General features: G+C 41.0%; 1 long non-coding RNA gene across 1 annotated transcript; it reads left to right on the top strand.

The window, feature by feature from the left end:
• Window positions 1–29,204: 29,204 nt before the first annotated feature.
• LOC115614011 lies at window positions 29,205–51,691 on the top strand. The gene is made up of 3 exons (XR_003993594.1): window positions 29,205–29,219; window positions 42,308–42,312; window positions 50,895–51,691. It is a non-coding gene; the product is annotated as an uncharacterized LOC115614011 (long non-coding RNA).
• The last annotated feature ends 20,398 nt before the right edge of the window (window positions 51,692–72,089 follow it).

The following is a 72,089-nucleotide window of genomic DNA, read 5'->3' as shown; positions in this document are numbered from 1 at the left end:
GACTTGTAAAAAATGAGAAATGACTCAATTACAGAAGATGTTTCCCTCCTGGTGAAAAATGTCATGGACTGAAGAGCTCTTAATCTAGCAGAGAAATTGGCAACAAAAGCCAATAGCTGAAAGTGGAAGCCTGGCAAATCCAAATGAGAAAATAAACAGAAAAGTTAAATAGTGAGAGTAGCATTAAAACAAATTACCAAAGAGAGTGGTCGATTCTTCATGTCAAGCTATCATCACATCAAAGCTCCAGGCCTTTCTAAATGGTGAGTTTCTGATAGATTGGGCTCCTTTATGAAAATGACTGTCCAAAACCTAATGGCCCATCCCAAGCACTGAAACTGAGCTGGCTTTTGGAGGTTCAGACCAGATGAGTTATTGACCTCTCTAGTCCTCATTTTGGGGGTCTAAGAGACTGGTACAGGTTAGTTCAAATTCTTATATTGTTATCTACCAGCCTTATTTGTCATCTCTCTTTTAAACAAAGACTTCCTGCAGCTTTTGCCTGTCTGGACTCTACAATTGGGCAAAGAACTGTCTCTGCACCTCTGGTGATGCAAACCCCCTGCTGAGCGAATCTCTTCTTATAGCTAAGTACCCTGCAGTAGCAGGGGCTTTTCTTTTCCCAGAGTTATCCATTTTTCCTGGGAAAAGGGCAGTTTCTCTCTACCCGTTTCTCTCTTTCTCTCTTTCTCCATCTCAAGCCACAATTGCCAAGTCTCCTGGAAAATATTTTCTAGCTTCTGGAACAGATTATTATCCATGCTCGGTGCAGATCTTCTGTACTGTATTTCTCTGGGTGGTTTTCAAAGCCTCTCGGGGCCCACTACTTCCCAGGGTCTGGCAAAATCCCTGACCACCACTTGGGACCTTGGTTTGTTTATTTTAACATTTATAGTGCAAAAAAACTGAAACCAATCGATGCCAACCATTGGTACAGAACAAAAAATTAATATAGACCAAACACATTTCTATCCACTGAAGAAGGACGTAGAATAAAGGCCTCACCCACCATCAAATTAAATAAAGGCCAGAGTTATAAGTTCCGTCTTGCAACACATTCTACAACTGTCCAAACTGCGTGGCAAGAAGCAATAAATACTGGAGCCAAGGGCTTGGGGGGACGAGTCCTCCTGCCTGGTCCCAGCAGCTCAGGCCCAGAGCTAGACAGCAGCAGCATTTTGGTTCATTTCAGCTGCTGTAAAACTTCAACAGCCCCAGGGCAGATACCAGCTCCTGTTGGAGAGGACGGGTCTGACAAGGCGCTCAGCTCTAGGAAAGCTGGTGTCTTAAATAAGCACACATGGCACAGGCCCTAGAGGAGCACTTGCCTCTCACCTCAGGCCCTACTCTTCTGCCACTGTTCTTTTACTTCTCTCCTGCTTTGTGCGGGAGGTGGGCTGTGGGACTAACTTCCTCAGTGGTCTTCACTTTGATCTTTGCACCTCTCTCCACAGTCTTTCCTGGTTTGGGGGATTTCTCTGCTCTGTTAAAAAAATGGATGCAAAGGACTTAAGTGTCACTGAGGCATCTGGGAAAAGCTGTCTAACACTTCATCATGCCATGCACACCCAGGCTGGAAATGGAGATCTGCCTTGGTTCCCTTTCTTGGGTCCTTGGTGTTGCTGCTTGCCTGAGCAGAGCTCCTGGCTTTCCAGCCCTTGGTTCCTTGGTTCAGACAGTGCCAAAGCCATTGTTTTTTGTGCTGGAGCTATGTGGTTTCTGTGCCAGAATTATAAACCATGAAAAAATATTAACATTTTTGTGTAAACTTATGCAACTTTTTCCATGAAAACCCTCAAAAACGTCAAAAGTGTTGCCTTGTCATTAACCATAGAGAAGTGTATGGTACGTGTATGTCTTCTTAAAGCAGCAACAGTTTGTCCAGAAAGAGCATGTTCACAGACCAGAGACGTTATGAAATGCATCACATAATCAACTCCCACCAAGAGACGTCAGCAAAGGCCCAGCTAAAAGATGGATGAAATCTGCTTTCCAGGCAAACTGGTTTACAAACACAGCTGCTACTGTTCACGAGCATTTACAAAACATGGCTTCAATGGCAGTTCTGTTGGGGGCAAACTCCTACAAAAAGACCAAGCATCCCTTAAGTCCCAACATGGTGCCACTTTTCCATCCTGGGGAAAGGAAGAATTTTAAAAATACTTATAGCTCAAAATTTAAATGCCAAAAAGCATTTGTGTATGAATTGCAATGTAAACCGTAAACCCAACAGGAAACATCAGAGCCTTCTGTTGTAGACATGTGACTAAAGAGCATTAGGAAAATGTTCCTTTATTGGCAAGAAAACATATACATTTTACTATCGCATATGTGTAAAATGAAACAACCAATTAACATCTATCTGGTAAAGAAAGAATATTTTTACCTTCCAGCATTGCCCACACATCCCAGATTGTATATTGATTGCAACATTTATGAGTATTGCACAGGGGGCAGATGGCAAACACTCAGCTAAGCAGCAAGCTTGGCTGACAAGGAGGCACTGCAGTTTTAATAGCAGAATCAGCAGTTCAGCTCAGCCTGAATCTTCTCACGTTTCTGGAGCTCGCATTGGGAATGCTCAGTGGCCTAGCAAAAGCTTTAACGTAGTCACCTCCATATCATCAACTGGCTGGCATAATCACTCTCACAGTACTAATATAATTCTTCTCCTTTCAGTAGACACCAAAATTAATTGCAGTAAAAAAGCAGTCCCAAGAAGAGACACTTGTCTGCTTTTTCTAACATAAGATCTGTATTTGTAGATTTAAGTTCAATAAAAATTGATTGCATGTGGATGTTGTACATATGCATTTTCAGCACACTGGCCCTTCGAAGTGGACTTTTCTTTTTCTTAATTAAGATTCAGGTGGGTATGAGGGAGTCTTAAACCTATCAAGATACTAGCCTTGTTTTTCCCAGTATGTTTTTTACAGGGGAAATGCAAAGACTTCAGTGTGAGAAAGAGAATGCAACTCCCACCCCTGCAGCAAGCCATCCTCAGTGCATGTTTTTAGCCTAAGCCACACCAGCCACTGGGCAAGAATAAATGATGTATTTGTTATTTCTGGGATATTGTCACACATTCTTTGTACCTGCTGAATAGATTCAAATATCCCATACCATCATTTTGAGCCAACCCCATCTTCTTTATCAGATTTATATGTGTCAGGCACCTGAGTGCTCTAATCAGCCTTAATGGTCTTGATCAGCCTCAGCTGGGGCTTCCACCCACACCCATGGGCCCAGAAGCCCTATTTCAGCTCAGCCCAGAACTAGGAGTTTCTGGCTGGGCTATGTTGGTGGAGGGCTGCTATCCAGCTTGTCCCTGTCTATGTCCATATCTTTGTTTTATCATGGGCTGTGTTGATCCAGGCCTCAATCTGCAGATTGACATCCCAGCTAGAGCTTAGCACAGCCTTGTTGTTGTGGATCTTCCCAGCCAGCACTAGACCTCATCTTAACCCTGATCTACAGATTGAATTTCTAGCTTGATCTCAGATCTGTCTCATTGCCATGGTTTTGCCTAATGCTCTGGGCTCTTGGTCGGGTCTGGTCATCATCTCCAGGTTTGTTCTGCTCATTTCACTCAGATATTTGGATGGGCCCTGGTTGGGGAGGATGAGCCCTGCTGGTCTTGGGTTCCCATTACCTTCTGGCTCATCTTGCTTTAAGGGGGCAGCTGGCCTGTGTGGTGCAATGACAGTGGGACCTAAAATTTACGTTTGTTGGAGCATAAAAATGTCCAAGAGGTTCTGAACTAGAGTCCCCTGGTGCAGTGTCATTGTCACACAGCAGCTGGTAGGCAATGCTTACAGAAGGGTGTAAGTGGCCTATGCTGCCAAATTTCATCAGCTGGTGCCTGAGGAACCTCTTGAGCCAGAGGTGATACCTTTATGCTAAAGTTCAAAGTTCAGGCAACTAGTCCATGCCACTGTTGACCCTGATGGTCAGTCTGTGGGCTAGTGACCAGCTCTGCCAGGAGTCCTTGGGCTTGCTGCTGGCAATAACCTGAGTCATCTTGGAAGCTCCCCAGTTACCTCGCACTGTTGCTCAAACTTCCCAGCATGTGTCCACTGATAACTACTGGCCTTGAACAGGAGAAGTTGTCATTAGCAGTCCCCTTGTATTGCGCTTTCATCCCTTTTCACTGCACTACTCCTTTCAAAGGCCCACTACTAAACACAAACTCATTAGGAAGGGTAAAACCCCCTTAAACAGGTTTCTAGAGAGATTCTGGTTTGCAAATGTGGCCCACCATGTAGATAGTTTGGGTTGGACAATGCAGTATGACGGGACGGAGAGCTGCAGCTCAGGCCATTTGCGCTGGTTGAAAGTTATATCAAGGCCAAGCCTCTATACCAGTTTAGCTAAACATTTAGGTCTGGCTTTGGAAGTCAGTCACATTTATGAGACATTGAAATGCCACAAAAGAGACAACTTTGAATCCTTTGTACTCAAATCTTTGGACATCATAAAAGTAATCTTCAGGCTTATAGTGTGTTAGCATGCTCCACTCTGATCCCTAAGAGGCTTAAGCAGGGAGCTCTGGTTTCCCACATACATGTCCTGTCTCCTATGGTCTTCACCAAAATAACGCCATCTTCTTGGTCTCTTAAGGCTTCTTCATAACAACATCCTCAGGCTTTCCCCATGTCCCCAGAATTATTCCTTTTTTGGTTCCCTTAAGCCTCTACTTCATACCATGACTTCAGTATTTTCCCTTATAATGATAACTCCCCTTCATCTTTGCTCTTCAACTCAAATATTTCCTCATATTTTCACCATCTACCATTTGTAGCTGCTAGGTGAGCAAGAGGCTGTTTGTTCAAGGGCAAGGCTAGAGCTGCATGCCCACCAAAGCCACAGATAATGGCTGGTTTCTGCTTGCTTTTCTCTTAGGAAGGGCAGTAGTTTAAGCATTTCTCTCCGCCCCCTGCCCCTTTCCTCTCCCCTCATGGGTTTCTGTGAAATAAGAGATTAGTTTTTAAGAGGCTGCTGCTCTCTCAAACATGATTGAAACTGGCCACCGTGTTCAAGAGTACCTGGGGAAAGGGCTGATAGACAGATGGGCTTTGCTTAAGCCCTTGTTCCTCTGAACTCTTGCCCTATTAAGTGAGGTTAAAGTGCTCAGGGAGTAGAGTTATTTTACCTCCCTCATTGTTTAGTTCAAATTCATCCAACAACAACTGTAATAGCGTACTGAGTGTATTTAAAAATATTTTAAAACAACAGCTTCCTACCTTCTGTTTTCAGAACTGCTGTGCAAGATCAGCATTTTATGCTGGTTTGTGATAAGAAAGTGCTTTTGAACAGCACTGCAGAACTGCTTATCATTAATTTAGAACAGGGGGAATTCTGCAATTCTGGAAGAAAGACTAGTAAGTGCAGTATGAATGTGCCTCTCTCCTTTTTGTCTTTTCACTGTTTCCACACCAGCCTGTTGTGTAACCAGATAGTTTTCCAAGGCCTCTGTTAGCAAGCAGAGTTTAGTGTGCAGGCACCAATCCTAATATTATGGGAGCTTAGAGGCCTTAGAGTGCGGAACAAATTGGTTTTAAAAGCAACAGCGATTGCTAAAAAGATCATATTACAATAAGAGATTTGAAAGCTTACACCGTGAGCAATGCAGCCGATCAGAGCCGATGATATAGATAACGTACTTGGTGAGCTGCTGGGAGCAGAGCAGGTCCTGATTATTGCATTGACAGAGGTGGATTGTGGAGGCAGCTGACACCTCATTAAAGCCAGGGCTTTCAATCCATCCACGACTCCTGCGGGACTTGGGAAGGGTGAAGGAGTAGCACTATTGGTCACAGGCTGGATCAGGGAAGGAGAGCCTGTATCTGTATATTCAGCTCTACACTCACTAACCTAGATGCTGCTGTGACCAACATAACAATAATTAATAGGAAATGGTGGGAGGGAGAAATAAAAAAACAAAGACAGAAAAATAAAAGGGGAGCCCTGAGTAAAGGGAACTCTACAGAGATTTGCAGAACCCTGAGAGAAGACACGAAGGCCCAGACCCCTAAAGGTGTTCAAATGAGAGTCAGGTGGCTGAATAACTTTTAAGATCTTGGTCACAGCCTGGAAAAGACAGCAAAGGAGCTGGCAGTCTGCTAAGCTGCTTCTCGACAGGCTGCTTTTCTCCCATTTTGAGAACAAGCAAGAAAGGCTGAGCTGTCAACATTTTTCAGGATGTTTGTGCTGTTGGGAATTTCTCACGCTTTTGTTTACTGTATCACAATATTTGCATTCTGGTTTACATGTGGTATATGCACTGGAAGTAGCTTGAAATTCTAGAGGTTGCTTTGCCTGGCTGCCTAAATACAGCTACATCTCATTTGGCAGGCTGAAGGGAAGATTAAAAGTGTTTTAGCTGTAACTCCCGGCCATGGTCAAATCAAGACTTTGATTTCCTCAAACACAAACTCCTTGTTAGGACCACACTTCAGCAGTAACAGTTTATGCCTCAAAAACAGAATAGTTACTACTAGCTAAAGCCAAAACATGTTTAGTCAATCAGATCATGATTTGGGGATGTTATGGATGGCATGTAAAAGGAAGTACTAATGACTGACAAAATAACACAGCAATGAAATTCTATTCATAAATTCATGCTCACTAGTTTCCAAACTATTGTTAATGGCAACTTCTTTCTGGATGTCAACAAAGCAGGAATGGGAAGGCAGAAACCCAAGAACCACTAAACTAAACTTTAACATGCATACACATAGAAGCACACATGCACGCACACACTCATACACACCTGTTTATTTTTACAAGTGAGATTATGCCATGTCCATTCTAAGTTTTCTGATGTTCCATCTGTACAAAGGGTTCTTAAAGCAATTATACACAGATAGAGAAGATGAAGGGAGGAGCAAGGGAGTATATGACCCAGGAGCAGCATATAAATCATGCAGACACATAATGTGTGGGCAGTTTGAGCTGGCTCACAGGCTGCACAACATGAGTCTGTCTTGCAGAGGTTGCCACTTTTTACTCTATCCCCTGGCTTTGATGTTTTACAAACATCCTGTTGGCCCTCAAAAGGCTGTAAGGATGGTAAGCTAAAGGTAAGCAGTACATAGGTGTCCACAGGCAGGCAGAGCAAGATCTTCAAAGATGTAACTTTTGCCATTCATCTTCATGGCATGTTATTGCTTAAGTTATGCAGCAATATATAGTTCAGTATTGTTGACTATTTCATTGCTGGATAAAACTAGTAAGTTAAAACTAGAATGATGAATAATGGGAAGATATGCACTAGTTGCTCTCACTGGCGCCTCATTTTGGCCTCACATCACAGTAACATTTTTATCTGAGCTTCATATTTGCATTATAAAGGATTGTCTTGAAACTATTTGCTATTAAATAAGCTGATATTCCGACTGTTCTGTTTACCTCACAACCTGCATTTCCATCACAATTTGACACTACTGTGACAATGAGATCATAAAATTTAAGCTCCCAAGGAAAGAAAGGAAGGCAAGGTAATAATCCTAGATTTTAGGAGAGCGGATTCAATCTTCCTCAGGAAACCATGGGAGGCTGCCATACAGCAGTGTGAAGGAGATTCACATTTGTTTGATCTTCAAGAATAGCCTTATGGAAAACCAGAATGGTCTTTTCCAGTGGGCAAGGAAATGAGTTGTCCTGGCAAGGAACTGGCTTGGGAACAGGGAACTCCTGACTGAAATAAAATGCATCTTTTGAGGCTTTCCATACTTAACTGGATGAAGCTTTGAGCAACCTGAAAGTTATCGCTGCTTTGTGCAGCAGAGGTGGGGTGATACAGAGGTCTCTTCCAACCTAAATTATTCTGGGTTTTATGTTTATGCTGTGTGTTAATGGGTATGTGTTAAAAGGGTATATTGTTTTCAGTTAACAAATGGAAGACTCCCAGCCATTGTTTGTGATATACTGCTGCCAATTAAAAAAGTCTGTCTGATGCTCAAATATGACGGTGATGAGCCCAGTACAAATGACTCCATGTTTGCAAACCAAGGAATTGTATAGTATATTAGGTAACAGTAATCAAATTTTTGTCTTTCTGTGCAAAATGCTAATTGCAAGACCCAGCCCCTTCAGTTTTCTTGAACTGCCCAAATAAGCCATTTGATTCTCTGTTCATTCTTCCAATGACCTTTTATCCTATGCAGCTTATTGTGATTCCCCACTGTAATACAATCAAGATATAAATCTTGTATGACAGCAAAGATTAGCAAGAGTCATGAAAGTAAATGCAGACCAAAAGGTTGATGTACGGTTTGTACAATGTGGTATTTTAGCTACTCTGGAAGTTTTGAGACAAATTCTCTGTTCTGTTTCACTAGAGGAAGCAAATATTTGTTCCCCAAGAACAGCATGCAGATCTTTGAAGGCAGGACATCGGTATTGGTCACAATATTGCAAGGCATTTTGACAAAGCATAGCATTTTGAAATGCTTATTTCTTGTTACTCCCTACTGAAATGGGTGTGTTCTTCACAGCCTAAGGTGGTGCGATGGGACTCTGTTGCCTAGAATGTTCAGGCAGATCTGCCAAACTTTTTTCTTAAGTTAGGCACTCCCAAGACTGCCAAAGTGCTTCTAAACTCAGACCCAAGTCTTATTTTAACAGAAACTAGATCCACAGCTTTTAAAACTGATAAAACTGAGAGTGAGACAAAATAGAAATGAAAGCATTTAGAAACCAAATTCCTTCTTGCCCACTATGTCCTGGCAGGAAAGGTCCTTTTTTTCAGGCTTCCTCTCAGTTAAGCTGCTCAGGAACTTTCTGTATTGCAACCAAATCTCCTCTGAGAAAATCACCTTTGAAACTTTAGGAAATACATTTCACCCCAATACCAAGGCCTGGCCGTGTGTCTGCTTTACTGAGCAGTTTGCCAGTCTCTGCTCTGCTCTTGCCGAGTTCTCCTCACACCCTCACCATAGGTTCTTACAGCTTTTACTCAGTGATAAAGTATTTTAATTTGACTGCTGTTTAATTGGATTTTTATACAATATCTAAGAAAATCACCTGAAAAATGAAAAAGGATGATAAAAGGGGGACTATCTGGTGAAGTCAAGGGAGGAGGTTGGAGGATATAAACAGTCAAAAAAAGTTTATTTTAAGACCAGCTTGGCACTGAATATGTGTGGTGAAAGAACACCATGTAAAGAGAAGCCTCTGGCCAAGTTTTTGCATTGGTTTCTTTGGAGTTTTTTGGGTTTTACTTTTTCTTCAGCTTTAATGCTTAATACCACAGGAATTGCACATGGCATGATTGGAAGAACTGGCCCATAGAGGAGATTGCTGTGGTTGTCGAGATAGACAGAATAATGAAGATCTTTGGAAAGGGCTACAGGAGACAAGGTAAGAAAAACTACAAGAAGTAGAGAGGCATCAAGCACTGGCAGAAAGAGAAACTGAAATAGAAAGGTGATTTTACCACATGATGTTTTGAAATAATATTGTAAATACTGTAAGAAATTTCATCTATATGTACATGGACTCTTCTAGAAAGATCAGTTGCATTTAGGAATGAAATTATCTGGTAAACATATGTTAAAATATGAAAGTAGCTTTGCTTACACTTTTTCTTTGTAATAGAAAACCTCAAGAGGTATATAGATGTTTTTCAAAGACAGTTCATTCAGTTTAATGTCATATAATGCCACTGGTTGTCATAGGGTTGTTCTAGCCTCCAGTTTTGGCTCTTACCCGTTTTTAATCTGGAATTGTGAAACTAAGTTATCAAAGAGTCTAACAGTACCTATTTAAAGCAATAGTTCCCAGATGGACAGAGAGAGAGAAACCTACAAATACCTTTCTTTCCTTTTGCTTTTAAAAGGACTGTGTGCATAGAAAATGGTAGAGATATTTTGGCCATTCCACTCTGAGCCACAGACAGCTGTACAAAGGAGAATGCAGGCCCATCTCTTGAGCCCACTAGCAATAGCAAATCTGGGGCTATACAGCTCAGCGGAATAGATGCCACACATCAGTGGTCTTGGCAAGACAAAGACCTGATCAGACTGGGGTGATGGTGGGTTTGTGGCAGGTTATACCGGGTGTGAGAGGAGAGCACGATACCCAGCTGCTAGTCACAAGGGCAGGCTGGAGTCCCACAAAGGGCAAGTATTTGAGTAGGAAGCTCAGAGAGCTATTCATTAATAAGTCTGCAATGTGCCAATCTTTAGATTGGCATGAGGCAACTATTTGGGTTTTAATCTCTTCCTCTGCATGCATAGTGACTCTTCATGAGAGGATTACTATGAAGTGCCCTGAAACTAAATGGCATGTTTAGGATCTCACGGGTACGTGAATAAAAGTCACAGGCAAGCTTGGATAGCAGAAGCTATTTCAAAAAGAAACCTAAAAGATCAAACACACCGCATCACACTCTTACTCACATTTACCCAAACTCATAATGCAGCATCAGCTCCACAAGTTCAATTGCTGCTGCCAGTATGTAAGTGAAATACCTCACATGGGTGTCACCTCTTCAGGATCACCTTGTTCTCACCGCTTTTGAAGCCAAGCAATGAGAGCAGGTGATCACATCAGCTGGAAAGTAGGCAAGCCAGTATCTTCTGCACATCTAACTTTATAAAATGTTCTAAACAAGCATGTGCTTGCCTGCATTTATCCTGTAAAACAACATAATATCCAGCTATGTAACTACAGGGTTACTGCTTGCCAAGAGAAGGCTCCTGTAAAGCTGAAGTTTTGTGTAGATCCAGGTACTTCAAGCTCACCCTCGTCTCCAGAGCAGAGTTTGCAATGCTTTGCAGTTGAAGTTACACATATGCTCAGGAAAACAAGATCCCTTCTGCTGGGGGTGAGGGCAAAAGGGGCATGGCAGCAAACTACCAGCCTAAATAAAGAGGAAAATGAGTCTCAGTTGTTAAATAGGTCACTTCCACTTCGTGTAAGAGTGCTCTTCTAGCAGTCAGGTTAACATCTGAAATAGGGAACTGTCTGGGCTCAAGTTTCCTTCTGTGCTTGCTGTTTCTGCTCCAGATAAGTGGGGGAAGTGAGGAAAACATCCCTGTGTAGAAACTGGTGTTTTCAGCTGATGAATGTATTATTGTGGATTCTAATGAAATTATTCTAACTCCCACTGATCGAATATGTGGTTTAGTTTTATTTAGTTTTATTTAGCTTCTTTAAAATAAATAAAAAAAACCCCCTCTGTAGCAGCTGCACTGGCATCTGCTAATATTTGCTTCCCTTACAGAAAAACCTAAGCACTTCAACACAAGACAAAACCCCTTTATTTTTATTTCAGATCATGTCTTTGAAACATGAGTTTCTGCTGGAAGACACAAAACAAGCTCATCTGTAGTGAGTGGGAGGTTGTAGTATTAGGTCTTCTTTCAGGAAGCCTCTTTGACCCCAAACAGAGTGTCAAAGTATTTTGGCCGTCAAACTATCAAACCCCCTAAACAAGGAGGTTTACAGCATTTGAAGGTTTAGAGATAACAGTGCTGTTTCCAAGGAATTTCTGAAGAGGGAGGGGTATTATTATCGATGTTGTTGTAGCAGTTAGACTGCTGTATGGGGACACTGCCCTTGCTGGGAAATTGATTACAGTTCAGGTTTGAAAGTGGGTGTTTCCTCTGCGTTTAGTTATTATATTAGGTTTTCGTAACGGGGTTAAAACCAAACACCACCACCACCACCAAAAAATAAGGTAATTTCTCATGTTCCTGGTGTTTCTCCAAGAGCTCCGTGTCACGACTTAATGAACATGAAGCAAGCTGCTGCTTCTCTTTTTCCTTCCCTTCTAGGAAGCAGTTGCTTTAGGACTGATTCTGGTAACCTGATACCACTTGGTGTATTTTTGCTGGGATATGGAGCCTACATAAATTGCACCATAAGCAAATTTCTTTATAATGGAAGGATCGGGAAGCTGCAGCTTGGCAGGCCATTTCATTGGTGTGGTTTTCTTAAGGTGGATATTCCAGATGCTTGTTAACAGATTATATTGGAGACTTTTGCAAAAGATATTAGGAATATGCAGTTATCCATGTTTGTAGAGCATCCCACCTGTAGACAAAATGCTCTGTGTTGGAAAAGATCCTACCTGCTTAAGAGATACCACTCTACAACCTGAAAAAAATTGCTGTTATTTGCCCTTCCCACTGTGCCTCATTATTTATTAACAGTGTTAGATGAGCCCACAGGCTCCTGCTGAAATCAATTCCAATCTTTGCATGGTCTCAAATACAGATGAAAAGTTAACATGTGCCCCCGATCCTGCAGAGGTGAACTGACAAAAAAAATCCACAGAGAGTAGTAAATCTCATGCATCCATTAAACCAAAGCATCATTCCTTTCTGTCTGGGATACAGTAGCTGGTACAGGGACTTATTTAGATACAGGATAGGCAGTGTGGTGTGATGCAGGCAGGGGATCTTCAGTGCTGGTCCTGAAAAGGAGCTGGACCAGAGCTTTAAGCAGGAGTGTTTCCTCCCAGGTGAACAAAGTCTTCTATATTACGGTTAGAGTGAAATCAACCAGATCGTCTGGACCTACTGCACATAAAGTGCATCGCACAGCGCCCTTCCATTTGAGCTTGTTGTCACCCCCCACACCAGTAAGCTGAGCCTGCGCTCCAAAAATTTCTCTTTTAAATTGTTTGCATTGGAACTAATGTTTATTAAAGGAGCCAGAGGGAGACTGAAATCTGTTGGGCATCCCCAGGGCCTATATAGCAAGTGTACCTGTGAGAGAAGCTTCCCCAGGCTATGCTGACAGAGGATATGTGGATCTTGCAGGGTTTGCCTCTGGGTAGAGGAAAAAGGAGAAGTAAAGCTTCAAGGAGACTTTATTTCCTTGTTCCCCCTTGGGACAATGTCAACATGGGTGGCAGATGAACCAGACAGGTACCTATAACACTGACACCATAGCAGCTAACAAACTCACCCAGGTGTCAAGGCAGTGTGCAGGTGCAGCAGTCCTGGCCACAGGTCCCCACAGTCACAGGCTGTGCGTCAGCTGGTGAGACCCTTCCTGTCCTTTTACTGATGTCCTGAGACACTTGGTACCCTGCACCCTGCGCTGTGGGGGGCTGGAAAGGTCTGCCTGAGCACACAAGCAGCAGCACATCCTTTGCCTCAGGCCTTTCCAGGGCACCATGCTGTTGATGCTTTTGCTAGGATTTCCTGACAGCTCTGAGAAAAACAGTTGCTCCTAAGCCCAAGACTTACTCCTGCTATCAGCAGGAGTTGCTATCCCTTCTTGCATTGGAACAACAATGTGGCAAACCCTGACTGGTGACTTTTACATGGGAAGCACTTCTCAGAGTTTACAACTTGCATTGTTTGCCTGGCAGAGGCTGATGTACGGGGGAATGCTCTGGGCTATGCAGACCACGCAACCTCTGTCACCACATCATCCCAGTGGGAGAGCTCCATTACAGCTCGTTAAAGCTCCCAGACCATTCAGACTTGATCATGTTGTCATTACAGCATTATCTGTCCCTAAGATATTGCAGAGTAGAGCTTCTTCATCTTGCCGCAGCGCCCAAATGCATGTTGCACATGGGTGAGCTGTTTGTCAGGCTGTACCGCATGGGAATTTCTCCTCAGAAGGTAAACCTTCATGTTCTGCCCAGAAATAGAGCCTAGCCCTTCAGAAGGAAGGAAAGGAGGAGATTCCCACTTTATTCCTTCCACTGGAAAGAATGCTACTGAGTGATCAGATTGAAGTAAACACGAGATAGGAGGCTGGATTGCAACTCTTGCCTTATCAGCTCCCGGCCCCTGCCTCAGGAACCATCTGTCATCTCATAACATTTATTAAGGGCTTACCAAGCATCAGAAAGGCTTCTGGGTTTGGGCTTCTGCTGCTAAATAACTGGTGTGATGATGAATGAGTGCTTTAGACTTACAGCACATTGCTTCATTCATCTCCAAAACTCTTAACAGAAGTTTCACCAGGCTCCCTGGAAACTCAGTGTTCATAAATTGCTTTAAGAGTCTTTCCTGAAAGGCTGTAAAGACCCGAACTATATCTTCTTCTTGTGTACAAATCGTGTAATAACCTTAACTCCAGATTATAATTCCACAGTCAAGTGGTAAAGACCAGCTCAAATTCACACTGTTCAGGGTTTGTCTGCCCTGGAGCAGGGTGGCTGTATCCATGCTGCACTAACGCCTTTGGCCTGGGTTTCCTCTAGGTCCTGCGTAGCATAACTGTGGCTGTGGAAACTTAGCTTTTCTTTTAGGGGTAATTTTTTTGAGTTCAAAGTCTCTGAAATAACCTGATCTCTTGATAAATTATCCAGTGAGAAAGTCCTTCAGAAACTGCCTCAGAGGCTCCCGTTCAAAGAAATGGTTACAAGAGACTAAGCCATGCATCATCACATAATAATTATAATTAAGTCCTATCTCTTAGTCTTACACTTTAACTGTTCAAAAACGGGGGTATAGCTTTAAAGAAGCCCCTTTTTAAATTAATGTTTAGAATATGTGGCAGCCTGATTTCCCCAGCCAAAAGACCATCTCTGCTGCTTGCTAACTGCTAAGGAGTTGATGGCCTGTGCCTGCAGCAGGGATTTCCCCAAAACTCAGGAGCTGGGGAACCCAGCCCTCAGACACTGATGCTTTGCATACACCTCCAGCTCTGGGAGTTGCCCCAGGTCATCTCAGCTTGCAGGTATCGGTGGTCACTAGTTCTGGGATTATGATCTTTTGTGTTTCATTTGTATTTTCATAATGTGTAACTAAGAGAGGGGTGGTTTTGAAACAGATTTTCCAGATCATGTTCATTTGTCTCCCAAATACTGAAGTAGTGGCTGCTGAGATCACACTTTTCTCACAGAGGCTTTGCCCTCTACCAGGGCAAAAAATAGATGTAAGGCAAGAGGTGTAAATGAGGGCTGAAATGTGTCATTTTGCTGTAGTTGTGCAGAAAATAAATCAGGTGCTGCAAACGGGTACTGGGGACACAGCACAGCTCTAAAGGGGTATGTGCTGGAGGAGCCAGGGAGGTAACTCACCAAGTGCAGAGATACAAGCTTATGCCAGGAATGTCCTTCAGCCACAGGAATTCCCAAAGATCTGTTGAGTTTGTGCTCTAATAATAGAAGGAAATAAATTAGGAAGCAGTTTGCTTAACTGAATGCTATTCTTTAGTAGAATTTTACTCTTAATTTCAGTTGGGGTTTTGGTTTTACTGCCTTGGTCTATGTGCTCTTGTTACAAATTTAACATTTACTGTTTCATAACTTTTTTCTTGGTGTGCAGAATTCTGGATAAGAGTTATGTTATTCCATAGAGCCACACAAAGGAAAGATAAGGACAGAATAAAACTAGGAAGAGTGCTTTGGTAGAAAACATGGTATGTCTTAGCAGTCATTAACTGGCAACAGAAAATTGGTCATGTGGGATTTGTTTGGAGAAGACCTTCCAAACAAGGCTCAGACACAAGCTGAAGTTGTCACCTAAAAGGTGATGTGAGATTTATGCGCTGATGATAGCCTACAGGGAAAGCATTCAAATGGGCTGAAGTCCATTCCCACCGGTTCAATTGGTCGGTTCCCAATGAATAAATTATTACTGTTCTTGTTTGGCACTGCATAGAACAGGTATCAACATAAAAGTCCTAAAAATATGCAATATAAACCAGATTATCATGAACTCTAAGATGATGCTATAAGTTGTACATTATTTGGTTATAGTAACATGTCCAAGTCTTACCTGTTTCAGATGGTAAACTAACTGAACAATGTTAATCAGAATGTGCTGGACATTTTCTGTCCTATCAATAAAATATCAGTACAGATATTCGAACAATAGGCTACTTCCCAGATAGGATAAACAGCAAGGTATTCGTAGTAGAGCTTGTAACATGCTGTGCAGTCTGTGCTGCTAAAAACCAGAGCAATTCCTTCTGATTTTGAGACGGCAGTCAGAGATCAGTGTAGCTTTGTTAGCAAGGGGGGAGTATGTTTTAGAGATAATTAAAAGACAAGGTGCATGTGTGCATACACCAGAAATGCATGTAATATTTGTTCTTGGCCATTCCATGTATTCAGGGTTAACTCTTTTTATACAGAGTGCACTGAATGATGGGGGTAAAGTGAAATTCAGTGATGAGAAATAGAAACCAGGGGACACAGGGAATTAAAAATTGAGCTACCTATGCAGAATGCTGAGTGCTAAATTACTGCTGCTCATGAAAGGGACCTTGGAATCACTGGGGCTAATTCTCTGAAAATAGCTACATTAGACTCACAAACACTCAAAAAGTCTCTAAGAAAGGAAAGTGAAACAGAAAACATCATTGTTTCACTGGGTAAACTTATCATCCACCTACACTGTGGTTATTGTGGGCAGTTCTGTTCCTGTCTCCCAGAAAGCGCTGATTGAATGAGAGAAAGGTCAGGAAAGAGAGAGGATGCTCAGAAGTACAGCATGGGAGGGAAAACTGAAGAGGTTGCCAATTTCTAGCCTAAAAAAAAAAAAAAGAGAGATAATTGTGAGGAGATGTGATAGTTATAAAACAACAAAGACATGAGAGAAGGTACATAGGAAACATTTTTCATTAAGTCTTATATCATAAAAACTAGGTGTCATCTGAATGATCAGGCGCCAGGTTTAAGTCAATACACACAGTACACAGTTATGCTGTGGAATTCATTCCCACAGGATGCCACAGTCGCCAAAAGAATAAATTAATAAGAAAATATTGGGCAATTTATAGGGAATAGCTCTATCAAGACCTAGCAATGTAACAATCCAAATGCCATCTCCTGCTCAAGAAATCCCTCAGCTGATTGCTGGAAGCTGGAAAGGTGTATTGGAGAAAGGATCACCCTGTCCATGCTCCTTCTGCTCTGTCTCTAGGTGTCTGCTACTGTCCATGATAAGAAATAGGGTACTGGATCAGACTGACTGATACAGGTACTCACACTGTCCAAGCTCACACTGATTGTGTGAGCTAAGTAACACTCCACAATATATCCAGAAAGTGAACATTATAAGAACAAAGTTTCCCAAAGAATCATCAGGCCTTGACACTGCATTACGTTGACCAGAAGTGTCAGGAATCACAGAATTAAACACAGAAGCACAGGTCAAGTTTTTTAAAGTCTTTTAGAAACAATAGTAACCTCATTCAATCAACAGAAGAGTGATTCATTGAATACCTGTTTTCCTTACCAGGTTCTTTTTTTCCTTTGGGGATGCAGAACAAATATTAGAAACTAATCATCAGGGTCCCTAATTTACACCCAAATCACAATGACATTATTTATAACAAAGAAAAGTTATTGCTTCACTTAAGGCGGGAAAGTGAAACTTCTTAAAGCTGGTGACCTGTTGTACTTCAGGAGCAAAAGCACCAGTCTCATAGAGCAGAGGCTGGCTGCTGGGTGGCCCTCACAGGGTTTTGTTGCATAAAAAGCTCCTCAGCAAAGGAGTCTGAGGCACTTTCAGAAACAGAGTGAAAAGCAGGTAGCTTTCGTTTTAATGCAGCAAATCATTTCCTGTTTCCATTTCCAGACAGATAAACTTTTGGCAAGTAACAACCAATTTGGGGTCTGTGTATACCCCTTGATAGCCATAGTGCGAGTGTCTAGCAGGTACTGTCTTCCCAGAATCTTTGCTTCAGAGCTAGGGCAGTGAACATTGCACCTGAGAAAAACATGACATTTTTCCAAGGCCGCAAAACAGTTAAGCGCATATAGGTATTTGTATGTATTTATACACATATAAAAATGCATGCACACACACGCATTCAATATATTTGAATATATTTAGACTGCATATTAGGAGAAATTTCTTCACCAAAAGGGTGCTCAGGCATTGGAACAGGCTGCCCAGGGAAGTGGTGGAATCACTGTCCCTGGAAGTGTTCAAAAACCGTGTAGATGAGGCCTTTAGTGACATGGTTTAGTGGTGGCCTTGGCAGTGCTGGGGGAATGGTTGGACTTGATCTTAAAGGTGTTTTTCAACGTAGTTGATCCTATGATTCTATGAATAGGTTGCAATTTTTTAGCAGAAACTGTGCAACTGGATCTGTGTGACAGTATTAAAAATTATTAAGTTTTGAGGTTTCTTCAGCATTTCTATTTTTCTATTAAACATTTTTGAAGAGTCATAATAGAATTCCTGTAAAGTATTTGCATTTGTCTAAGATGGTTTCTTTCAGGAAATGAACATATCTGTGGATTAAGTAAATCTGACTATGGTGTTCTAGAAACTTTTGTGTTTCTGTTGGCGAGTTTTAACTCTGGAGGATAGAGGGGAGGGGAAAGAGGCGTTTTCTGCTGGAAAACATGTCTCATAAACAAATTTTTTACTAACTTTAATAAAAAGACAAAGAAAATAGAACATTCAAGTCTCTTGGCTCTTGCCAGCTCCTGCTGCTATTTGTTTTTAGTTTATTCCTTTCTTTTTATTATTACTGACCGTTTATTAGTACTGAAGTGGTGCCCAGAGCCTCCCCACGACAATCATAACTACACTTTGCAGTATGATTTACAAACAGGCGAGTTGATACAATCTCTCCCACCAAGAGCTTACACTCCCAGCACAGAGCCAACCAACCTGGAGCCAGGAAGAGCAATACACTTCAATCGCATGCAGGCTTTGGTGGATATGTTGTGAGCAAACACAGCCAGGGAGGATTTTGAACAACTGCAGGCGAACACAGTTTGGGGGACTCAGATGCGCATGCTATGGACACCAGTATATTCATCCTTCTTAGAAGAGGAAGGGGCATTCCTCAGGCAAAATAAAGGCTTTGTCCATCCTCCAGAAATGGCCTGGATGCTGGAGAAGACTTATTCTGTCCCTTCAGACCATGGGTCTGCAGTGTCTGAGCAGTTCCCCATCAGCCCAGCTTTTTGGGGCCTGGCAGCTGCAGGTGCTGAGTTTGATGGCCACCCCAAGGCATGTCACCCCTTCTCCAGGGATTGGGCCCTAGGCTGGCAGGGCAAGGTACAGCCACAATGCTGGGAGCCTGGGAGTGTTTCTTTCCTACTGAGGGCTTCCTTAGGAGCCACCAAAGGCAGAGTGCAAGGCCCTTGGTAAGGCAGAAGGTTTGCGAAGGCAAGAACTCACCTGGATTTGAAGCCTAAACAAATAGGAGGGAGGAGTTAGCTAACCAGTTACAGCAATGGATGAAGTTTGGGCGGGGTTGAGAGGGCTTTGAGAAGGACAGAATTGTGTAGTCTTGTACTATTTTGAGAGTGCAGAGGGATTGAGAGAGGACTGATAAAATTTAGTGAAAGGAGGAAAGACATCAGGCCCACTGAGGCTGGGAGATTTCCTCACCTACTTGCTCCTTCTGTGTGAGGTGGTTTAATCAATTTGAGGGAAAATAATCTTAGATTGTATACCAGAAAGTAAATCCCTGTTTTTCATAAGTACATACAGGTTAGGAGGAAGGTATTAAGAGGCTGCAGAAGACACCCTTTTTTAGAAGACACTGGCTAAAAATGTTATAAAGTTGTTGAGTGGAAGGAATGCAGATGGAAGTGTTCAGGACTGAGTAGCACAGAGGGGATCAATGGCTTTGCAGTAAAACCAGCACTGGGCACAACTGGGAGGGCTTGGCTGGTAGCACCTGGACCAACAACAAGGGGAGAAAGCCAGAAGTAAGCCTGAAGTAGGAGAAAATGAAGGAGTAAAGAAACTAAGGCTGCTAGAGCACTGAAGTGAGATGTGTCTGTTGGGATGCAGCAGAAGGGTAGAACTCAGTAAGCCTGGCAGTCTCCCGCTATACATAGAAGTAATTACCTTGAAGCTAATGGACTTGGTCTGGCATTCATTAGGTGAGGACAGCAAGGGGATGAAAGAAGATGATGATGGTGATTATGATGATGATGCAAAGAGAGCTCTGGGACATAATTCATCCCTAAACCTGCTGGATAATGTCTGGCTTGGGCAGGGTGTGCAGTCAGGGATACCAATAGCAGGAGAGTAACTCCCTGCCTGCCATGGTGGTGAGGATGGAGGGAATGAAGTGAATTAACAACTGCAGTTTCATGTTAACTATGGCATAACATTAATCCTGTAACAAGCTAAACTGATAACAACTAGTAAGAACTGTTTATGGCTTATTCAACGCAAATTAAGCCAACAATGAGTAAAATATAATCAGATATGCAATAAATGTTAATTAACAAATCAGAAACATGGAGACAATCATTGGCAAGCACAATTATAAATGTTTAAATAATGTAGTAGCTGCAAAGCAAGGTGTAAATTAAGTTAAATGGACAGTCTTGGTGACAGAGAAGATATATTTAACAGGTAGTAAAATCAGCAAGCAAAAACATATTCTGCAGTGGACTCAGAGAACAATACAGGATCTAGGAGAGCAGTATTGCACTGCCATAAATCAGATGTTTATAACACAGTCATGACTTCTGCCTCTTTATGAGAAAAATGAAAAATGAAACATTCATGTTCAGTCCATGAAAGAAACCATATCTGCAAAATTTGCCAAGGAAAGTCTGAAAAAACACGGAAAGTTATTATTTAGGATTCAATAATCTGGAGATACCTGCCTTGGGAAGGTATTAAATACATTATTTGCAACAACTATTAACACTTTATTAAGGATGAAATCCAAGTAAGCTCAGCAATTTATGGAAAGCAAGGTTAAATGGGTATGTGAAACCTATAGCTTGCTTACAGTGTTCATATTAGCAGCCTCATACCATGAAAAATGCAATTTGTTGGAATACATTTTGTTACGGTATGTTTCCTTTGGCTGTTTGGAATTGTTCTGTTACTCAGATCATGCTGATAAACTAAAAAAGACTCTACCTGAAGTACTGCTGTTGTCACATAGTATTTGTGTTGCTGATAAAGAGGAAAATGCTTGCTCAGCATCTTGTTGTAAGGCCATCATGAAGCAATAAGTGGTTTCTGAAGGGGAACTAAATTGCTACAGCCTGAGTTTTAAAGCTAAAATCTAAAAAATGATGTGTGAGGTAGGAGTCTTTTTGTTCTTTCAAGGTGTTCACTCTCTTACCCCTCCTGGCAGAACCAAGCCTTTGTGTGAGAGCAGTCTGGAGCTTCATGCTTCCCCGTCTTTTAGCTGGGTAGAGCTGTACGCTCTCACCATCCAACTGAGTCATGTTTTTACATGGCCCCTGCAAATCTACTGTATTTCTGCTTTCTCTCACATTCAAATATTTAATTTCTAGATTACACACTCAAGGAGCATCAGTCAGGGTCTTCTTTAAAAATCTCTACCAGGAAAGGAGAAAGACTTCTCTTCCTTCCATAAAACACAGCATTTTCATTTTCCAGAATAAGCTCTTTCTGTGTATAATTTGGTTAAAAATACTAATGACAAAAAAAATGTCTCTCCTGAAGACAGAATGAGTGTAGGTTTCTGGTTTGAAAAATGCATTTTGTATTGTGTATTTTTGGAAGCGATTTTTATTGCGCTTTTTTCTGTTCGATTGTTTTGTTAGTGAAGAGGAATTCAAAGGAATGAAATTAAGCCTATGAACTCGTACCAGTAATCACATTAAACATGGGAGAATTGAACCAGCAATTTCCCCCAGCTGGAGGCAGTTTGTGAACTGCCAGGCGGTAAATCTGCTGCCATCCACCACAGAAAGTACTGTTGCCTGGTTTCCCTTTCCTCTGCCTTGGGATTTGCTTTGCATTCAGTAGATTGTTTCAAATCCTTGTCTGCACTCCGTACAAAGTCTGCAGTCCAAGAGCAGCTTAGGGTTCCCTCCTTTGCAACCAGTGGCCAGGGCCAGGCCTTTTAGTGTTAAGCATGCTTCAGGGGACAGACACAAAGAAGTGATCAGGTGCTGGGGAGCCTCCTGTGTTGCTGAACTCAGAAAATAGGTCAGCTGTCCTTCAGCTGCCTTGAAAGAAAAAAGGGGTGAGGAATAAACGCGGTTTTCTTTCTTCCCTGTCAACATTGTTCCAGACCCAGAAGGGAGGAAAATATCCATCTCCTACAAGCTGCACAAATACCGATGTTCAGGTTATCGGTTGTTTAATCTTTCTTCTGCTGTGAGTTCTCTCCTTAGGCTGTTGAGGGATGTGGGTGCCTGAGCAGTGCTGAGGCAAGCAGGAACGCTCCCGAGGCAGATCCCTGCCTGCTAATCCCTTAGAGCTCGATGGTGTCGGGGCACTGCAGTGCTCTGCTCCTACCGCCTTTCTAAGCAAAATCACAGCTCTGTAGAAAGACCTCCTTTCTCTACCCGGCCTTTAATTTCCTCACTAACGCTGCAAACAGGGTGGGTTTTTTCTTTTCTTTTTTTCCCCACTCTGTACAAAGAAAAATCTCTCTATGAAAAAGAGGGCTTGTACTTGGCATGTCGCACAGTAACTTGAGCATAATAAACAAGAGTGGCTGTCCCCATAAATAATAAAAGGAATGTTTCTCCTCACATGGCAGCTTTTCAGAGGAGAAAAGGCAGGGAATAGGTAGTCCTGCTCTAATGCGCACATCGCAAGCTCTAATCCCCACTTCTGTTGTTTTCTTTGGCAAGCCACCAGCCGGAGAAGCGGGGGGTACCCCTCTGCTCTGCATTCCCTTGTAACTTTTATTCTGTTTCTTATCTCTTGTGCCTCGTGCTTGCTGGAAACCAGAAGGCTCCTTAAAAACACCATTGTGCTTCTTCCCTCTGTCTTTCTGGCGTGTTACATTCTCACAACGATGGAGCCACGCTCTGCTGGCGATGAACTTGGACTCATAATACCAGTTCGGAGGTGAAAATAGACCATTCTCAGCTTAACATCCTCCTGATTTATGTTACTGCAGCAAAGGTGATGAGCTTTTGATACAAGTGAATAACTGTATCATTGGAAAATGTTTCTGATGTTGTTTCAGCTGCTTATGTAAAAATGTTAAGCGTTCTCACCATTAGGGACATGATTTACTGGCACGTCAAAATTTCCCTTTTCTGGCCACTCAGTTCAAACTTTGAATATATTGTAGTTGGCTTCAGCCTTCAGAGCCATGTGTGAGCTACTGCAGTAGCTGAAAACACATGCAAATTATCCTTTTATTCTGGCTGAGATTACAACATTAAAACAACAACAACAACAGAGAAAGGCCTGTGCAAAGAGTATCATAAATAATTTAGCTTAAGTGAATGCTGAAATTAGTCAAGGCACCGCATTGCTTGGCTCCAAGCGGTCTATTTGCAGCCAGATATGTAGAGTACCCTCTGGCCAAAGCCTAGCCTTTCAAAAATGGAAAGAAGGAAAAACAATATGATCTTCTTTTAAAGAAGCACGCTGGAATGACCCGCAGGGTTAAATATACCTAGACAGTCCTCTGTGCCACAGCTCCAGCGATCTCGGGAGAAAACATACCATTTATAAAGAGCTCTCAGCTGGGGAAGGAGATAATGAAATGTGCTCATGTATTATTGGCAAGTGCTCTGAATGGTACAGGCGAGCTAAGTGCATACAGTATTATCTTGCATAATTATTAGGTCACTGTACTGTAAACTAAGTGGTTACTATACTTAGCCATACTACTGTGCTCGCTGCCTGATTAAGGACTAGATCCAGCTCTCACTCCAACCAGGCTGTATTTACACTGAATTCGAAGGATTGAACTGCGGCCTGGAGATTCTTCTTGACATGGCCTTCATTTCTGAATAGCTGAGATGAATGTGGTGACAAAACAGTGACGGGCTTTTCTAATCATAGCAGTAGGGATGCTCCCATCGTGGGGGTGTCTGGGGACCCCCCCAGGGGTTGGGAGCTGGTTGTGGCCAGCCTTTCCCAGGGAGTTCAGAAATTGAAGCCACAGCAAGAAAGCAGGCGGACAAAGCCCAATAGATGACTTGGAGGATTTCAGAGAGAGAGAGAGAACTCACGTGAACTATGGACTACACTATTTCACAGCTACTGTTTACCCCAGATAATCTCAATTGGGGAGCAAGTGCGTGTTTCTCATACTTTCCTTTGGGTATCATGTGCAGGTAGCATTTGAGGAGAGGCTTCTACCAGCACAGTACAGGAGATCAGGGAGCAGGCCATCTGGGCATTCACACATTGAAAGAAGGCTCTGACGGGCGAAAACTGCATTCTGTGAAAGGTGAAAAGCTGAAAGAGTTTTTTTACTACGGGCACTTTCAGAACCGACCTCCTTAGCACATTTCAGAGTCCCACAGTGACTGTGCAGGTGAGTTAGCCATGGAGACTTGCAAGATAGCCCAAGGCAATTAGTTAACCAATGAAGCGTGTGTGTGTGTGTGTCCCCTCACACAAAACCACACAGCTACTGAGAGTTTAGCAGGCTATTTGTAGTGACACAAGACTGTGCTAATGTCAAGAAGAGAGGCTGTGAAAACAAGGGGTGAGAGAAGGAAAAGAAGCCAAAATTACAGACCAAGATGAGACTGAAACCAAGGCTAGGAACTGAGATACAGAAATGGGAAGTAAAAATGCAGCAGCAAGAAATGAAGTTGTGAACAGAAGACTAATGGAGAGAGAACAGAAAATGAAAATAAAATTATTTCTGTTGATTAACGGAAGAATAAACAGCTTGAGCCTTGGGAAATCCACAAGGTGAGAGAATAAATGAAAAAGAAAACCTATGTAAAGGAAGTAGTAAAAGAAATCACTGAACAACACTGATGTGGCAAAGGAGATGAGAAATCTGTCCCAAGATGCTAGTGGTAGTATTTTCTCTTAGTTGACAGGTGAAAATGGGTTAGATTTTATACCCTTACTGCCCTTAACCACTTTTTCTAAATGGCTGTGCTGCACTATGGCAGGCCTTACCAGTCTTTACTCTGAAAAGTTTGCAGTATAAGAATGAATATAAAGATAAGTAAAAGTGTAGGTTTTATTTATATACCTGTATTGCCCGATGTATTACTGATGCTTTTCAAGTCCCAGAGAAACACTCTGAATTACTAGATCATAAGGTCAACTTAAAAAGGTTCCTGATAACTGGAGCTTCTTCCAGTTCTGCTTTCACGGGAAATGCCACGACAAACCCTAAACACTAAGGATTTCCTGTGCACAGAGACATCCTCCCCAAGGCGATCCCTGGGTGTATTGCACTGAGTGACTGCTGTAATACAGAATTATCTCTGCCAGTCATGCCTGCCCTGTCAGTGATGTCCACCACCCAAACAAGTGAGCATGAGGAGGGAATGGTACTGGCTTTCTTGAAGAAAGAGGAGATGGTGAATGTGCATTAGGTAGTAGATAAAGGATCATTAACACCTCTACTTTCACATCTAATTCATCCCCAATGCCATTTTCATAGAGGGAAGAAAAGGCAAAAAGAGTCTTCTTTCATGAGTTCCATATGAAACATTAAATTCTGGGTCAGGTTCTCCTAGCCATATGTGTTTTAAGCTCTATAAAAAATATCCTTTCCAAAGATTTAATCTGTTTGTAAACAATGTAAAAAAAGAAGCCGAGATCTGATATAAAACCTTAGAAAAACTTTGTTAAGACATTCAGCCTTTATATGACTTGAAGAGTAGCAGCGGAAATAAGAGGGTTAACCCATTCACCTCCCTTCCTATGCAGGCCGGGACAGGGCTCACCACAGGAGAAGCAGCTGGCCCAGCTGTGAGCACACATGTGGGGAAGTGGCCTTTGCTGCATGATGATGCAGCTCACCTCTTATTATCGGACTTGGACTGGCTATGAACGTTGTATATGGATATGGTGTTTTAACATACTGTGGGAAGAGTGCTTTTGGTTTTTTCTTTCACTTTTTTTTAAGCTGAAGATGGCTGGTGTAGTTCTTGGAAGCCCAAAAGTGTATCATTTTATGGCACAAAAATTCATCCTGTGACTAGAGGGAATCAGTCCACTTACGGTTACTGGCAGATGGTTTTAATTCCTTGGATGTGTTTATCTGCTTCAGAGATGGCTAGTTAGGAAAAAGGTCAGCTATGAGACTGAGGTGTGTGGCTTTGTAACACTCTAAGTGAAGCCTGATGTACACTAGCAAAAAGCATTTCCAAAGCAACTCTTTCATGAGAGCTGCTTTTTTTTTCCCCTTCTGAAGACATGAATTCTGCCTTACATATTTAAGATTAGGAAGGAAATCTTTTTGCACAGGACTATTTAGCTTATCAAGTCATGATCATCCCAGGTATATAACCAGAGCACTGAAGAAGATGCCATTAGGGCTATGGTTATTAGAAATTTTCTACAAGTCAGAAAATCTCACAAGAAGGTGAACTTGGTGTTTCTCATGAGTAATCTTCACGTCCTTCCTTGTGGAGGGGTCAGGATGCACAGGAGCCCCGTGAATGTCAAGGCTAAATGAACATTTCAACCCACAGAAATTATTTCTGGAGGTTTTTGATCTTCAGCAGCCTCACACATGAAACAAGTTGCCATGACTCAAAAATCGTTTTTTCTGAATCCTTACAGGGTTAGCTTGGTTTGTTTTGTTTTGAGGGAATTAAATTATGTTTTGCAATTTTAACCTGCAGTGTGTACATGCAAGGTAGAAGGAGCTTACTTGGAGGGAAAGGGTTATACATTCAATAACCTTTGTGTATTTATTTGTTCAGCATGCTAGCTCTTGTGCTATTTGCTGGGAAGGAATGCCTGCACAAAAAGCTACAAGGCGGCTCAAATAAAAAAGCCTAGAATGTTTTGAAAGCCTCCCCCTTGACTTCTGATTGAAAGGATCTGTAGAAGTTTTGGCACGTTATAAATCCGTGTTTACTGAAAAGGAAAAAAACCCAACCCAACAGCTCCACTCCGATTCTGGGTTTATGTCTACGAAAGTCTATGCCAGCCCCAGTTTACAGAATGTCAAGTGCTAATAATTCACAATAGATCCAAGACAAAAGAACACTTTAACTACATTTTGGGTCAAAACATTTACAGTATTAAAGTCTAAAAATACTATGCAATTTGATCTTAAGAGAATAAGAAGATCTGAACTTACTTCACATTGTTCCAACTCTTCTCCTAGAAACTTTAATGTAAACTTTGTGTTTAAATATAAACCCACCTCTGGGGTTGGCCTATTCTCTTTATTTATTTTATTTGCCATGCTGCTGAAAAGGTCATGCGCACAAAAAGAACGCTCCTCTCCTAATCTGTTAAAGCTATTGACGGGGTAGCTCATGCAAAGCACTTAGTTTCATTGTGCCTGTAGAAAGGGAAAGCAACCTCTCTTTTTAATTCATCAGTCCCTTTTTTCACACTGCTGCATTTATGTTTTTCTCTCTTAAATACTCATTCTGGCCTTTGGTTACAGACATCCACACATTCAGTATGGAATATAGATACATTTGTCAGTTTAGAAGTATCTTGGGCACAAAACTCTTCTTCTAACAAGATAAAATCTTTCTTTATGAAATCCATGCTAATACCTGTGAGGCAGGAGAAGCCAGAGTGATGCTACCACCTTCTACATCACCTCTCTTCTGCAGTTTCCAGCCTAGGTAAAAATTGTTGGTCTTTTGGAACAGTGCCATGTGCAAAAATTAGAATCTAAAACATTTCTGAAGTGGAATTTAATGAGCCATGCACAAAACACACGTTGTTTTTTAGCACCTGAGAAGCCTTAGGCATTCCCAGTTTTCTGTGCGCCCTCAAGTTTTGCTGCCACCTGCTCAGGCTGGCTACCCCTTGATGCACCTGAGCATCTCCACTGCTGCCTCCACCTAACCCCAACCAAGTGGGGTTCACCAAGGAGGTATCCCTGGTCATCTGAGGACCTTGTTTTCATAAGGATATGCTGAATTGAGCACACCAGTGCCGCTGTCAGCTTTCCTCATGGATCTTCTGGTCTGTGGCCAGGAATGTGCCTAGTACAGAGGCCAGCTAAAACTGACCTCTACCAGGAAAAAATAATGTGAGAAGTCTCTTTCATCAACACAACAGCCCTGGAAATGTTTCTCGTGTATGTTAGAGCATCTCTGCCCTGCCTAAACTGCATTTAAATCATAGAATCATAGAATAGTTTGGCTTGGAAGAAACCTTTAAAGGTTATCTAGTCCAAACCTCCCATGCAATGAGCAGGGACATCTTCAACTAGATTAGATCGTTCAGAGCCCCATCCAATCTGGTCTTGAATGTTTCCAGGGATGAGGCATCCACCGCCTCTCTGGGCAACCTGTTCCAGTGTGTTACCACCCTCATCGTAAAAACTTTCTTCCTCATATCTAGTCTAATTCCACCCTCTTTTAGCTTAAAACCATGACCCTTTGTCCTATTACAACAGGTCCTGCTAAAAGGCTTGTCTCCATTTGACTTATAAGCCCTCTTTAAGTACTGAAAGTCTGCTCTAAGGTCTCCCTGGAGCCTTCCCTTCTCCAGTCTGAACAACTCCAGCTCTCGGCCCGCCTTCATAGCAGAGGTGCTCCAGCCCTCTGAGCATCTTTGTGGCCCTCCTCTGAATTCTCTCCAACAGGTCTATGTCCCTCTTGTGTTGTGGGCCCCAAAGCTGAAGGCAGTACTGCAGGTAGGGTCTCAAGAGAGTGGAGTAGAGGGGCACGACCACCTCCTTCGACCTGCTGGTCACGCTTCTTTTGATGCAGCCCAGGATACGGTTGGCTTTCTGGGCTGCAAGCGCACACTGCCGGCTCATGTTGAGCTTCTTGTCAACCAACACAACCAAGTCCTTCTCCTCCGGGGTGCTCTCAATCCCCTCATTCCCCAGCCCGTATTGATACCAGGGGCTGCCCCAGCCGAGGTGCAGGACCCTGCACTTGGCCTTGTTGAACACCATGAGGCTCACCTCTCAAGCTTGTCAAGGTCCCTCTGGATGGCATCCCATCCCTCAGATGTGTCAACTGCACCACGCAGCTTGGTGTTGTCTGCAAACTTGATGAGGGTGCACTCAATCCCACTGTCTGTGTCACTGATGAGGATACTAAACAGCACTGGTCCTAATACCGACCCCTGAGGGACACCACTTGTCGCTGATCGCCATTCTTTGGACTCTCATCCCCATGCTGGTTCATTAAATTGTCTTCCCATTATGGAGCATTATGGAGAGGGAGCAAGCACTGCCAGTGACCACCTTCTAGCAAGGTGAATGGACCTCTTTCTCTCTTCGTTTCTCTTTAGACACAAATTATTTTGGAGTAGATGGAGCTATTTACAGGTGGTAAATTGAGCTGTGCTGGAAGGAAACAGACAGAAAGCTGGTTCTACATACAGCAGCAGGAACAGGGTGTGCCTTGAGGGGGAGATTGAAGACCTGTAAATAAGTGTAAAGTTAGTAATAAAAATTGCCATATTTAGAAGTTTGGAAGCTTCACTGATAGCCAGAGCTTTACAGTTGCTTAAACAGAAAGCCTACAAACTGCTTTAGTCTGCTCTAGTGGAATACAGATGCTTATTTTGTACTTGCTGGCCTTTTTATATTTAGTTTATGTGGATCAGGCAAAGAAAGCACTCAAATGAAGAGCAGGATTATACCTTTAAAGCATGCTACAGTGTTTTGTTTATTCCTGCACTTTCTCACTGCAAACTTGATCATCTTTGCTGGCATTTTAGAGACTCCACAGTTGCTCTACTCTCAGCACTGCCTGATAACAGGAGATTTGTGAAAATGTCTCTGTGCAAAAGAGCAGGGTGTGGACAGAAACAAACTTTTCACAGCAACTCAGAATTATCTCAGTGGTAAGTTTAGAGAGTAACTGCTTTTTAAAAGCTCCTGCTGCCTTTGGAACAAATTGATACTGAGAGGAAACAATATTAATTTACATTGTAAAGTATTCATCTTTAAACACAGAGAAATTCATTTTTAAACACAGGTGTTTAAAGGAGGGGGGAATCATATGTTTTTCATAGCAACATTTTACTTTCTACCAGTAGTTCTAGAATTTCCATTAGACAGAAAAACAAATAACAAGGCTGCCAACCACACAGATGAAAGAAGAAGCCAATGGAGAGAAACAGATTTTTACAAATAGTACAGCGATGACAAAATACCAAGGCTCATTGACAGCATTGTCAAAGCTTAAAATTAGAGTTAATGATAGAGTAGTGGATCTCTGACATTTTAAAACACCATGGCACATGGATTTCTCACTGTTTTTGTGGTTTCCTTCTTCTCTAGAGAGCAACAAACTTAAACTGATCCTACCGGTAGGTGATAACGGCCAGTGTAAAACAATTATCTTCTCAGGCTATAGCATAAATTGAATCAGGCGCTCGCTCCTCCGCACACTTTGCTATCAGCCTGCTGGAAGCAAATATAGCACTGTAGTATCAGGAGTCGTTAGTTCAAGTCAGGACTTGGGTGACTGAGCAGGTGGAAGTTTTACATGTCAGATGGAGGAAGCTTAATGCAATATTGAGTAGCAGTTACATAAACTCTGCTAGGGTGTTAGCGCTCCTTTACAGCCAGGCAACCTGCAGAGGTTAGAGAATTTGAAGTGATTAGAAAAGTCAGGTACTCCACAGCCATAAAGCTTCTCTTCCATTTCTGTTGGACTCAGCAAATTTTTGATAAAGAAGTAACTTTGTAAGGACCAAAGTGCTTACATTTGGTTTAAAGTGGAATTTAGGTGCCTTACGGTAGCCTTGCAGACTGCAACACACCCAGCTTCCTCCCTTACATGCCTCTTCATCTGAAGGCACGCTAATTCCCACCAAAGCAGTGGATTTCTCTCTCCTGCACTGGCAGTAGGCACTGAACTGGTTATGAGACACAGGATTTCCCACTTGATCAGGGTGGTTTTGTTGAGAATCTCACCTTGGAGCACCCACCTCTCTGCATCTGATCCGTGGAGAGCTGGTATGGACAGCTAGAGCCGTGCACCACCTCTGGGTGAAATGCACTAACAGCCTGGGGACTACACCTCAGGCATCACCTCTGCCCAAACTCTGACACTGGGCTGCAGGCACAAGCGCCTTCTTCCTCCTTCCATTTTTGGCCCCAAGAAGTTTTGTTTCTTTATTTGAACTATGCAGTAACTCAGGCTAACACGGGATGTGGGAGGCCCTACATAGGAATTGCCAGTAGTGGGGTGGGTGAACAGAGCACGCATGTAGGAATGCCTTGGACCCTGTCTGGTCAAGGAGGACTCCACATCTGAGTTGCCTCCTTTCTGGTGAGTGCTTTAGGCTACCATGCAAAATGTAGCTGGTGAGAGTATTGACTGGTGTCCTCTGGTTTAAACAAGTGCCAATAACCAATCATTTGAGGAAAGGTAGAGCATGGAAACAACTAAAGTGAGTGAAACTATAGGTAAAAAAATGGTATTGCCTCTAGGTTACTGAGGAATACAGTTTCAGGAGAAGGGGGTTTAATACTGAAAAAATGGAAATGAGTACAACTGAGATGGCAGCAAAGTTGGAAGATCTGAATGTGCTCATTTGAAGGGTGGGACAGACACACATTAAAATAACCAGTATTTGGAAGAACCAGCACATGAAATGAAATCCAGAGGTAAAGATTTTGAATAAATAGCTGAGACTTGGCCAGATAGTGATGAAAAGACATAAATAGAAAATACTGTGCCTACAATTAGGATGACGCAAGACTACAGCATAGTTGGATCCATTGAACATATCTCAACGCTATGGAAGGCTTCTAAATATTGAAAGAAATATAATTGAAGATATTGAGAAAAATTAAAAATAAGATAAACCACAACATATACTTTAGGAGTAGATTATGCCATACTGATGAGGTACACAACTTTACCAACCGATCTTCTTGCTGGCAATGAAAGCATCGGATTCAATCTATCTGAATGTCAAAGAAACGCACCAAGGAAAGCAATGTAGCAAAGATGAAAATCAGTAGGGGAAAATGAAAGGTGGCTAAGTGACCAGCAAAAGAAGAGGCAAAAAAAATTTAACTTTTAAAACAGGAGAGAATAGGATTGCTGTCGCTGAGGGAGGGAAAGGAGATATTTAAGGTAAAAATCAGTGCTGGCACAAGAGTGAAGTAGTATAAATAGCCCTAACTAAATTTACATTGAAAACTTCAGAAGTTTTGAAACATCAGAGGAGAGAGGTCTGGAACAGCCACCCAGTCACTACATTGGAAACAGCATTTCAAGACAGAACTTTGCAAACAAATTTAAGCTTGATATATTACAGACTGCAGGGCTGACTCCGATAACAGGGACCTGGGCTTGATGACCCAGGAGATCCTTTCCAATCCTCTGTATATAAATTGGAATACAGAAGCTGTAATACTCCTGGACTGGTCTTCTTACTGACAACGCACAAGATGATGATTTCTAATATCAAATAGCATTAATCAATAAAGCAAATTGTTCCTTTATCACCTGTTAGTCTGAGGGAAGAGGTAAAGAAGAGAGGTATAGCCTTTTCTGAACCATAAAACTTTGTAAAAATGCAGATCTTTTTTCCTTTTTACATTGAACAACATGTTTTTGCATGTATCGGACATGGTAGTGGTTTACATTGGTAAAGGAGTCGATAAGAACAGTAAAAAAAATTGTGATAGGCTAATGAAAATGTTTGCATCTTGATTACAAATTTTTATTGTATAACCAGCATTGTGTATAATAGAAATAAGGCCTGAGGAGGGACTTAAAGAAGTAATTTAATCCATCCCCTGTGGGATGCACTATATTCTACAGCATTCCTGACAGATGTTTATACATTAACCTGTTTGTAGAAATCTCCAGGGATGAAACTGTGTGAACTCCTCTAGCTATTGCAATGCTTTCGTTGCACTCACTGTTTAGAAAGGTTCACTGAAGGTCTAGCCACAAACCTTGAGGCAATTGAAGCCTCTTTTTTTTTTTTTTTAAGCAACTGTTCCATATTTGAAGGTTGTTATTTTATCTGCCTTCAGCCTTTTCTTCTCTGGATCAAACAGCACCAGTTCTTTCAATCTTTTCCTCATAAGTTGCATTTTTCCTGACTTCTAATCCTTCCTTGTTGCTCTTCTCTGGTTTCAATAAAACCCATCTAAAGCCATATTGAACTCTGAAAGCCAGTGCTCAGTAGGGCAAGACTACTTGCTGTATCTTGCTGACTTTACTCTTGTTTATAAAGCCTAATATGACATTGTTTACTCGGAAGTTCTTCCTGTTTTAAAAAAGGATCATTTCATGAAGGTGAGAACAAGTGTCAGTCAGGCACTTCGGAAAAAAAGAACTGAAATGTGAACAAATGTGAACGATGATCAAGAACTGGCTCTTAGTAGAAATAAGCTGTGAATAAGAAAAAAAACCCCACACAATTAAAAGGTAGAGGTTTTGAGTTTTAAAAGGAAACACAGAAGCACAAAACCCAAGGAGAGTTGCTTCTTCATAAGTTTACATCTAAGAATTGTAGAACTTTGCCATGGGAGAATACACCAGTAGAAATGCAACAGTAAACATCAGGAGAAATTTTAATTTCTTTTGTTTCAAGCATGTTGGAAACCAAAGGAATTCTAATAGTAGTTACAATAGGCAGAAACGTGTTGAGAGTATCATGGAAGAGAAAACGTTCATATAATGGAATTGTTCTGTATTTTGAAATAATTCAGTGATGCATTTGATGTATTTCCTACCTTTTGCTGTTGTTGTGGTATTGAACCTGTTCTGCACTAGAGGGAAGGACCCATCCTTTGTCAGGTAATTCTGCTGCTCTCTGTGGTTTTGGAGAGGTTTTTCTATGTGTAGACTTGTTTGTAAGGAATCTGTTTGTTGCTGTGCTGTCCTACATGCTTGCCTTTTAATTAAGACATTTGTAATGTCTCCAGAGTTAGGTGGATGGCACTTTTTTTTTTTCTTGCCACAAACGAAGGAAGTATTTTACAGGCAAGCATCTTCCTATGGAATTAAAATGTTAGGAATTACAGCACTCAACAAATGTCCCTATTAACAGTGTTTCAGGCATTACTCCTGACAGGAACCTCTTGCTCACTTCTTATTTCCCATAAAAATAAGATGGCAGCCTTTTCTTCCCCTGCTCCCCTGCCTCCTTAACTTTGCCAGGGTACCGACACAAACAGTGCTTGCTTTAGACCACATGCAATCAACTGCTCTGCATTATGCCAAGTGATTAAAAGACACATCATACTGCTTCCAGTATCTGTTGATTCTTACGCAGGATGTCTTTTAAGGCATGCGTTGCCACCACAGCTGAGGTACTGTATGTTGAGTAGTGACAGGAAAGAACTCTGCTCATAAAATTATCCTGATTAATAAGGGGTTTATTTCGAGATGGGCTGTAGAGCCGGCTGTGCTTGTAGCTGTGTACCACAAACCGCTGTCTGGTGCTTCCTGCAGCCTTGTGTTCCTCCCTCTACTTCTGCATAGGTTGTTATAAGCCAGATGGGAGAGTTTCTGCTTGCACAGAGTGACTTGACACAGCACGCATTGCTGACGGTATGACTCTCCAAACAATTTTGCTTAATACTACCTGGAGTCATGCCGTGAACGCAGGACCTCACTACAATCTATGCTAATCAGATCAACAAAGTCAATGACCAAAAGCCTTCAGATTTACATCTCCTAGCTAGTACTAAACCAGAAATTAATGCTTACAGCACCACAGAACTTGTGGAACTTAAAATGTTTATTATTTGTACCAAAAACATAGTAATGAGGCCTCTTAAAGTACATAACTTTTTTGTTATACAAGTTCTTTTTAACTACTGAGTTTTCCCTTAAGTGCGGAGATTAAAAGCTGTATTAATTGAATGCTTCGTCAGGTAACCAGAACAGAAAGTATCTCTGCTAGCTACATTACACTGACACTGGAGCTGTACTCAGCAAAACGTTTTGAGTTTACATTTGAGCACTCTGATTATCCATACCCAATCTGCATATTTAAAGACAGGCCCCTGGATTATCTCAAGAAGACGTAAACTGATACAGATACTGCAACTCTCCTATATTTCAAAGCTATTTACAGCCTAACTTCAGTGCCTAGAAGTGGTCGCACCACAATACTGCTAAAAGTAATACACATATTCTTAAAAATTGTATCAAATTATTGCCGTTTCAAAATCATCCATTTCTTATTGTTTCTCTATTGTAAGATGGCTAGAGCAATCTCTAGGGATCTTTACAAATCAATACGAATAAAAAGCAATGTTAGACCCAAAATATCCATGAAAAAGTTCTTCATTTGAGCAAGACAACTGAAAAATCTATAATATGAAACACCTTACAAGAAACATAGGTGTACTGTCTGCAAGCCAACTCCTTTATTGCAATGCATTGTGTTTTAATGTTGTACACTATAATTTTATTGCATCACCTGTGATAGCATGTTCTTTCATTTCAGCAGAAAATTACACACTGTACTGCAACTTTTTTCCCCTCCCTTTTACAACATTTCTATTTGATTCCATTCTGAAATGATATCAGGTACTATTTTTTCATCACTACATCACTTCAGGGTGACTACATAGATACAGTTTTCCTGTACAACTCCTGACACCTCTGAAACAGAAAGCACATGTAGTTGTATCACCCAGTTACACTGCCACGCAGTCTGTCATTCCTTTTTTGAAGCTGCGGTATCTAAGCTGTAAACTACAAATTTACTTATGCTACAGGTTTGAGAAATAAACGCTGTAGATTAAAGTAGATGGAATTGTGACTCAAAATGAATGGCTCATATATTCTTAAAAGTTTGATAGATTAAAATAATGATTTACCACGGACAAACAACCGAAAGGAAACCTGTAATTTAAGGCATCCTTAGACACTAAAAATCACTTCTGGCTTCCTGTTGTGCAGCATGCTGTGTTACTTGTTCTTTCTACAGATACCTTTATAAGTCTCAACTGCAGCAGCTTAACACCATGTCTTAATTGTTTTCCACATCTGTTTTTCTTTCATTGCGATCTTCCTTTGTTTTTTCAGGGTTATAACCATAATCAAAACAACAACCAAAAGCTAACAGTCTTTTGTAATTTAATATATGCATTGCCTTTGCAGAACTTCATTATTTGGAAGAGAACTTTGTACATAGCACTGTAACAAGATTTCCGGATAGAAATACTACTCCTAAAAATAAAACTGAAACTCTCTAAACAAAAAACAAAGTCTGTTTATACTGTTGGGTATCAGGTATTTACAAGCGAGCTGACCAGCGACTTTTAAAAAAACAGTTACTAAAATTATTTTAAATCTTCTGGTTCTCTGAGGGTGGTGGTATAAAATAAATGCTCAGTGACAGTTATTTTAGTCAGTAACATTTCAATTCATGTACAAATTTCAGCTGACTACCAGCTACTGGAATTTGGTAGCTAGGAAATTGAACCAGATAAGACCTCTATGGTTCATTGAACATAGTTCCATGGAGCTGCAATAATTCAATTTTATTCTATTTTGAAACAGTTTTTCACTCCCCATTACTGTTGTAAGACTATTTCAGAACTTCCTTTCTATGATTAGAAACTTGGTTTTAACTTTTACTTTAACTGCAGCCTGCTACCCAGTACCAGGACTGATTCTGACAAAGATTAACTGAAATGGGTAGGAGTTTTGCTTGGAGAAGGGCTGATGATTAAGCTTTAAAATATGTAGTACATTAGGAAAAAGCTCCCAAGCTGGAGACCTCAACCTGGTGGGAATTTTTATGGTTCCTTTACTTCAGCTATTTAAAAACACAGCACTGAGTTAGCTGTTGGTGAATCTGAACTGTCATTCTGGCCATCTCATCTCTTAGCCTGGTATATGGGGCTGGTTTCTGTATGTAGGTTAGCACATCTTAGTGTAGCTGGGCACTTGACTTAGCCCCAGCCTTGCTGCTGTTGCCAGTAAATCAAACTTCCTTTCTCCCACACTTCTGGTAATGCGCAGGTGAGCGATAAGGTTTCTTTGCAGAACTGGTTTTTTTCCCCATCTGTGACCTGAGTTTTATGCAGTCAATAAATTGACTGTTTAGTGCTTGTTTGTACTGTAGCACATTGGGGCCTTGACCAGGTCTTCACTGAGCATTAGGCTGTACAAATAAGATATGAAACAAGGACTGAGGATCCCGAGCTCTGGATCCTTGTGAAATCAGGTATATGGTAAGAGTGGAGTTGTGAAACCTATTTTTTCTGTCTCAAGGCTGGGGTTTCCAGTGGATTCTCTCATGTGTCAAAGGGTGATAGAAGACCCATCTTTATTCTTCCCTCTTGCAGGGACACAACTGTCTCTCTTTGTACCACTTATTTTCTGAAAAAGTTGAGAATTACAAAGGTGGCTGTATGGAACTGCCCAGTGGGCTCAGAGGCTGTGGCTGGGGATGAAGACGAGCACAAGCACCTTCTGTGTACTCAGCAACCTTGATCCCTTCAGAAAATTGGCTTTAAGGAGAGGGCTACTAAAGGTGGGAGAAAAAGCTGACTTGAAAACAAATGATTGTCTCGTCTTTTGATTGAAGGATTTTACTTCCGAAAATGCAGAAAAATACAATGAACATGCATTGCCTGGTGATTCAAGTGTGAAGTAATGCCAAAGGAATAAATGACACTACTATTGCGAAAAAGTTTAACACATTTTCTGTGTAAGGATACTAGTAAGAGGATTGCCCATTGGTACAGCTCCACTGCTACTGGGAAGTGCCAAAGCGCCAGCGCAGAGTAAGCTGCTGTGACCACTGGCATCTTAATATACAAGACAGAGCTGTTCTGAACGGGGCCAGATAGCACTGCACTTAAAATGCCAAAGGAGCTATATCTACACTAGAATTTGTACTTTGCTGCACTGTTGTTAGCAACAGAAAGTTTCTGCTGGAAAAAATTAAAATTAACATAGACACAGTCTAGTAGAATTGTATCCATTCTCGTTTTGCAAATGATGTAAGTTCTCCTTAAAGGCTCAATGTACAATACCAAATATTTAGAGAGGTTCTTAGCATTAAAAATAAATACACCTCAGTGCACAATGCATACAAGAGAATTAGTTAGCTGACATTTATTGTATATATGCAATTATATACACTCGAATGAGCAAATTCAGGTGCCTGTGTGTAATGAAACTCAGTGTTTAAAAAGCTTGGCCTCCTGTCTGTTCCCTTCTCCATGGAATGCAGGGATATCTCTGGAACAGCCAGGCTGTTACTAAACAGTGAGGAAATTGCTTTTGAAGTTGTGCTTGCAAAATATTTTTGTCCTCAATGTGTAGATTAATTAGCTTTATGGGATGCAAAAAACATTCTTCATTAAATTAAGAAAAATTAAGGTCCTTCTGTAGCAGACTAATTAGATAGCTATCTAAAATAAATGTTTTGTTTAACGCCTGGTTTCTTCTTTAAACATATAAATACCAGCTAGTGTTTTAAAGCTTCTGTAGCTGTGAATGGCTCTGCTGTCCCTCACTGCAAGCTACGTTTTTATTACTTCTTCCCAAGAAATTTATTTTGCTGACATGGGCTCTAATCCAGTGAAGTGTTAAAACATATGCTTAATTTTAAGCGTGTGAGTAAAGCCAACAGAACTTTCCTATGCCTAAATTTAAGCACAAATTTGCCTTTGGCTTAGCTGGGGTTATAGTTTCTGGATTATGTTCTTGAGGATTGTGTGTATTTCACAGAGTGGGCACTCTCCTGATAGAAGAACAGACTCTCACAGGTTTTTAAAGTATTTTGTTATTCATCACAAGATCTTGAGAAGAAAAAAGTACCAACAAGTGAACACTAATAATTTTGGACATTAATGCATTTCTTTAAATATGTACATTATGCAACTCCCAACAAACTTCCCACAATTACCTCTTGTACCTCTACATGATATTGTAGTAGCTGAAAAGAGCTGAGATACTAGCTGATTGTTTTCATGAATGACCACCTTATTTTCTGTATTGGCTTTCCTAGTAGTATTGAGCATTTTAGCTCGGAGGTGAGATGACCGTTCTTAATTCTAGTGAGCTAATGCATTAGAAGTTCAGTATTTCTTACTATTTTACTCTGTCATACTGAAACATTTTAACTGTGGGTACACACAAGTGATCTTTTCCCACAGAAAAGGTAAAATGTTGAGAGATGATGACTGAAACGTAGCTCAACTTGGAAGTTGAAAGTCACACAGGTAGAATAGGAACTTGGTGATTTTGACACAGTACCTACCGGATAGGTGGTTACAGACTGAAATGTATTCCCTCTGTTTTCACTCCTGCACAGAGTAGACCTGGAAGCTGAGCTGCCTTCTCCTTACAAGGGCTTGCATGAGATTCAGGCAGAAACAAAGCGGTACAGTGCATATATAAGCTTACATGACTGATTCTGTTTTGTTAACCAATGAGTTTTCTACAGAAATGGAGAACCCAGTACCTCTCTGTATCAAAATTTACTGTTTCTAATACATATGAGCATTAGAAAGCACTGAGTTACTTTTTCTTTTTTTTTAGTCTTTTTTTTTAGTATGGGATGGCTTAAAGGCTTTGCATCTTTCATTTGTACCATGCAAGTTGTCAAGCACCACAGCTGAAGAGAAGAAAAAATGCAGAGGATCTGTACTGAGCTTTAATTTTACTTAATAGCAGGCACCGGATTTGTTCAATTTTATTATTGGGTGAGGAGTTAAGGTAATTACAGTAGTGGGGCAGAAGGCCAGAAGATGATGGAGAAATCTAATACCACTAACCATTTCGGTTTAGAGAGTACTTCGGGCTGTTTTTTAAAATATACTAGCCCCCTACCAATAATCTCCTCCACATTTGGGGGAAATTAAACACAATATAATTATTGCACCTTCTGTGTTAACATATATAATAAGATTAAGTACATTGCAGTTTGCACTCTCACTCTCACATTTACAAAGTGGCTAAAGGAAAGGGATTTGGCTGAAGTCAATGAGACAGAAGAGGTTAAAATCAGTAGCTGGAAAATGAAAAAGCTGTAAGACGTTCTGCAAGGGTTTTTACTATGAAAACATTCATGCCCAATTTGAATTTGGAACAGGAAAGTCATTTGTTTGGACTTCAAGGTAGGTTTCCTGTCTCAAATCGGCAAGTTATACCTGTCCAGAGAAACACTTCAGCCCATTCTTTGCCTCAGGTTTCAACACAGCGTAAAGTTTAAGCAAGTAGTTGAAAGGTATCCTGAATAAAGATGGACTTTATCAGGAGGCTAGGTGTTTTGCTGCATCAAGCCCCTGAAGACATGTTTTGAATATATCCCAGTATTATATAAATCTTAAGAAGACCAGAAATTTGTTTTTATCACTACTTTCTACTGAATTTCCCACAAAGCATAGGAAACAGTGGATTTGGAAGAAACATAACCAGTATTTTCTCTGAAGTACCTTGGAGCCTCAAATGGTCTTAGCTTTCTATTATGTCACTGAGTTATCGAAAACTAGTTTCATAAGACAGGCATATGGTAGCATTAAATAATACTAAATTTGTCTCCCTAGTAGGTATTGACTCAACTCTTTGTCACATGAACATACATGAACTTTCATTCCTACGTTTTTAATTCCCTTATTCAGAGCACTGAAAGATCTGTAAGTTGTTGATGCACTTCCTCTGACTTAGTCAAAAAATTGATTTAATATGGGGGTCTTTTCCAGTTACTTAAAAAACTTCAGAATTGCTTTGGCTAGGCTAAGAGATTTTCCTTCAAGTGTAAACATTCTTCGATGACACTCATGATCAATATAAATGAATTTTTTTAAGATATTGAAAACAAAAAAAAGTCTTACCAAGTCTCCAAAAATACATTATTTTGCTATGTCAGATTAATACGTGCCCTACGATAATGCTCACTATGCTTTTAAAATTGGAACGCAAGGGTAGGCTGTCTCTCTCAATGAATTTGCTTTATGCAAAGGCCTTATCCAAATCTTGTGAGGCTGCTAGAACTCATGAACCTCTAAGGCACCTCTTAATCATATCCTTATCTCGAATGTCATGTTTGCTCTCTACTCCTAAATATATGAGCTGTTAGGAAGTAAAAAAGCTGGTGCTATCTTCAAGACGGGAAGGGAGCAACCTGGAAAACCAGGGGAGTCTTTTAACAGTGATAGTGGAGCTGTTTGTGTACTGTGGACTGAAAAGGAAAACATCAGGGCACAACAGCTCTTCGTAACTGCACACGTGTGCAACCTAAGCAACTGGAGTTCACTGTAGTCTTTGAATAATTTGATCTGAAACCCATTTCTTTAACAAAACATTTTCTTGAATGATTATACTTGTTATTTCAGGACTGTTCATAAATTCTGAGCTCCAAGAGCTGATGTTTCTGATTAAATAAGAGTGTTTTGGGTTTGGTTTGTTTTTTACAGCAGACTTAGAATTATGCTGACATTCAAAACAGAAGGAAAAAATAGTAAACTAGAATATTAACACTACAGTTTCCAACACACTCCTCCAAATAAACATCAATAGCTGGACTACCTCTACACTGCAAACAAAAGAGGTTTTTTATAAAGCTATTACATAGTACAAGCATTCATAGCGGGGTGGGAGAGACAAGTGCCTCAGCTGAGCAAAACTGTGCTGCGTATTGATCATAGCTTTGGCTTTATGCTGAGGCTCTGTAGTTGAATGTGCTTACAAATCCATCATTATCTACTTCTCTACACCGGGCTGGTCAAAGTATTGTACTGTGGCACACAGCTGGTAACTTCTGGATAAAACAGGAAAAGTACAGTGCACGAATCTTGTGAAATAAGGTGTATTTCCTTGTCGTGTTATTATTTAAGTCTAATTTGTGCTAAGGAGAAGCTGTGGACGTAACCTCAGACTGGGAGCTTCTAAGGACTGTACTTTGGCCAGTGAATGCTACCTCTGCTTTTGGCAATCTGAAGACTGACAGACGTTCTGTCTAAAAGCATGAAAAAGAAATTGCCAGGTGAACGTTTGAGGGAAAAGTTAAGTTTTTAAAGCTGCCAGTGCCACCTTTTTCCACTGCAGAAAACTAACTTTAAACTCTGTTTCAGAAATAATTATGCCAGTTGTTGTGGATCGGTTTTAAGTGGACTTGTTCTCTTCCCTTTTCTAGAAACCATTCTCAGGAAATTTCAGCATCAGAAATGCCAGTACCAAGCTGAGACAGTTGACTGCAGAAACAGCTTTCCTGCACAATATGTTTAGAATAATCCCCCAATCCTATTTATAATTTCACTTTCTACCAGTGAAGAGTATAAACAGTCTGATGAAGGTTTTAAAAACATACACTCATACCTTGTATGGCAAAAAAAAAAAAAAAAAGGTGATAGTCTAAAATCTACAGAGAAAGAAGCTCTGAACTGGCCAGACTGCCGGGCAGGCAGCAAACTGTGCCCCACTGGTGTCACTTTGGTAAGGGTTACACACAGATTTTAATATTAGCTAGATCCTCCTAATTCTTGTTTCAGATACACAGGAAAAGAGTACTTTTTTGAATCTCGGTACACAGAACTATTTTCCTGTTCTCTGATTTTGCAAAGGTGTTTAAAAATGGTTCAAAATTAGCTGCTACAGGGGAGAGAAGAGCAACTTTAGCAACGGGCTCAAACACAGATGCAGTGTGTAGAGTCTTGGAGAGAGGGGAAAGGCTGGTGCAGCTCACTCACAGGATCCCAGCGTTTAAGCACTGCAGTAAATTGATGGAGCAGTGAGAGATGGCCTTTCACTTTCCTGTGGCAAATCCTTGTTTTAGCAACTGTAGGCAAAAGGGTCAAATATTTAACTTGGTATTAAACTTAGCAAAATAAACTCAGTTTCTAGTGCACAAAACATATTCATGTGAGTATACGATCCTATCTGCCTGAAAGGTCAGGTATGGCACAGCAAAGTTTGAAGCAGTTGCGCTGAAAGAGTTGAACAGCAGTGTGCTTGGGCAGATGACCAGGCAGATCACGAACTGCCTACAGCATGGGTCACAAACGAGAAAGGTTTGATTAATGTACCTGAACAACTACAGTGCAGCATCTGCAGTACAGCTCTGTGATCTGATGTTTCCATTGTGTCTTCTTTCTGGGTGCCCCATTGCCCATTTTGTAGGGGACTATATTAATTTCTGGCTGGGTTGGGGGAATACTATTTTGTTTGCAATCAACAAATTTCAGTAGATTCTCAGCCCTGTATAACCTGGACTCAAGATAGGCTGAGTAATAAACGTTGGATGCACATTTCATGTGCCATGCTGCTGAGGTATGAAAGAACTGCAGAATCCTCTGTTGTAGATTATGAACATGACCGATTCTTACTGGAATGTACACATGCACCTGTAGTTGCCCATTTTGTGAGGGAAAAAAACTGTCTTACTTTCTCCCTTTTTTCTGTTTGTTTTTTTCCCTCCCACCATAACAATTCACTATCAGACTCGTTGGTGTTACGTTCTGTCTCTCCTTGCCTACTCAAGCAAAGCCAGTCTCTGCAGCTGCTTACCCTGGGATTCTCTGACAATTTTGACTAAATGAAGTTAAGAGGGTTTTTATTCACATATTAATGCTTTAATTTGGAAAACATGTTTTCAATAATTTCTGAAAATATCCATTGTTGTAATGGCAAAGTCAGCTTTATTTCTTGTAACAGGACACTTAGCCTAAATTCTCGCCAATTACAAAGTTCCTACCTAACACAAGATAGTTTTTTATTAGTTTATATCATTTTATCTCAGGATTGTTAGTTGGCCAGCTTCATCTTTTAAATGATTTCTGTTCCTGTCTGTATTTTGCAGAGTAGGATTACCCAATGATCGATGGATGGATGGACGGACGGACTACCCATTGCTAGACAACATGGGCAGCACCTGCTCACTGCAGGGAGGATGGAGGATCAGAGATGCAGAAAGAAAAGAAATACAGGAAGAGTAAGAAAAAGTAAGTGGTATATGGTATCACACCCTAAAACCCGACTGATTTACTGGATGATTTTACAAACTCATCTGAAAGTTGTCTTTTCATTTACGATGAAACTTCCTCAATTATGGAAACACCTACTCAAACATCCCACTAAAATCAAGGATGCCCTATCTTGCCATCACAGGAAGAATTTGACCCCTATTTCCAAGTCTGCACATGAGGACCCATGGGGCCTCCTGCCCACGCCGAGGCTGGTAAATCTCCCCTCTTACAGATCATGGCCTTGCTGGCCCCACAGGCTGGGTCAGGGATCCCTTCTGCTGAGCCGAGCAGGAAAGAGGGCTTTGCCATTCAGCGTATGGGTCGCCGCTTGCCTGCGGCATTTGGCAAAGAGAATTATGCCAAGCCGTACCTCAGAAGGCTGAGGGAAACCATGTAGTCTGCACAAACTAATTCAGAGAGAGCACCAGTATTCCTGACAGGAAGAATCCAGCAATTCCCTCCCAGAAACAACCGTTTCAGATACGGGGGTGGTTTGTTCAGCTAATCCTGCTTTTCCTAGTTTCTATTTCCCGTTGCAGTCGCTACCCTTTGTGGTAGCTGCCCTCCTCCCTCCCTCCCTCCGCTCTCTCAAACCCTGCTCCGTTTCCCGCCGGGGCGGCCCACCTACCCACCCCCCGCCGCCGCCGCCGCAGCCACCACCAGCGCCGCCGCCGCCTCCTCTGGCACCGGGCCCGGCCGAGCGGTGGCCACGGCCAGGGTGTGAGGATGGACGGCAGCCGGGGGAGAAGGGGCGAGAGCAGAGCAGGGGTAGCAGGATACCGCACCCGCACACCCAACGCGGCACCCCCTCCGCACCCTCCTGCGGGCGGTGCCGGCGGAGTCCCCGCCCGCCGCCCCTCACCCGGCGCCCATTGGCGCTCGGCGCGTCCCGTTAGCAGCCGGGTCGCGCTCTCGCGATGCTGGGCCGCCGCCGCCATATTGTGACACTATTTTGATTTGGAGCAGCAGCGAGCGGAGGGGGAGGGAAGGGAAGGGAAGGGGGGGGCCGGGAGCGACGCGCAGCCGGAGCGGTTCCAGCTGAGGACGGGAGCGGCGCCGCAGGCACCCACCGACCCACCCAGCCCCGGCCTCCCCGCCTCTCCCGCCCGCGGCGGCAGCACGGCCCCCCCCCTTCCCTTCCTTCTCTTCCTTCTCCCTCCCCGGAGCGGAACGGCGGCGGCGGGAGGCTGCGGAGCGGGTCGGGTCGGCGGGGTCCCCCCTGCCGGGCGGAGGCGGCGGCGGCGCTGGTGGCGGCGGCGGTAGTGGCGGCGGCTGCTGCCGTGGTGGGGGAGGCGGCGGAGGAGGAGGAGGAGGCGGAGGAGGAGGAGGAGGAGGCGAAGCAGCAGCAGGGTAAGGCTGACCCCGCCGAGGCGGGCCTGGCGGCAGCTCCCTGACCTGGTTTCCTGGCGGGGCTGATCCCATCCCCGGGGGGCTGCAGGGAGAGGCGCGGGGGGCTGGCCGGCCCGGCCCCCAGGCCTGAGAGGGGCAGGGGGGCCTGAGAGGGGCCGAGGCGCTCCCGGAGCCGCTCTCCTGGCCCTGGGCGAGGGCAAGGGAGGCCTGTGCGCGGGGAGGGAGCAGCCCCCGGCACCCCGCTCATCCCAGCGTGGTGGGGCGGGGTGGGAGTCCGGCTCCCCGGCGGGGTGCGGAGGGGAGGGCAGAGGCTCGGGGAGCCGCCGCGCAGCGGGGCGTCCAGCGGGAGACGGAAACTTTATTTTCCTTCGCGAGTCGCTGGAGATTCCCCCGCGCGGGGAGGGAGGGAAGGAGGGAGGGATCCGGCGGGGCGGGGGGCGCGGGGCAGCGTGCGTGGCGGCCCCGGCCCCGGCCTGGCCCGGCCCGGGGGGAGCGGAAGCGGCCTGCCAGCGGGCTCGCCTCGCCGGAGGAGGGACCGAGGGAGGGGGGCTGGCCTGGCGCCTAGCAGGTGACAGGTGTGGGTGCGCTGGGCGAGCCTCCGCCATTTGAGGATGAGTAACAGAGTGTCAGAGGTGCGATTCTTTGGTGCCTGATGTCTTTGCGGGGGCTGGCTGGGCTCGATTCCATATATAGTATATTCGGGACGTTAGTTTCCATTATTCAAGTCAGTTTAATTGTTGAGTAGAAATTCTTGAAATGGTTCTGATAAGAGGGATTTCGAAGAGAGGAGGTGCATACGGTTTCTTTTTTCTTCTTCTTCTCATCCCGATAATGTTTTGTCCCTCGGAGAGACCTGAGAACGCTATGTGGAGGTGTACAGTACTTTGTCTCATTCATTGAAAGGCTTGTATTAAAAGTTTGAATGCTCAGCCCTGTTACATGTCGCAAGGCCTTCAGGGCAGGGACCTTGTGTTTCTTTGTGCTTTACCTCAGCAAAGCCTGGTTTGTGCCCAAGACCTGTAGGTGTTTTTGTATTAATAATAGTAAGTATACTTACAAAAGGCATTCCGAAGGAATACTTCTTAGCAAGGAGTGGGTTTCAGGTGTGGTTTTCTGATCATCATAACTTTAGGGTATTTGATTTTGACTGAATAAATCTGTTCCTGAAGTTCAACTGTAGAACACTGGAAATGGTGTGGCATATTATTTTCAGTACTCTGACTTACGTAAATGTGTAGAAGACATACATTAAATACAGTCATTCTCTTAGATAGTTCAAATTGTTTTGTGTCATAATTTTAGCCACCAAAATGGTACTGCACGTGCGCTACAGTAAGGAGGACTAGTGACACTGTAACAATATCCCTATATTCATGATTGGCCATGATTTGCTGAAATCTGGAATAATTAATCTACCAGATAACGATGCATTTGCATTTCGTATACATATTTCAATTATTTATTCTTTATCTGTGTTATTGTAATTGGATTTTGTCAAATCTCAGAATTCTGATGTCTGGTTTTGGCAAGAGGGAAGTTCCACTGACAAATTAGGAGACACGTGTCTTCAGCCTCAGTAAGTTCTGCCCTTCAATTTAAATGAAAGTTTCTGTCACTCGTGGCTGTTAACCATATGTTAAACTTAGGGATGCTTGTCTGTAGGTAGTGCCTTGGCTTTGGTTGCAGCAGAATGGACACTGAGCTGACTCTCTATTTCTTTTAAAAACTGAGAAGACCTGGGTGGTTTTCTTCATGTTACTTCACAGGAGAGCCTGCAGAGGGGAGGAAGGGAGGAAGGCTGTTGGAAGAGAACTCAGTTTGGGTCATCCTGATTTTGTTTCTGAGAGATGTTTGATAAAGCATCATTCCTATCATTAATATGTGGGGGCAGTGCCATCTTCTTCCTATGCTACACTACCTTTGCTCACACCAGTGTTCAAAGACTTTGTGAAATGTAAACGGTTTTCCTTCTCAACATCAAGAGAAATCAAAGGGTTCTTCTCTCTTCCTTTAAACTTGCTGATACAAAAATAGAATTCTTGAAACTGGGCACCCTTCCTATGACAGTGTCCTGGTAGAAACTTCTCTTTTCCAGCAGTGACAGAATGGAAGATGATAGTGGTTTTTCTCACCATGGCATTGCTTCGAGGGCTGAGGTCCTGTGTCATTTTGTAACAGTCTTTGGCTTTATAGGTAACTTTTCAAGCCTTGTAGAATTAAACCTGTCATCTGTTGAAGAGGTTATTCTCAGAAAACTTTCTTATTTTTTCTTTTTTTTCTTTCTTCTTTTTTTCTTTTTGCTAGGGAGCTTGAAGAGCTTTTGGCAAACTGTTTCTTTGTGAGAGTGTACTTTGAAACATAAAACTAGATTGCTTTTCATACTATTGTAAGTGCCGCCGCCTTATCATGATCTCCATGGTTGGGAACACTGGAAGAAATAAGTTGGTCAGATGTGACCTCAAGTTTATGAAATGACTGTAAATTTAGGACTGCGGGATCAGGCTGATCTTTTCTGAACTGCTGCAAGCGGAATGCTGAATAATGTTGCTGTTGGTGCTTTTACAGGAAATAAAACAAAAATTCCAGTGATTCAGAACTGGATTTTTTAAAGCTACACTCAAAACTCAAATATTTAAATGATTGAAATGAAAGATAACTCTTTTTCCCACTAATGTGTACAGTGATTCAAGTTGGGGTTTTCTTCTCTTTAATTGCATAGTAGGTTATCTCAACTGGAAAAGTATACGCTTTGTATTTCAAACAGGAGAAATGCTGGTGGATGGTTTCAAACATCTTGAACCCTTCTTAGCAAACTGATCTGCATTGGATTCCATACATTTAAATGCAATTGCAAGAGCGAGAAAACTGTCAGATTTACAGTTGGATAATATTTTTTATAAACTCTTAATTGTAGTCAGAGGTTTCAGTATAACTGTTGGTTTAGTTTCACCTTCTCTTGAGAGTGCTTACCAAAAAATCACTGACATAACATTAATGCTTTCCCTGACAAAAATTTTTGTAGGCTTTTATCCTAATTATAGTAAAATCTGGGGCTTCTTAATTTGATCAGCAAGCTCAGCTGTCATGCAAGAAGGTATTCCAGACAGCATACAGATGTTTAGTGAGTTCTTTCTAGCTTTGTGTTATGCTGCCTTTGGATTTTGGAGTTCCTCAGTTGGTAGTAATTGAGTTCTGGTGAAACCAAGTGAAGTTTGGCATAATTGAAGTTGGAAAATCTGTGGTGTTTGTGTATGGTATCCTGATATTCTTGGAACATGTCTGTTGTTGAATGAATGGCATCACTTAGGATGTTCTTGTTGCCATAGGTGCAGTTAAGGTATAATTTAATGTTTTTTAGAATGTGTTTAGATTTGTTTGTTTGTTTGGTGGCAAGAAGTTACGCTTAACTTGCAGTAATGTGCTAAATAAACTTTGTTCAAGTTAGTATCTGGCCACAGAATTTTACCAATAAAATCCTTTGTTTAAAATGTGTGTTATATTATTAACAAAACACTTTGTGTAATCATTTTTTGTAGCAATGTGGAAAATGTAGAGCTCTTTCCTATTCTGAGCACAGATGAAGATCATATTTCACTGTCTTTAATGATGAGTGGTTTAAAACTCATTCAGATCCTGGTTGTACTATGAGCAGAATTTAATTTTTCCATTATTTAAAAATCGGTGCTTTGGAGTGGATATAAAGCTTGTGTTCCCTTTAGTGTTTAGAAAAGTGTTAACTTAGAAACACACAGTGGTAGGAAAAATACATACATTTCTGTACCTTGAGTATACAAGTGTTTTTATTTCAAAAAAACCCCAAACAAACCGAAACGCGTGCACCTATTTAGTCATGGTACTGCTAGGCTTGCTAGAATTCACCAAAACCAGGACAAAAGCCACTGTATATGATCATTAATTTGATGATTTACATTAGACAAACACTCAAATACTAAGTGTTTAAAGCTTGTTCCAGAATTAATCAAATCTGATGCTATGTGTGTGCTGGCTGGTTGGTCTGCTGGGGCTGCCAGTGGAGAAGGCAGAATTCCACCTGATTTTCCTCTCATTGAAGGCATGAATTTGAGTTTCTTCTTTTCTGCAAAGTTGCCAGTTTTCAAAAAAACTTGTAGAAGCCTTTTTTTTCTTTCAGACTTTTACACCTCCTTTAAAATACACTTGAAAATAGTTGGAGGATGTAAATGCTTATTAAAGGGACAAATGGAATGCATAAATGGAGTTTCTTTAAGAAACTTAATTAGACATGCTGGGAAAGTTCAGAATCAACTGTTCTCACATGGAAAATGTGTTGAGATGCACCTATTTCCTCGGGGTTTTTGTTTGCGTTTTCTTTAGGAAAGAATTGCTTTTTCCTTTTTTTTAAGAAATAGAGTTGCTGTTGGTTTTATATATTTGTGTAGTGTATAAAGCTCTTTAATTTGCCTTTCTAAAGACACAAATCTTGAGCAATTATGTTTTCTTTAATCCTGCATCTCAATGAATTTTGAGCCCATCAGCTAATTTCAGTAAAGAAATTAGCCAAGGGGCAAGGTCTCAAAGACTTTACGTTTTAGTAATGTTTAACAGGCTTTGTTAAACTTGATGGTTTCATTGAGTAAGATCATCTCTTTAGGGGAAAGTTTTATGTTAATTTAGCAGTTACCTGGGTTTAGCCTGCCAGTTGGCAATCGAACCATTGTCTGTGGGGTAGGAACTAGATATGAAATGTAGTGCTCTCTTCAGTCAGTAGTTAGAGGACATGAGAGGTTAAGTATATTGTGGCTAGTGCTTGGAAGAGAGGGGTAAAATAGGCATCTGAGATAGAGGTGGACTGTGAGTAATTGAAACATGGGGGTATGGCTGAAACAATGCAAATTTATGGGAAATGGGCTTTGTTCTGCTATTTATGGGGTAGTGCCTTTAAGAGGAAGGTTAGCAGCTGCGAGTTTTGGTTTACTAAACAAAAATCTTGATACATTAGATTCTTAAGAAGATGAAGACTGGAGGGGAAAAAAAAAGGAGGGCGGGGGGAAAAAAAGGGTGAGAGATGTAAGGTAGCTGGGCAGGCTGCTAAGATTGTGTTGTAAGCTTTTAACTTAGATGTTTGGTGATGCACATACAGAGCCTCTTCTGCTGTGCCTGCATTTGTGTTTATATGGGTCTGCTTTGTTGCCCTAATGCATAGACTGACAGAGTGCATGTAGCAGCAGGGGGCAAGAGTAAGGAGGAGTTAAGCTGCATAAGAAATACATGTTATCCTCAAAATGTGTTATCATAGAATCATAGAATGGTTTGGGTTGGATGGGACCTTAAAGATCATCTGGTTCCAACCCTGCTGCCATGGACAGGGGCACCTTCCACTAGAGCAGGTTGCTGAAAGCCCCGTCCAACCTGGCCTTGAACACTGCCAGGGATGGGGAAAAAGTGCTATTTTATTGTTACATCATATATAGTTAAGAGTTTCTTCAGATAATGTGACTTCAGTATTTGTCTCATGTTAATAGTATAACTCAGTCATACCTCTGTGTGCTGTTGCGTGCAATGGTATACTTAATGTACTCAAGGTGTAATAGATTTACCTGTGAAGGTGAGCCATAGTAGTATCATACTATTTTAATAAGCCTGGAATTATGTGCTTTTTATTACAGGGTAAGATTTTATGGAGTTGACTGAATCTTGAAATAATTATCTGGTATACCTGTATTTTGTACGTAATGCTGGGTAGAAATGGAAGACATGAAATATTCTTAACATCAAACTTCATTTTATTTGCTGCAGCGTATCTTTATTGTTCAAGAAGATGCTTTGCTATTATCAGGTGTTTTCATAGGTGACTTGTAGAAAGATCAAGGATAAATATGCTTATGGAATGTTCTTAGAGGCTGTCAAAGCTAGAGCTTCTTCTTTAAGAGTTTCTTAAAGGAAAGTGCATTTTATGTGTGTGCAGACCTCATTTGGTGATCCATGTGTTTATCAATATGTTCTCAGCGTGCCTTTTTCAGCAGAGTACTGCTGAAAAAAACTAACTGAAAAAAAATAAATACAGTATGTTTTAGAATCTAACCACCCCATAAGACCTTAGTATTTGTTACTGAGCTGATGCCTCATAAAGTATGATTAAGATGTCTGTCCAGATAAATCGTTTGTTTTCCTGAAGCTGTTGAGGGGGAACTGATTTCTACTTTATACTGAAAGTTAGAAATGCAGAAGTCTTTTCTCAAGTAAGTCCTAAGCATGATTTCCCTATGTGGAAAAAATTATGAACTGTTTCACCTGCATGGGGTGGGGGGGGGGAGCAGCACATACTTTGAAAAATAAGTGAAGTTTTACAGTATGGCATGTGATTGTATCAATTGTCAATTCATGGTGTGTTTACACCCGTAAGAAAACCCTCTACCTCCTGTGTCCATGGTGTGCTACGCATCTCTTTTTACAGTACTCTCCTGCCTTTTTACATCACTCGTGTTTTTTCTGTTTTCTTGACTCATTAAAAATCTGTCCCATGCAGAATTTATCTCCTCCAACCACCTTGTTACTGATATCCTATCTCATTTGTAGATGAGCTAGAAAAGAGGAGATCTGTTCATTCATATCCTGTCTTTCCCTTGTCCTCTCCCTTTCCCTTTCCTAGGCAATGTATGTTCTATACTTCACAATTGACACATTAATGTCCTCTTGTTTATACTTCTTTGGCATTCTTTTTTGTTCCAATATTTTCTTTTTTTTTTTTTTTTCTTGGAAAATTGTCTTCCCTCCTAAGAGACAGTTCAGCACTTGTCATTTCGTTCTTCTGTTTCCTCTTCAGAGGATCAGTTGCTAAGTTTGCCCCTGTTCCATTTAGGCTTTCCTGAAAGAATGGGAGAAAAAGGAGTGAGTTCTGTACTTGGATTTCTTTCAGTTCATTCAGCTGGTTCAAACTGCTGCTTTCCATTTGTTGGACAAGTACTTGTTTATTGAAAGGGAATGAATGGTAGGTTATCTTTCTTACAGTGCCTTCTTTAACAGGTTTAAGTCTGGGTACAGGGAATCTCCAGGGGCTCTGCAAAAGTGTGCTTAAAAAGGTGGTTTAGATTGGTAAGAAGTACAAAGCAGTATGTTTCGCATTGGCTTAGGAAGCTGCTTTCATTAAAAATTTTGTTGTCTTGTTCCCTTTTTTAAAGTACTGGTCTTGTCTTTGGTAAATGGGGCTAAGATCTTTTTGTGTGTGTGTCTCTCAAACTGTATTCTAAACTGTCTTGCTGGAATAATTGCCAATATCAGATTATTATATTTTATTTATGCTTTGGTATTGGCTAGAGAGCTTGGATTGGATTAGGCCCTTTTGTGCAAGGCACTATATAAATATTTATTTTAAAAGTCAGTCCCAGAAGAGTTTGCAGTCCCATGAATATTAAAGTTTGTTTACCAAGATGCATATATTGGATCAGGCAAAGACATTTAGCGAAGTATTTGTGTTAGCTTTCATCTATTATGCCTGTTAGTTCTTCAGACATTTTAAACTGTGCCAGTCTTTAAAAATTAATTAAAACTGTCTTTAATAGCTGCAATTCATTTAGGTGGTTTTATGTGTGACTTTTAAGATCTGTTTGAATGATTCATACAAGAATTACGAAATTACTTGACTTAAACCCTCACCAGCTTGTATTCATTGGTAGCTGCTTAGGGTAGAGGTAGGTGTATCAAAGCTTGGAATTCTGTTGGAGGTTGTGTCAGTGGATCACATCTGTGATGGTTACACTCAGGACTTCAGTCAGATTATGGGTTTTGTTGTTTGGTTGTTTGTTTTTTTTTTTTTAATGAGTTGAATACAAGGAGAAATTTGACCACTAGCAAATTTTTAAGCAATATAACTTACTTTATGGTGCATCTGAGTTAGGACTTCGCACGAATGTATGTGTAATGGGAGTTGCTAAAGAGTTAGTTTCTGCTACTCTACAAGAAGGGCATTTTGGTCTTCCTTTCTCAGGCCTCAACCACAACACATTTGAGTTCCTCTTCCACAGCATCTGGTGAAGGAAAATAAAATAAATGGTAAGCAGCGGGAGAGAACTGTCATTCGGATTGGAAATTTCTTTTCTCTCCAGCCTGTTGTTTCTAGCAGGTGATGTGCTAGCAGTAAAGTTCAGAGCAGATACCCGTTTGGTTTGGTTTTTGGTTTGGTTTTTTTTTCCTCTTCATGGGGTTGAAAACCCCCGTGCTTTCCAGACTGGAAGGAAAATATCAGTTTTCCCAGTAGTGCTTTCATGCACGTACTGTGGAGGAAAAAAAAAACCCAATCGATAATCTGTTATCTTCACTCTTCTGGTGATGTAGGGCTTTTCAAAGCTGTGAATGGTACCAGCATGGCTGCATCGTTCTGCATACAAGCAAGAGTGTCATCATTCCATAGTATAGCTGTATGCATGCAGAGGTTGCTAGTGTAGCTGCAGTTACATGTGTAATGTGGTGCTATTCTGCTGGAAGGCCTTCAACCTTGATTTGTTTGAATAGTTTTGGTTTATTGATGCAAAATATGTTTTTGCTGCCATGAAAGGAATGCTTTAACTCTTTTGTTGGTATTTCTGTGTAAATACTCTTACAGTAATGTAACAAAATGGCTTTGTGATAGCAGGTTTAAAGCAAAAAACAGAAGGAAGAAAGCGTTCGTGAGCATCAGGGGCCAGACTGATAGTTTGCTGTGACTGAACAGAGATGATTTCTTTCACTGACATAAGCAGCTGGTCTCTGGTACTTGTTTCATCTGTCTGTGAGCCAGGTCAGTCTTGTGCTGAGAGTTAGAAAACTACCAGTTTGCTATTTAACTGTCTTGGGTGATCTTATGGAGTGAGATCTAACCCCTTGATGCTGAGGAGCTGTTAAATCAGTTCAGTAGTTTCTTACAGCTTTGCACTGAGGGGGGTATTTTTTGCACTGCAGTAGTGAGAGTGTATAGATTTGCCATCGTCTCCCCTTAGTTCACTGATGTGGTTTATAGTATGCTCCTACAGATAGGTTTTGTTTCTGCAAAGCTGAGGTATGGTGAAGAAAGACTAGAATTAAGAGTATAATATGTTGGTATCATTGATGAAGAAGGCCTCTCATGAAACTGTAGACCTAAGAGCAGTGCTACAATAGGCAAGTGGGAAGACTAGATCAAGAATTCATCTCTGCCCATTGTGGCACTGCAGCTGTTTACAGGGTCATCAGCTGAATCCCCAAGATGATGCAAATTTAAAAGCTAGCCCTTCAAAAAGTAGGACAGGAACTAAATGAGCTGACTTCACCACAGAACCTGCATACGTGGATTATACCACTGTGTGAAATCTTCACCAGTGGCCTACCTGGGTGAAACATGGTGACAGTAATCTTTCTTCTGTTACCTGGGGATAATCAAGGAGGGTTAAATGCTTTCAACAGGCATAGTTTAATTAGTGAGCTTTAAATGATGGTGCCTATTAAAATCCTAGTACTCTTCTCTTAGTCAGTAAAAATGGCCAGGTTTTTCTAAGGCTCTCAGTCTTTAAATGTTGTAGTCCAGTTTTGCAATGGAGTAGGAAATTCAGGTCCCATTGAAACTGGTGAAAGTGTGGCTAGTAGATAAGTGTAACTATAATGAGGTATGTATGGAAAAAGATGGAGAGAATCATTCAGAAAAGAGGTACAGCACTTGCTGATGCTTCAGGAAAGATGTGGTTAAAGTGGGATAGAAAAACGGATGTTTTGTAAAGATATCCCCATTTCACCTGTGTACCGCAAGGGAGAACTATTTGAGCTGGTCTAAAGTTAGAGCCTTTTGTAACCTTTAATGGTTATGAGAGGAAACTGGTGAATTTATTAAATTATAATCTGATATTCAGCCATGTGAGTGAATATAAAACTTCATTTAAAGATGAGTAAATGAAAATTGGTGTGTAAATGTTCTTTTTATTTCAATTGCAGATATTGGATGGACTTTGGAACAAAAAAGTAGTTGCCAGTTTGGCCTGCATGTTCAGATTCTAGGCTGGCAGATACAGCTTTTTCAAGCTAAAGCTTAATGTAAATGTCCATCTGTTTACATAATGCAAGTGTTTAAGCCTTATCTAGGTGTTGAAGTTTGACATTACTTCTTTCTTGGTTGTGTTTATTGTATTGGTTTTGCCTAATTTTTAGTTGCCCATACATGGTTTCGAGTACATTCCCTGTGACAGAGAGTATCTTGAAGTCAAAGTACCACCTAATGGTGTTAGCAGAGTGGATGGAGCTACAGGCTTCCTTCCTGTTGAAACTGGCCAAAAGAACAGGCCAGACTATAGCTTGTGTTTCTTCAGAGTAGAGCCAATGGCAACTCTCCGGAATGTTTTTTCCACTCCCCATCAAGGAGTGGGGAAATTCTTGCCAACGTAAATGAGATCTTTAGACCTGCAACTTGACTCAACATAATATAGTTCATACTGAGAAAAATAATAAATACTTTAGCTAGAAAAATATCCAGAGTTATACTGCGTGGGATCTTGTTAATTAAAAAGCAGTTATCTTCTGGTTTGAAGTTTTTAGGAGTCTTGGAACGAACTAGTATTTCAGCTTTGTCTGTGACTTTAGGCTGTTGCCTGTTTGTGATAAGGGCAGATCATCACCTTACACTGTCATGTCAATGAATGTTGCAGAATGCCTTGCAGTGACTGCTCGGACTGGCAAAATTCACCGATTTCAAAAGCACTTTCTCATTTCGCATTTTACTATTGCAGTACAGCTTCTCTGGCTCTCGTAGCTTTTTCTGGTGTACACGTATTGACTAGGATTTTTAAACTGATTTAGGAGAAGCCTAGCAGTGCAGCTTTCTTTGCCTTCTGAACTTAAGAATTTATCGTCACTGCTTTGTCATCCTTCCTTGAACTATTGTGAGAATGAAGCTATATGTAATTGGGAGGAATAATACTTTGCTATTCATTTAGGGTGAGAAAAATTTTGTGCTTTTATCACAAAATTCAAACAGAGAGGGTTTTCTTACCTGTGTTCTTGCCAGCTCCTGCGAAAAGTCCACATCTGCATTTTTAAATTATGCCTGCCTGTAAACCATGGCTTAGTATTTTTGCAGGAAAAGCATTAGAAAACTGGAATGAATGAAAAATTGAATCCTTCTGAAATATGAAGCTAAATATAATAGTTATTAATGTTTTGCCACTTTATCTGCATGACACTGTTCTTTTTATCTTTCAAAAGTTGGTCTACTTCTATTAACAGGCCTCTTATCTTTTGTTTCAAATGCAAGAAATGTATTAGTATGTCTAAATTGTGAAGAGCTATCCAGACCGGCAGAGTAACTTCCTCCATGGAGTAGTTTAAATAATTGAATAAAATGGGATCTTGGTGCTCTCTTCAGTTTCCTGAAAATACCTGATTATGTAGCTGTATCTGTGGTCAGAAGATAAACGCTGGGGCTTAAAGGTTCTTCTTACTTGTATGTACTTCTTACATTTTCTGTGGTTAACTCCAGTTTTAAAGAGAAAGGGAAAACACAACTAATTTATTAGTTAAAAGCTATAAGGTGATAGGGTATTCAGAAAACACAGGGGAAGGTCAAAACCTGAGTGGGAAGATGGTGTTTAATGAAGGGAATGGAAAATTATTTCATTTTAAGAATTATTCGCAAGTTAATAACAAAATTTATCATTTTAATAATTAAAGATTAACCTTTTTTTTTTCCACTTTTGGCATGTGTTAATACATCACAAATATTGGTGGTTTTGTTATTCAAAAGGTTTATTACATTTCATAGTTTAATAATACACGTAAGTCAGTTTCAGAGAGAACTTTTTTCTATTTTTGCTGCTAGATGTTAGTGGAATCTTGATTTCTAGCTTTTTCAACAACGGTTTATTTCTGCACTTTTCCTCTGCCTTCCCAACTCCCCCATAGTTTGCAAGGAAGGGCTTTGGAATAGGGATAAGACAGGGACAGAATCTTAGTTGCAAATATTCTGGATTTTTTTAACATGGATTTTAGTCTTCTGTAAATCTTGTTACTGTTGTAGGAGTCTTTTCCCAGGCAGCGTGACAAAGTGGAGGACCATACAAGGTTAAAAGCTTTTAATTGCCTTGTGCTATGAGGCATCTTTTGTATTCTTTTTCAACTTCCCTCTATTACTTTCCTCATCTGCCTTTTTCAGAGCAGGTTATTTTTAACTTTTTCCTTAGCAGTCTTGTTAGTCTGTGTCTTGTGTCAGGACCTTTGTAAGGAGATGTTGTTTAAGGCAGAAAAGGTAGCAGATAGGTTAATTTGTAAAAGGATTAGTGGCCATCTTTTAAAGGTTATAACAGCAGGAAACAATATGTAATGAGAAGCTTTGAACTACGGAGGCATTTCAGCTCTTCCCAGCTTCCCTTTCCCCTTTCCTTAGTTTCCTCTCGCTGAATCCTGCATGGTGTAAAGTGCAGAAAAAAGGCTTGGTAGTGTTAGTCTGTTACGTAGCAGGAAGTGCAGAGATTACATGTATCTTTCCTTTACAGAAGGTTGGAGAACCAGCAGCATTATTGCTTCCTTGAAGAAAGTTCATAGACAAACATGGGAAACCTAGGGGGAAAATAGCAAATTACATATTATCAGCTCCTAGGTAGCAAATCTGTATTTCAGTCTAGAAAAGTATGCAAAAATAATTGGGAGCTAAAGGAACAGCTGTGTAGACATCTGTCTGTTACTTTTCCCTCTCTGTGTATAAAATACACTCCTTAAAGAAAAGCAGTACAAAACAGAATAGGTTGTGATACCACCATGAGTATTTCTATTTTGCTCTTGTCTATCAGTGTCTGTTACCTCATCTTGGTGTAGGTTTTTTGCAGATTAATGGATTTTTGTTTATTTTTCCCTACTACTATGAAGTTGGCAGAAAATAAATGGAAACTGGAGGCTTGCTCCCAAATGTTGCAATGGTGATCTTGGTTTTGTCCTTACATACGTTAGTTCAGAACTAACAGAGAAGAGAAAACGACTCCTAGTTCCTGTGACCACACTTATTCCTTTCTTTCCCCTTGTCCCTGCAGCTGTTCTTTCAGAGAAGCTCTGCTTAGCCTAGGACCTTCTGCTAGTGTAGCTTCAGAGGTGAAGATAACTGCACTTAGATATGAAGTTAAGCTCTGTTAACCTAAATCTGTGGCAGCCCAGCTGTATGCTTCTTCCTATCTGGGCACCCTTCAAATCAAGGGCCTCAGTTGCCCTTCCTAGACAAGAGGACAGGCAGAAAAGAAGACTTCTGTGGCTGTTCTTTTCTTTATGGTGCCGTGCTGAATAGCTGAAGGTCTTTCTTTCTTACCTCTTGGTAGTAGCTACCCTCTTGATGGTGTCCTACCAATCATTCTGAAACTTTTCCACCTGCTCTCACTTCAGGTTCTTTCTTACATGAGGAAAAAAATCATGAGGGTCAGCCTAAAAATAAGAAAAAAGGACTATGGTCTAACAGGGAAGATATGCTGTGCTCAGTTTGATGATGCCGTGCTCTGCTTGACAGGGCTGCGCCAGTGAGTCTTCTTATCACAGAATAATAGCATCAACTAGGTTGGAAAAGATCTTTAAGGTCATCAAGTCCAACCATTACCCCAGGACTGCCGAGACCACCACTAAAGTGTATCACTGAGGGACTCATCTGCACAGTTTTTGAACACTTCCAGGGGCTGCGATTCCACCACTTTTCTGTGCAGCCTGTTCCAATACCTGATCACCCTCTCTGTGAATAAATTTTTCCTAATATCCACTCTAAACCTCCCTTGGCACAGCTTGAGGCTGTTACCTCTTGTCCTATCGCTTACTTGGGAGAAGAGACCAACACCCACCTCACTACAACCTCCTTTCAGGTAGTTGTAGAGAGCGATAAGGTCCCCCCCGAGCCTTCTCTTCTCCAGACTAAACAACCCCAGTTCCTCAGCCGTTCCTCATCAGACTTATTCCCCAGACCCTTCACCAGCTTTGTTGCCCTTTTCTGGACTTGCTCCAGCACCTCAATGTCTGTCTTGTAGTGGGGGGCCCAGAACTGAACACAGGATTCGAGGTGCGGCCTCACCAGTGCTGAGTACAGGGGGATGATCACTGCCCTGGTCCTGCTGGTCACGCTATTTCTGATACAGGCCAGGATGCTCTTGGCCTTCTTGGCCACCTGGGCACAAACTGGCTCATGTTCAGCTCCGTCAGTCAGCACCCCCAGGTCCTTTTCTGCTGAGCAGCTTTCCAGCCACTCTTCCCCAAGCCTGTAGCATTGGACGGGGTTGTTGTGGCCCAAATGCAGGACCTGGCGCTTTGCCTTGTTGAACCTCATACCATTGGCCACAGCCCGTTGATCCAGCCTGTCCAGATCCTTCTGCAGAGCCTTCCTATCCTTCAGCAGATCAACATTCGCAGCCAACTTGGTGTCATCTGCAAATTTACTGAGGGTGCACCCTGGCCCCTCATCCATGAAGGTGTTAAACAACACTGGCCCTAACACCAGGCCCTGAGAGACACCACTGGTGACTGGTCACCAGTGAGATGTGATACCATTTACCCAGCCAGTTTCCAACCCAGTGAAGAATCCACCTATTGAGGCCATGAGCAGCCAATTCGTCCAGGAGAACGCTGTGGGAGACAGTGTGAAACGCATTACTAAAGTCTAAATGGCCAATGTCCACAGCCTCATCAACCAGGTGGGTCACCTTATTGTAGAAGGGGATCAGGTTGGTCAAGCAGGACCTGCCTTTCATGAACCAATGCTGACTGGGCCTGATCCCTCTGTTTTCCTGCAGGTGCTTTATGATCTCGCTTAGGATCATCTGCTCCATGACCTTCCCTGGCACTGAGGCAAAGGCAGCATTAAGTACCTCAGCCTTTTCCTCATCCTCACTAGGGTTTCCCCTAGTATCAAGTAGAGATTGGAGGTTCTCCTTGGCTCTCCTTTTATTGCTAATGTATTTGTAAAAGTACTTTTTTTTATCTTTTATGGCAGTGGCCAGATTTAGTTCCATCTGTGCCTTCACCTTTCTAACTTTCTCTACATAACCTAACAACATCCTTGTACTTTTCATGGCGTGACATCCCTTCTTCCACAGGTGATAAATTCTCTTTTTTTTTCCTGAGTTCAAGCAACATCTCCCTGTTCAGTCTTAACACAGTTGTTTCCAATTAGCTGCTAACTCGAGGAAGCAGTTTGCTGTTATTAACCCTTTTTATGTTGCTTCTGTAGAACTTGTATGTCTGTTCCTTCCTCTAACCCTGCAGGCCCACATTGTTGCTTGATTGTAACAGCTGCCAGAGACAGTTTTGTGTGGTTGGGCTACATGTTTAACTTCCTAAATGTTTATTCTAGTGTTAAGGTAATGTAAAATCAGAGAAGTCTCTTTTAGTGTTGAGTGCAACCTTGTTTTTCTCCCCTCCTCCAAGATTGCCCTCAGGAAAAATTAAGGGTGTGATTTGTAGATATGTGTAAGTTGGCTCTGCTCCTTCACGCTGGCATTCATCTGTTTCAAAACTAAACTAGCAGAAAATTAACACTGCTTTCCCCCTCCCCCTGTTTTTTGCTCCATGAACTGGCTTGCTGCAGGATCAAATGAGTGCCAGCATTGGCAGCAGGTCACAGGAGGGAGAGGGGGAATGCGTGCCTGGGAGGAGGAGGAATGACAGTGGCAGTATTGAATTGTTCTGGAACTGCTTTTTAAGGAGTGGCTGAAATACCCAGCCTTACTGTCACTGAAACATTATGAGTAAATGATATATTAGTAAACAAGTCAAGTCCCTGACTAGGATGAGAAAGGAATTTATTTTTTGCTGGAGTCTGGCTTTCAGTAGGTATTTACCCAAACATTGGATTTAACAGTGACACCTCTCCCATCACTTAAAGAGATTGTTTTGAATTTTGTAAAGGGGGGAAGAATGGAAAACAAAATATTCAACCGGCTGAGAAGTAAGTATGTGTGAGACAATCTTTTGTGCTCCTTGACCAGCAGGGAATAGCTTGAGGCTGCAGGACAAGGTATCACTGGTCATGCCTGAGGAGAGCAAGAGAGTTGGGTTTGGTATTGCCTTGAGGCTTGGCCTGCTATGCCAATTCCAAGTGGAACTGGAAACACTCTTAAGTGTGGCAAAATGAAAAAAAAGGAGAGTTTAATTGTGATTATAAGCATAGCATGGAAAGTTTGAGCATTTTTCTTTAATAACTGAAATAGTTTTCTCAGGGAAGTGTGGGTAAATGAAGTATAGCAATGCACAAAACTGGAGACGTGTTCTGTTTAAACTTCAGATGTATCTTTTAATCATATGTTTGATTATTACACTGTATCTTTAAGCCTGCAGTTCTCAAAAGATGACCTCTTTGAATAAACTGGTGCATGGAAGTTTTCCTCAAGTCCTTAACCAAAAATGTTTGCCCTGCTTTTACTTATATTTAAGTATGAGAAACCAGTGACTGATTGCTTTAGCCAGTCATTTTCTACCTCAAAAAACCTTTCCATTTCAAAAAGAAGTTTTCTGACTTTCCTTTTCAGTTTGATAAAGGCTTAGACTCTGATGAGTGGTAATTTTGCATGGCATACTTCATGTGTGTAACATTTTAATATACTGACAGTATTTATTTTCTGACTTGAAGTGATCTGAACATTTCAAAGTGGTAATTAAACATTTTAGTTGAAGCTCTTGAGTAGAAAGAAATATCCTGTATGTGAAAGGTATAAAGAGGTAGAGGGAGACTACTTTCTTTGAAAAGCTGGTGAATCTGACTTTTGTGCCCAGATAGTCTGAACAAACTAGTTTTTGATTAGGCTTAAGTGTGTTTAATCTCTTTTGTGCTTAGGTTTGGATCTCATGACGGTTCTGATTCTTTTTTAAAAGAGGGAAAGGAATTGGTAGGTTTTGTCACCAGTATATTTTTGTTGTTGTTCGGAGAAGCAGCAGACTGGTGATTACAGATTTTTCTAAGGGTGAGGGTTTTTAATTTCTTCCCCTGTTCTTCAGCAGTTAGGGGGAGTGGTGTTCCAAGTACCTTTGCTCTCGTCAGGGACTGTGATTATATTTTTCAGGCATTTGCAATATAATTACTTAAGGGTCTTGGTAATGTAATTAAATTATTTGGTTAGTCCATATGTCTTTATTTTTACTTTTAACATTGTACATGGAGAACAGACATTTGCTTTTATCGATATTTGAGCAAACAGTGGGTCAGGGACATCAGACTGTACAACTCTGTGTGTGTGTGTGCGAAGGTCTTCTCTGATAATCTGTTTGGAGACTTTTGCTCCTTTTCTCAGTTCTGATCACGTTTACCTTTTTTCTTTTCCTTTTTTTTTTTCTTGATCAAAAAAAAAAAGGACCTTTTTTGTTGCTGTTGTCCCTTCATGTTAAAATCCATCATTCAACTTCAGGTAGGTAGCTGCTGAGGCGATATTCTTTGTGCAGAATGAAATTCAATATGTTAAACGCTGCTTGAATTTAGAGAGGGAGGCTAAACTTTGAGTCTTAAAATCATGCTCGTGTCTTATATTTTGAAGTAGATAAGAGCTTTTGTAGAGGAGCCAGTAGAATTATCTTTCAAGAGCAGATGAAGTTCCCATGAACTGGATCACCAAGTTGTAGTAAGCACATGGATTTCTGTGTTAGGGACTGCCCTAGTTTTGGGAGTGAGGGAGCGGTTGTGACACTTAGTTGCCAACTGGTTAAACCATGACAGGGACCTTGTAGTAGACAGTACTGGGTAGGATTTATATCAATAACACATAAGATAAAGGAATACTGTAGAGGGTAGTCAAAGACTGGTTTTAGTAGGTGTTACGAAGTCACTATCCCCCTCCAAAAGTCTGCAGTTTAAACTGTCTTCTATGTGAGGTTTTCTCTCATTAGTGGTTGTTTCTCAGGACCTTTCTCCTCTGTTCTTAATTTTCCTGAGTGTCCTACAAGGCTCTTTCCATACCCGTTTTTAACCTCTTCAATCTCATAGTGACAGATCTGTTTCAAACTTAAGTCTGTAGCTGGTTTTGTATTGCTGATTGTAGCAAGTGGAATTCTTTTATGATTGTAAAGTGAAATTTCTTCTTGTGATTGCTCTTTAACAAATGAGAAACTGGAGAAAAAGGGATGTAATGTAATTGAAGTATTGGTTTCTGAATATATTCTGTGATTTCTGGGTATATATCTTTTGTTTATTTGTAGGATGGGCATGAAGAGATGACAGAAACAAGTAGCAAAAGAAACACTGTGTTAACTTTAATAGTTTTTCAATGAGCTGCATGATATTTAGTGTTCTTTGAGCCCCAGCTCCTGAAGTCAGAGTTTGAATGTCCTTAAAACATAGGGTTCTGTCTTTCAAGGCTGTGGAATGGAGCCTTCACATATATAAATTTAAGGTTAAAAATTTTGGGGGAGACTATCTTTAAACAAAAAAAACCCCAAAGCCAACTCCCCAAAAACCACCAAGAACGCAGGTTTTCTACGCTAATTTTGAATGCTTCTTTTTTTTTTATTTTTTAAAACCTTTGGAATGGATGGACTCTGGATGATGTGGAAATGAATGGGAAAAACAGGAGAGAAATGAGGACAGGACTGTGAGAGTAAGGCAAGTTCCTTCCAAGTCCTTTAGTTGGATAAAATTGTCAGAGTGTGTAGAAAAGCATTACTGCCAAATGTGAAACTGAAAGTCTGTGCTTACAACTGCTCAAACTCCTAACCTGCTAGGCTGGTTTTACTCTATGGCCTTCCATGCTGTAAGGCAGAGACTCTGTGGAGCCTAGTGTTTTCCTAGATACATTAGTATTTTCCAAAACTTAGCCTCTAACGTCTAATCTGCTCCATTAAAGGGTGTAACTGCTGCTTGTTTTGAATGAAACAAAGTGAAAGAGAGGAAAAAGAAATGATACTGATAAGGATTCTTTTCTTCTTTCGTTCCTGCCTGAAGTCTTTCAGAAAAGCAAAGCTCATTTTATTTGGTTATAAAACTATCCAATTGAAAATCCAGTATTCTGAAGGGTTTGCACGACTGAATAGTAAAATACAAATCCGAGCAAAAAGTGTCACTATTTTGTCTCGTGCCAAGCTTGAAACTGTTGGGGTTTGGGTTGTTGGTAAGGTTTTTTGTGGGGTTTTGGTTGTTGGTTTGTTTTCGTTTTGGGTTTTGGTTTGGTGTTTTGTTTGTTTTTGTTTTTTTTGATTACTGGATATCTGTAGAGCTCAGTTACTTGATACGCTTTGTTCTTGCTTCATGATGTGGATGGCGGTGTTTTCCCTCTCGTTTTTTTCTTTTTTCTCTCCATGTTGGGGTAGAACTGTCCTGCGGATGCGTTCATGGACTATCTAACAGTTGGGCTGACTTGATTTAGTCTCTTTTCCTTAGTTCACTTGCAACTTCAGGAGACTTAATTCAGATTTTAAGGAAAGTGTAAAGATTAATTGGAGTTCAGAGATTACTTCCTGTTCTCCTGCCAGTCTGATGGGTAACAGCCCAATTGCTAACAAAGAAGTAGTTTGTCGTAAGTTTTTTGAGATTCATTGAAAGCTTGGAATCAAACTTACATGATCTTTACTTCATATTAATTCAGTACTTGAGACTATAATCACAAAATTATGTGAGACCAAAAGGTACAGAAGGCACCTAAAGTCAGCTAAGCATTTATTTTTAAAGGCTCAAGTGTCCTTAAATGTGTATGTGAAAGTGGTATGCTTGAGAAACCAACTTTTTATGGTTTCTGTAAGCAAGATTGGTATGGTTAGATATTTGTTGATTGATAGCAGTAGCAGTGGTCACTTTATTTATAACTAGCAACGCACTATTTGGCTGTTAGCTCTAGAGTTCAGCAGTCATTCTGCTCGTTCCTATAATTGGAAATAATAATAGTGTGCCAATCAAACAATCCCCTTGTGTTAACATGGGAAATGTATCCCCAGTCTGTACTCTTCCCCCTACACGGGGCCTTGTATTGACGCTTCTTAGGTCCCTCTTCTGGCCAGCTCAACTTGCTAGAGACTAATTCAGGCTCCTTCTCACCCACCAAAAAATAACTTTCTGTTGCACTAGCACATGGAATTGCCTCTTTGAAGTGTCAAGCGACCAGAAAAGACAGAGAAGAGTTACTGTGGGGGAGAAAGGCAAGTCAGACCTGTTCCGGTAGGTGGCAGCAGAAACCTGTTGAACTGGGTTGAATAGGAGGTGTGAGGGGACAGAAAAATGAGGAGGCGTATATAGGATAAGCAGATGAAGAAAGCTCACTGAAGATAATTTGCTGGCTTTTAATAAACAATGTCCTGTTAAAGGATTTGTCTTGGAACTCTGTGAAAGTTGTGGTGCAGAACACTTAACTTGAGTATTTTTATCTGAATGGATTTGAAATCGCGTGACCTTAACTCCTGGGAGGATAAGCATCTATGGTGGGATTAAGTTGTATTCAGGATAGAGGGTAACTCTGTCTTAACCTGAATTAAGCCTGTGTCAGTGTTTCAAACTAAATTCATTCCTGCTTGAAGTTAAAAAAAAAAAAGTAAATCTCGTCAGCACTTTCATGTGTTGTTTTTACAGGTTAGTTATATTGTAATATCTATTGGAAGTTTAATAAAGGATCAAAATACTAAACAAGATCTGTTGCTTACGATCCACCTCTGAGAATTGCCCTCTGCCCAGTGATGGCTGGAAATAGTACAGTATGTTCTTGGCATTAATATTGATTCAGGATAATTTTTATAAGGCTTATTCCTTAATTACAGCATTCCTCCCTTGAAATTCCAAGCTGTACTTTGAAATAAATCTGATGATAAACATCTGAGGTTAACAGGTGAAAAAAAATGCATTCCCTTATTCTCCAACTTGATGGCATTAAAATCTCATGAATGCTTTGAAGCAAATTCATAGAAAGAAGCTACAAAGTGAGACTTGGCAGTTTGATATATTTTCAGTTTAAACATTTGAAAAGATGCTGACTTTTCTGATATGTGTACAGAAACTTGCCTAAGTATGAAGCATGTATGTGTGAATAAGATATGAACTTCAATAGTAGACTGTTTTGCAAATTAGGGTTATTCTCCGTTTAAGTAAAAGCATACACTTGGTTTCAGGTATTAACTGCAATCTTTTTGCACTGTAGGTGTAAGGAGGAAGGTTATGTGCCCGGGATGCTGCTTTTGGACATGGTTGAGGCACAGGTGTGTGCTCCCTGTGTCTTGCATGCCATGGGAATATGATATAAACTAGCTTCTGTCTGGAAGCCTTATCCACATAGTGATAAACTTGAGCAGTTTGCATGCCAATAGCTCTTCTCCCCAGGAGTAGAAAGCATTTACATCAAAGGAGCATAACTAGCCAGGGCTCATACCTTTTTGTGGCCTTGTAGACATGTTTATCCAATAGTTCCTTTGTACTGAAAAGCTTAGGAGTAAAGCAGATCACTAACAGAAAGGCTTGTTCTGTTGCTGCTAGAGGCTAAAGTCTTATCAGGGTGTAGCCTTCATACAAACAGCGTAGCTAGTATTCTGAGATGTTTTTAGTTTTCTTGTTACTTTATCATAGCATAGGTAATGTGCTTACATGTAAAGGTGCTATAGACAAATATTACTGTCCTAGCTTACAGTTTCTTTTCCTCTCCTTTTCCATTGCCCAGGATTTGTTAAGAGAACAAGTGCAGTAACATCTTGTCTGTTTGCCTGAAGGGCAGAGATCCAATACCGGGTTTTGTGTGTGAGCTAGTGAAAGAAACAGTAAATGATAGAATATACACTTGTTCCCCACAAACAGGAAATGAAACAGGAAATGGCGGGGGTGCAGAGGGGTAGGGACAAGGGCAGTTTGCAACTTCTATTAAAAAAAAAAAAATAGTTTCTAAAAGAATTTCTTACAGCCTTTGCACAATATTTCCTGAAAAGTGGGGGAAGCCTCCTGCGTTGTTTGGGGGTTTTTTCCACGCCTATGTGAGGTAGTATTCTTCTCTTTTATTCTGCACTGTTTGGATAATGCACTTAATCAGGCAGCACCAAAACATTTAAAGACCAAGGGTGTAGTTTCATGAGCGTTTCTTTCCGTGTCAGCACTGGCATCGGCTGCCCTGACCTTAGCTTCTTATTCCTGCCTTGCCCCTCAGTTGCACCAGTGTAACTAGTTAATGTTCCAGGTGGCTGTGCAGCAAAGCAGGTTGTGGAATTTGCCATCAGAAAAATATTATTTTTAACCTGGATGATTCCCTGACTGGCCTCACTGCTCAGCTGCACAAACAGTTGTGCCAGCACAGCTGAGGGATGAGGACTGCTTAAGCTGGTACTGCAGTGGAAAAAGTGTTGTGAAACTATAGCCTATGGCTTAATCTGTGTGTTATAGGTGTTTTGCTGGTACAGTTATGCTATGCTGGCAAAATATTCCTCACACAGATGCAGCTTTCATCAGTACAGTTTATTTTGATTGTGGACTGGAGAAAAGGATAATGGTGGGTTTTGCTGTGATACTTCTGTGTTGTCAAAATATATAGTATGTACAACATATGCCTGTCTATTCTATATAAAAAATTATTCTTTACATTAAAAAAACTGATTTAAAAACTACTATGGATCATTTGAAAAAAAAAAAAAGGAAGAACTATAAAATCAAGGCATCCTCTGTTTATTTGTGCTGTCTACTTGGAATATGTGTGGTGTTGAGATGGTTGCTTCTGTCTTTAACCACATCGGTATTCCTGCAGATGATGACAGATTAATAGCAATCTATTTTTGAAGGTGAGGGCAAGAGGAAGTCTTACAAGAAATGAAATTCACAATTCTTGATAGTTACAATAAGAAGCTAAAAGGTCTGAAGAGGGGGTTTAAGACTTCAGGAGATAATGGAGGATTTCTTAAGAATTCTTTTTTTTGGCACTACACACTTATAAAGGTGGTTATGTAGCTCTCGGTCCACTTGGAAAAGAAAGCATCAAATTTTTTTGGTTCTTTGTCCAGGCACGTGGACTCTCCTTTTACTTGTCAAGTTTCTTGCACCCAGGCTATTTGATTCTTTAATTTTGTTTCTGATTCAGTTCTTTTATTGGTTTAGGTGTCAGTTTACTTCTTAGTCTCATGCTATAAATTGGGGGGAAAAAAGCAAGTATTCTCCCTTATTGGAATAGTTAAAGAACTTGATTTTCTTTATGCTTTGCTTTTAAAATTTGTAATTCTGCATGTTCTACATATGATCCACAGTGAAGAATAATTTAAAATTGTCGTTGCATTCCTTTGTATTCAAGTACCATTCAGCTAAGGTGGGCTTCCTTCAGTTGTGTTTGACTAATACTTATTTATAGGATTTTTTAAAAAATGCTACAGCATTTAATGTGTTTATTCTCTTTGAGTTGATAAATATCTATGGTCAGATGTGGCTATAAAATGGTTTCATGGATTTCGTTTGGTAATGAGTGTTTGGAATACCTTCTGCCCATTTCAACTTCTAAATATCAGTCTGGAATGGGCTTTATTTAATACAGAGGCAGTAGCAAATCTTGAGTTTTGAAACAAACTAGTATTCTAAGAGCTTTTATCAACTGTTACTTACAATCCTGTAACATTAACACTGAACAATTACAAATCAATTGAGAAATGTACAATAGCGTTCCAGTAGAGATTCGTGCCTTGCATATTCCTTTAAGAGTTCACTGTCTCTATGGCAACAGCTCGAACTGGAAAGAGCTTTTTCTAATTGTGCAAAGTTTAAGGTTTCATTAAAATGGAGGGGGGTGTGGAGGAGTAGCTCCTAAACTTCTACATTTTGTGGTTTGGAAAGGAAACACAAATCTGTTCTTTGTAGAGAGTTTTTTGCTGACTGTTTGTAGCTTTCCTAAGCACTGAAGAGAAATTTTAATATGTGGGTAAACTTACTGATCTGTGCAAGAGTGAAATTGCTAAAATCACTGATATTTGAGAAAATTATGCAATAGTTCAGAAGCCATAAAGAAAACTCATGCAGAATTTCTTCTAAAGTGGGAAAAAGGCATATGGGTAACTCATTTCACTGTAATAGTAGTTTCTCTTGCTTTTGAATTTATAAGAAAAACATTTTTCCCGTGTTGTTTGCAAGGGACTTCTCTTTATAGAATGTTAAGTTATGAGAAGAACTGTCTTTTGTCTCTTTTATGATATAAATTTGAGATACAGGGAATACTTCTTTAAAAAAGCAAGTTATTGTAGTGTTCAAGTAGCTTATTGTTAGATTAGTTTTTAGCATGAAACATAGTGAGTAGCATATATTTTAATCTATTATATGTATCTTACCATTAGCCCAGGCCTAGGAGCATTTCATAGTTCTTCATTCTAAATTCATATATGTGAAATGGATGTGTTGATGGTAGATTTTGTTGTTCTAGAATATGTTGGTCTATTTTGTTCTTGAAGGAAACGGGCCTATAACTTCTAGGGTTGGTAGTACTGGTATTGGCATTTAGTTTTGATTTGACTGGAGCTATCAATCCTGTTCGGACTCACTGATGGTAAAAAGGGATTGAGTTGACTGTAGCTGAAACAATGAATTAAGTGTGGATATTCCAGAGTATGTTTTGACATCTGTATGTTTACTAAGTTTTAAATAACTTAAAATAACCTGTGTTGCATTATGACGAAGTCAGTGGATTCTGTGGAAGACTAGCTTTGTGTCTTTCTCACTTCCACTGACTGTGGCCGGTGTCACTAAGCCTTTCTTACAGGGACTAAAATTAGTCATGTATTTTAAACCTATACAGCTCTCATTGATGTAGAAGGGCACAGTGTTGTCAAAATTCATGTTGCAATGTCCGGAAAATTTGTCCAGATGTGATTTAGTTCTTTCTGTTACATACCAATCAACCAGGTTGCTGTATTTATCCCCTGTGGCTCCTAATGAAATGGTTAAGATGTCTTGGTCAGTGTTGTTAATACTATTATATAATAATAGAGGGTGTGAGGCCTCATCATCTGCACACTGGGCCAGGTTCCAGGGATGCCTGGAATTTTATGCTGTTTGATTTCCTCCCTGGCTCAATCACTAGAACTGCTCGTTTTTTTAAAACATGTGTAAGGGTACCCTGACAGTGTCGGAATGAGGATATGACATTTACAATGGCAGATGGCTGACTTCTTTACAACTTGAGCATAGCTTTGAGGGAGGTAGAAAGATGTTTAAGCTCAAAGGAGGTGTAGTCTTTCAATATTATTTCATAGGCTGTTATCTTTGCTTTTTGTTCTGAGGACTTGTCATGTAATGACCAAAAGTGATTGCACGTCTGTCGAGGCTAATCAGTAGGCTTTCTGGAAGATCTGCAGGATAAGGGGAAGCCACAGCATTTCACGATATTTTTAATCATGGGTTGGGGTTTTTTTTCCCCCCATAAGGAATTAACTGTGCACCTCATTTAAAATAACTAACCATTCATTTGCAACATGGTGGTAACTTTTGTTTCATGGAAAGTTTCACAGTTTCCCTTTGTTTTTGGAAAGAAGCTGCTTTTCAAGGCAGTGGTAGGGAAATGAAATTTGAAAGTCCAACTGGGACAATGTGTGTTTGTTTGGGTTTTGTTGGTTTGTTGGGGCTTTTTTTGGTGGGGAGTGGTTGGTTTTTTGTTGTTTTCTTTGCATGTGTGTGTTTTGGGTTTTTCCCTTAATTTTATAATGACTGGTGCCAGTAATAACTCACAGAAGGCCTTCCTGGTATCTGTATGCTCTTTCACTCAAGGTTTACTGTTCTTGTGGTCAATAGGTGGCCATACTGCATTTATCCCCAAAGGCAAGGCCAGATCTGCTGGCTGCTATGACATGAGAAGATTTGGGGCTTGACAATTTTGTCTAAACTTCAGTATAAGATACTGAAAAAGGTTTTCCACTGTCTATACTGGCATTTAAAACTTTCCTACTGTAAAAATATTGTTAGCAATGGCTTTGATTTTTGGCATTAAGAAGTTTGGCATTTTAAAATTTGAATTTCAAATATTTAAATGGGTTCTCTAAATTGTCTAGAGAGGACATTTGTCTGGGCTAGAAAGAAGTCTTACTCAAATAGAACTAAATTCCTCTGAAACGTGAACATTTAGTTAGTAGAGAAGGATCTAAAGGTTTCTGGAAAAGAGTTGGGCCTCACATAAGCTACCGATTAAGGATCTGCATAGAGCCCAACAGTAGCAGATAAATACTTGGCACAGAGGCTTGAATTTAATTTGGGCTCAGCGTCGCAAAATGCATTGAGACTTATAATTTTTCCTATAGCTTTTCCTCATCCCATATCCAACCCCATAATTTTCCTTTTTCTCTGCTTATTTTCCCCCACTTCAGTTTCTTAAGTAGGCAGCTGTCAAACTGAGTGCTTTTCTCCAAGTTCTGCAGGTTGTATGTGTGTGTTCACAAAATAATCAGAAGTACATTCAAATGTTGGAAGTATAACACATTTAAAACTAGAGGAAAAAGTAGTTCTGTACTAGTTCTATTTCTTTAGACACCTCTTTTTACATCATTTAGAATACAGTTGCTGATGCAAAAGCACTGTAAAAGCTTCAAGTTAATTAGCTGTGGTTTAAAGAAAGCTTATTTTAAACAGCAGCTGTGAATCTAAATGGGCTTCAAAGTACTTCCCAATGTGTCAGTCATCTTGGAGCATAGGAAAAGGGCTTTCAGACTCGACATAAGAAAGAGCGTAGCCTGTGTGTCCCTAACTATTCTATGATTCTATTCCTTCTATTCAGCACTTGTGAGGGTGCATCTGATCGTCTTGAGCCTGCCCATTGCAAGAGATGCTGACAAACCAGAGCAAGTTCAGCTGAGGGCAGCTAAGATGGTTAGTGATATATGTGGAGAGGCTGAGGAAACTTGGCATCTTTAATGTAGAGAAGAGAGGGCTGAAGATGGACTTGTGTGTAGTCTGAAGTTGTTCTAATATGAATTCCAGGCAAGATAGGGGAGGCATACTCAGGTGGTGAGCAAAATGACAAGAGATAAGTCACAGACTGCAACAGGGGAAATCCCAATTAGACATAAGGAAAAAGTTCTTAGTGAGAGTGATTAAACACTGGAGGAGGTTTTCCAGAAACGTAGTGGAATCTCCATCTTTGGGGATTTTCAGAATTTGGTTGGCCAAGGCCCTGTGCATCTAGTTTACACCTGAAGTTAGTCCTGCTTTGAAAAGGTGTTGGGAGCTGCTGACTACCAGAAGCTCACTGCAACCTAAATTTTTCAGCGATTCTCTG

Source organism: Strigops habroptila, chromosome 10, assembly GCF_004027225.2.
Source record: "Strigops habroptila isolate Jane chromosome 10, bStrHab1.2.pri, whole genome shotgun sequence".
NCBI lineage: Eukaryota > Metazoa > Chordata > Aves > Psittaciformes > Psittacidae > Strigops > Strigops habroptila.
This window is presented reverse-complemented; position numbering and strand designations above follow the sequence as displayed.